This window comes from Oncorhynchus kisutch, linkage group LG6 (assembly GCF_002021735.2).
Source record: "Oncorhynchus kisutch isolate 150728-3 linkage group LG6, Okis_V2, whole genome shotgun sequence".
In the NCBI taxonomy this organism is placed as follows: domain Eukaryota; kingdom Metazoa; phylum Chordata; class Actinopteri; order Salmoniformes; family Salmonidae; genus Oncorhynchus; species Oncorhynchus kisutch.
In genome coordinates, this window is record NC_034179.2 from 52,408,475 (window position 1) to 52,469,239 (window position 60,765).

Below are 60,765 nucleotides of genomic sequence, written 5' to 3' on the forward strand. Positions count from 1 at the left end.
CATGTCCCAGATCAGCTGGCTGTAAAATAGGACATTCACTGGGTCACAATCTGGTGTCTGTATTTTAGTGGAGGAGGGCCTGCTCCTCAGCCTGATCTTTTACTAGCTTTTTTTTTATCATGAAATGCTTTGACTGCCGCTTAGTACACCACAGCATTAGCTAACCTTCTGCTGCTGTCCATGGTGCTGAAGTTTTAAGACCGCCTTACCTAGGTCTGGTAGGAATATGCCACTGTCCATAGAGCTGAAGTTTCAATTGCAGTTGGTTGCCTTATAAGGGTCTATTGGGAGTTGTGTTGCTAACCATGCTGTTGAAATGTACACTACTAAAGTTGGTGGGTTGAATAAAGTTAACTTTCCTTCATTCCATGTCAATGCACAATTATGAACAATAACATTTCATTGCATAAATAATATGTGCTTTTTTCTGCTGGAGATGCTGAGTATGCCCAGAAGTTGTTGTACTGACCAAAACAAAGTACCAAATGTTCTATTTTCCCAGGCAATTTGGTAAAGGTCTCTTTTACAAAGGTCAGGGAGTTAGAAAAAGGTTTCTGTGAAGCACGTAACTGCAAGGCACTGAGAAAGCTGCTTGATTGAATTATAATACTTGAAAATCAAGAGTTATTTGCGAACACTCAGACGTCGTCAGAGGCTTAATCAAGTTTAGTTTGTCATCTCTGGAGTGACTCAGTTATGGCACAAGTCATGTAAAATATTTGTATCTTAAAAAATGGAATGGCCCGTTGATGTGTGTCATATCCTGGCTCAAAATGTCTACAGTGCAGAAATAAACATTGGTGATGAGTGTAGTTAGCCCTCAAGTTACCCCTGTGCAATATGAAGTGCTTTGAGAGCTGTATAATGCACAATGTTAATGTAATCCATTATTATCATTATTAACATGTACGCAGTTCAACTCTTAAGATTCAAGTGATCTGTTCAACGATCCAGAGATACCTTTAATTCAAACACTGCATATTGGATGTAATGAACCAGAATGAATGCTTCCCAGAGTAGGATATGTTGTACCTGGACAATTATCAATTAGGCTCCACTTGTGGGCCAAAATGCCTTTCAGCGGCACTATCTTTGACCATTTGGCACTTTATGACATAGATGATGCTCCAAAGAACAGCAAAGCTTAAAAATCACCATATCTATCTCTGCATCAGTGCACTCTGGGACACCATCATGGATTTGTGTGTGTGTGTGTCAGTCAGGGAGCACACCTCGGCCGCTCGAACAGAGATGTGATGGTCATGGTTCTACCTCTTCTTAATGATCTGTGGTTGAAGCCCCTGCTGTATTGCCTTCTGAACGGACCCCTATTCCCATAATGGATGGCACGGCTCATGTGATGAATAATGCTGTGCCCATTGCACGGTGCTTAAACCTCACTGCCATGGAGGTGGATTAGGGTAATGGCCCTGTGTCATTTCAATGGTGGCATTACATAGCATGCCAAGCAGATTCACACCAGTGAAATCTGAAATAAGCTCCCTTCCTAAAGGGCATCTTGGCTCAGAGCATGGCTTCCATTAATGCTAAATGAATCATATTACACAGTAATGTTTACTATAATGTTAATTCAACCACTGCCCTTGCTACCATCTTTTTTTTACAGATGTTGTCATCCAGAGCAATTTACAGTAGTGAGTGCCTAATTTTTCCTACTGCCAGCCCTCTATGGGACACAAACCCACAACCTTGACATTGGAAGCATCATGCTCTAACAACTGAGCTACACAGAACCGCAATCATTATCACTACCATCGCTATCAGTGCTTCTGCTGCTATCACCAGGGCTGACCATGTGACCTTCCTAGGGTCAAACTCAGGTCTCCTGCAGGCCACAACACTGTGTTAGCCCGTGGTGTACAAAACATTAGGAACACCTGCTCTTTCCATGACATAGACTGAATCCAGGTGAAGCTGTGTATGATCCCTTATTGATGTCACCTGTTAAATTCACTTCAACCAGTGTAGATGAAGGGGAGGAGACAAGTTAAAGAAGGATTGTTTAGTCTTGAGACAATAGAGATATGGATTGTGCATGTGTGCATTTCAGATTGTGAATGGCCATAACAAAGATTTAAGTGCCTTTGAACAGGGTATGGTGGTAGGTGCCAGGCGCAATAGTTTGAGTGTGTCAAGAATTGCAACACTGCTGGGTTTTCACGCTTTACAGTTTCTCATGTGCATCAAGAATGGTCCACCACCCAAAGGACATCCAGCCAACTTGACACAACTGTGGGAATCATTGGAGTCAACATGGGCCAGCATCCCTGTGTAATGCTTTTGACACCTTGTAGTCCATGCCCCGACAAATTGAGGCTGTTCTGAGGGCAAAGGGCGGTGCAACTCAATATTAGGAAGATGTTCCTAATGTTTTGTACACTCAGTGTATATTTTCATGACTATTCCCTTGACCGCCTACATTTAACACATTTTCTCAAACGTAGACACAGCATTACCCACTGCACCACATCTTGAAGGAGATGAGGTGGGTGTACACTGTTCAAAGTGCATTTATAACATTATATAACTTACATATTGAGTACAATAACACTATGATTGTGGTATATCATTGCATAAATCATTTATAACACTTTTCATGCTTTTTTGTTTTAGAAAACATGTATCTCCGTTAGATAAATTATAAATATGGTGAATATGTTATACCCTTCATTTAAAGGATATGTAAAAGTTACAATTAAAAGTGGTCTGCCATGTTTTGTACTGACTAACACAGTAGAAGATAAGCACAAAATATGAATCAAATATTAACAGAAAATCAAAGTAGAGATTTGTGGCAGAGAGCATATAATATTTGACTGCACAAAGCACTTTTCTCTCACATTTGTCTTTGCGCTGTATGAAATATTTGAAATGAGATCCGTTGTTACTGTACTGGTCAGAATCAATGTGTCCATACAACTATGATTCTATCTAAGTGGTATAACACAAGTAATACTTTTTATTTTGTAACAGTCAAATTTGACATTTGGACAATGTCACTCCAGGTGAGCGAGAGTTGAGTGAGCCAGAAAACCTCCTACTCCTACTCCTGTCTTGCCACCACCACCACCACCACCACCACCACCACCACCACCACCACCATCCTAGGCTTTTCTGCTTTATTTGTATTTGTTAACACATGCTGACATGCAGAAGATTTGAACAAGCATAAACAGACTGAAAAGCTGTTTGAAATGTCAAAGGTCAACAGGCAATGAGTATTGATGCTTTATCTCCTCAACTTTGTTATGAATTAACATCTGTAGAATGCTCTCCACCACAAACATTTAAACCATCTCTGGTGTAATCTCTTGCAGCAGGACATTTGAGCCATTTCCAAATCTCCAAACCGGTCCTTGCTAATTCCCCGCCAAAACTATCAGTTGATTTCTTCCTTCTAATGTCCCATAATGCCTTATTCGATTATTTTCAATGCCCTCCGTCCCTGCTCTTCAGTCTCTTAAAACTCTTTAGTTTTTCAACTGAGCGAGTCAGATGAGGCGCAACCGCACTGGAGAAGAAGAGCAGGACTGGCGCAAATGCCCTCGCTTTTTACACTAAGCCGTGTGATCGGTGTTTTATAACGGTTTTAAATGATGGAATATGCAAATTATAACAGTTGACCAGGGCTTTTAGGCTGTGAAGTGTTTATGAGGCATGGCTTTCGTTTTCACTTTCTTTTTCCTGTCCTGGTGAGTACAAGTAACTATTCTTCTCCGACTTTACGCATGTTAGGATGTTGATCGATGTAATTATGCAACTTTGATGCAGTAACAAGTTGCACCGAGTAGAATAAAGCGACAGATAATGAAGATGTACTTTGTTTACAGTGTGAGCAATGTTTGGGGAAATAATCCGAAATCGACCGAGATTGATGGGAATATCTATCTGGATAACATTACGCGTATATTGGATAGATTACTAGATGGATATGACAACAGACTGCGACCTGGATTTGGAGGTACAGTAATGCATATTTTAGAATTCTAACAGGTTGTTTTTAAAGGTGTTAAATTCCAGTCTTCTCACTCAGTAGATAAAGTTGTACTTTCCACTGTGCTGAGGCACTTATGTTCCGGATATACCCTAATTCTTGGTCACTATCCGATCGTTGGAAGCTGCTTTTGGTGCACTTACTATAACTCAAATGTGTGCCCTCGAGTGCCCAGACAATTTATTTACCCACTTAGGGTGTCTTTCTCACATAGGGCCAATCCTACTAAGGGATGTTATTGTGCTGACTTGTGAGATATCGAACACTTCCACAGGTCTAGTAAATGTAAACTGGCAATGGGATATCATTATCAATAACAGCGTTTTTATCTTGTCGATATCTTACGTGCTTCCTTTTGTTTTTAGATTTACATGCTTCCTTTTGTTTTTAGATTGAAGAGTTATGTTTATTTGGCTTTGTCTTATGCCAAACCAACACTTATCTTTGTAGGTCCAGTTACCGAGGTCAAAACAGACATCTTTGTAACCAGCTTTGGTCCAGTGTCAGATGTTGAGATGGTATGTGGCCGCAGTACTACTTTACCCAGTCCATTTCTATAACACAAGACTCCAGAGTAATGGCAATTTATGGATATTTTAATACACACTTGTGTTATTGCAGACAGATAATTGCTTGTTGCTCTCAGTCCTAGAATGTCCCTCCACAGTCTCAAGTCATGTTCCTACCAGCCATATTATTCTGGCATTTGGGCAGAATGTCATTAGTGCAGCTTAGGGATTTTAATCTGGTTGACAATCTCTGCCAGTGAGGGTCCCGAGCCTGCTGATCGTTTTATTTCCTTTACCCACTATACCATGTGATACATTAGTAGCCATCCTACAGGCAGTATAGATAAGACCCTTCAAAGCAGTAAAGCCATCCATTTTGTCAAAAAGCATTCCCGGATTGAAAAAGCCATATCCATGGTTACCGTTTGGATCTTCAGTCATTTGTTTTCATGTAGAGGAGTTGAGAAATATGGATATGCACAGTAATTAAACAGATCACAAACAACACAGAGGGGATACTTTACAATATGACTCTTTTTTTCCCACCAAAACACTATATATCCATTTTCTGAAATGTTGGTAAAATAACTTTTATTGTTTAATGAAATTAACTACTAACTTAACTATCTAATCATGGCATGGGGTTGTTCAATGACAGACATGTATTTGTTTAAAATCTATCACTTGATGGTTTCATTTCAGAGACAAATAATCGTAGTTTTTTGCAAAACGCTATATATATCTGCCTTACTCTCAGATAAATAAGTAGTACTGCCTGGTTTTACACGGTCAAATGTAACAAACAACTACATTTTGAATAAAGAACTGTACAAATCATAGATTTATATCAAATGAATCAATGCTGTAATATGAGATCTGTATGTAAAACAGTTACATATGACATTTTAGTCATTTAGCAGATGCTCTTATAAAAGTGACTAGTCCATTCATCTTAAGATAGATACAGTAGGTGAATACATATCACAGTCAAATATGCTGTATATGAACATCCCATTCTAGCTAAACAATGGATATATAGCGTTTGCAAAAAAATGCTAATTTTAATGCACACCTCAAATCTATGAATAAAAAATCTGAGAACAGTCATATTTAAACACACGAAGGTATCCATAAGCAATCATTTCTGGAGAAAAAAAACGCAAATGTGAAAAATATACTCCTCATTTGCATAAATGAAATAAGTTGACTTATTACTGGCAATTTGCTAAAAAAAATCAAATGAGGTCACTGATATGCTGTACAGTATATGCCCTCACTTGCATACGAATTGATTGCTGATTTGATTTCCAAACCACCATGTTGTAGGAGTACACCATGGACGTATTTTTCCGTCAAACGTGGATTGACGAGAGGTTGAAATTCGAGGGCCCCATCGAGATTCTGCGGCTCAACAACCTCATGGTCAGCAAGATCTGGACGCCAGACACATTCTTCCGGAATGGCAAGAGGTCCATCTCTCACAACATGACCACTCCCAACAAGCTGTTCCGCATCATGCAGAACGGAACTATCCTCTACACCATGAGGTACTAATGAGTCACACAGCCATCCAGGTCCAGGATAGACCTACGTAGTACTCTGTGTTCTACTGGACAATCTGAGTCTCATTAGAACACATGTGTATGGTTGAGCTGTCTGTGAAATATACGCATACTTAACCAGGCGCATTTCTATGAGTATTTCTTTGTTTTGAAAATATGGTACTACCCCACTGTATGCTGGTGTGATTTAGTTATATATGATCATAGGTGAGCGTTACTACTGTACATACAGTGTGTCCAATACTCTTTGCCATTCCATTGCAGATTGACTATAAATGCGGAGTGTCCCATGCGACTGATGAACTTCCCCATGGACGGCCATGCCTGTCCTCTCAAGTTTGGTAGTTGTGAGTTGTGTTTATAAGCCTTAGTCAGACAGATGGTTCCACCAGAAGAGCTGGTGATCACATACTGACTACAGAATCGTTTATTTCTGCTGTCCAGATGCCTACCCCATGAGTGAAATTGTGTACACATGGAAAAAAGGACCACTGTTCTCTGTGGAAGTACCAGAGGAGTCCTCCAGCTTGCTACAGTACGATCTAATAGGACAGACAGTGTCCAGTGAGAGGTTAAAATCCAACACAGGTAAGAATGTGTTCATTCACTCTATGATTAAGTAATGCTTACAGAAATAGGCCTAAAAAGAGAACTAAGCTAACTAACTGTATGCATCCTGTATGCATATGGCTTTGCAGGATTCCAATCTAAACACATTAGTACATTCTAAATGGAATTTTCATCTGAATCTTTGCTTTTTTTGGTACACATTCAATGTGGGGTATTTGACAGGTGCTACTGTATGCACGTACTGTATGCATGATGTCTCCCCCCGTGATGCTTTCTGTTGTCTGTAACACAAATCAGTATTGTGTCCAGTGAATTTCTGATTTAACAATGTTGCCTGTTAGAAACTCTGCGCCACAGACATAAATTCCATTTGTTTCCTGACAGGTGAATATGTAATCATGACTGTTCACTTCCACCTTCAAAGGAAGATGGGCTTCTTCTTGATTCAGACATACATTCCCTGTATCATGACGGTGATCCTGGCTCAGGTCTCTTTTTGGATCAATAAGGAATCTGTTCCTGCTCGAACTGTATTTGGTAGGCCTCCTCCTGATCTCCACCTTTACTCCCTCCATGTCCTCACTGGGTTGTCCACCATGCTTACATGTTGCAAGGTTACCCCTGAAGGTCCCATTGTAACCTGGAGTTCCTTTGGAGTGACACAACAGAGCCAATTTAACATAACAAAAGAACAAAGGTGGATTATACCCATTCACCACTCATTACATGATCCATTCTGTATCCTTTTATGTAGATTAGGTGAGACTATAGTATTTTAATGTTCTTTCTTGGCAGAACATGGTAATGGTCTGCATTCTATGGAGTGCTTCACTTAGTGGAGTGGTGCTAGAGATAAAAGGCAGCACAGTCACATGGTAGCTCTCAGACCTTCTACCTCATTATATTTATTTCCTCCAAAGTGGTGGAGCCGAATTAATAGTAAATAACTCCTACTTTGAAATCAGTCATACCGAGAGGGTTGGGGGGGGGGGGGTGATGCTGTTTACTTGGACTTGTTCCGAGGACTTGCAGATTCCGCTTGTTCCCATTACATCATGCGACACTTGTTTCAGCCTCTAGCCTCGGAAGCATGGAGCTCCTAAGTTTAACTTGCCATCCTTTCGATTTTCAATTTGAATTTCCTCAGTTACGTTTTCGCGAGCAAGGAGTAGTGGCTACTGGCCTTTGTAGATTATGGCTCTCTTTGGAAGCTCGTCAGCATTTTTGAAAATCCCACACAGAAGTGAAAAGATACCAATCATTAGTACGTGTTCAAGTTGGGCCCCACGTGAAACACACATATGCAGAAAGTCATTAACCTCCCACATCCCACTTCTTTCATTTCACACAGTTGCGGGGGAGCGCTGTGAAGATATTGGAGTGATTTTAGTGTGAACATGGTGTGTCCTTTAGGAGGCTGTTGCATAAACATATTGGATTTTCCCCAAACCCAAGAATGACAGGCTTTATCTTCACGGTTTACACTGTTTGTTTTTGCGTTCCAAAATGCTACGATTAAGAGACTGTAAATTGCTTCTGTAAATCCAATGTATTTGAATGCTTTGGTGACACAACAACATGACAACCGTAATATGGGGCACAGCGAGAAGCCACACAAAAGAAAATGCTGGGTTGTTTGGATGACCCAACTGCTGGGTTGCAGGTATTGGGTCACATAGTAGGGTTGTTTTCTATAAAAAGAGCCAGGTTGGGTTGTTGATGATATGTGGTATTGAGATATGACCCAGTGGGTCAGATCAGAAGACTGGAGGTGTGGCTTAGCAGTCGTGTGACTTTCAGGAAGTTATTTTGGGCTACCCGTGAGAGTAAATGTCATTCCGGTTCATCTGTTCTGTTTTATTGTCATCAAATGTTAAGGTTGAACACTGACACGTTTGTAGCTTTAATGAGGCTTACACAAGTGTTCCTTAATTAAGAGCCTATGGATTACATTAAAAAGACCCAGCTGCTGGGTCAACCCAGCATGAAAGTGAATAAAAACCCAAATTATGCTTAAATTAACCCATGTTGGGTAATCCAAACAACCCGAATGGCTGGGTCACAATAACCCAACGTGTGTTCTGTCCAATATTTACTCAGCGCTGGGTTACCAAATAACCAAAATTGGGTTGTTTTAAACCCAACATTTTTGTTTGAGTGCAGTAGCTAAATAGGTTGTAGTAATGCACTGACAGGTGCAGAAGGAGAAAGAGAGAGATAGAGAGCTATGCAGAAGCACTCCATCAGGACTAAAGCACACGAGCCATTGTTGTTGTGACTCTGGAAGAGCTGAAAGTCCCCCGAGCTGAAGTCTCACAGACTTAATTGAGTGGGCCTAATTTGTACCTTGCTTTTAGCCTTTAAAAGCGCACGGATGCCTCAGGCTCCTCATTTCTTTCTCCTGTCTTTCTCCTTCATTTTCTTCCTCCTCCTCTTCTTCCCTCTCTCTCTCTTTCTCTGGCCTCCTCAGCTTTTTTTTTACTGACACGATTTCTCCCATATCCCTCTTCCTCAGTGTGATCATTACCAAGTGCATGAGTTCGACAGGCAGTGTTGGCCATTGGTGTTTTTTTTATAGAGAGTTGGTACTGTAGCTAACTTTATCAAGAGTTCTGTACTGGCTTTCAGCGCTGAAGCAGTGCTTAAATGCAGTGAAACATGATTACATCCACTTAAATGCTCTCTACATGCCCCCCCCCCCCCCCCCCGAGCAAATGAACTGTGTAAATATGTCATTGTTAAGAGCATAGCAGGGCAGTGGCCAATGGACCTTTTTTGTTGTTGACAGTTTTAGCTTAATGAAAACAATCTCTGCTAAATTATAGCTGTACCCTGTTAATGGACCAGTATAGAGCATGTCCCTTATGTGAATTAATAATGACTTGTAAGGGCCTCGATGGTGTGAGGTCAGCGATTCAAACTCACTTTGAATAAATGTGATGAGATTTATTACCATGGACACATATTGTATCCACGGATCTGTTTGTATTTGTGAATCTCCACAGTGTTATTCCTTGCTCAGCTATCTGTTGCCACGTTAAATGCAACGGATTGAGGCACAACTGCTTTGCCTGTTTGTTGCTATTGTTGTTGTTATTGTCAACAAGATCCAATTTGTGAATAGAAATAAATGCAGCCAATCAATTTCCATAGTAGCCCTTCCTCAGATAAGGTGCCTGGCCATAATATTATTTAACACTCTCAATCAATGACAATTTATTTGTACTCCCTTGAAACATAACTTGCAGTGAACCACTAGAAATAAGCAACTCCATTCTGACAAAGGTTGTACAGATTGAAATTCGCAATCAATTTATTTTGATATACAGGTTAAGTAGTTCATTAAAACTTTGGTAGTCTATGAATATGTTCAGTCTCTTCCCAATGTTATGAGGAGACAAGAGGGTGAATTCCTGCAAGTCTAGATAGTCCTGTCGGTGAAGTCACTTGGCATTCCAATGAACCTTATTCAATACCAGTAGAAAGTATTTCAGAAGACATTTATGCGTACTGTATAGCACAGTAAATTGCTTCATATAATCTGTGGACAGGACAGCCTTTCTACACTCTCTTCATTATCCAGGATTGGGACTGCTATTGCTCCTTTTCCCTGGTAAACTTGTTCCATGTAAGCCTTCATCAATTCATTTGTGTCCCATCCTTCTCATCATCATTTCTCTCCTGCTCCTCCAGGCCTGCTTTGCAGCTCAGTCATCCATTGTCTCCCTGAGATGAAACTACACTATCCCGGCATCTCATTCCAACCCGCATCCGATTGATCACCATGTGTCTAACTCTAACCCAAGGAAGTTGTGCTGCTCTGGAACTATCATCATCATCACTAAAAACAGGCCATCCCATGAACAGTAAACACTGTGGCTGGTATGACAAACTTCATCCACCCCAACCCTCGTCTGCTTTTAGAGCGAATAAATACCCTGCTGTGATTTCGAAATGGATTTGCATCCAAGACATAACCGGAATGCTACAAGTTGACCCAAATGAAAGTTGACCTCATTTACATGGATAAATAGCAAGTCATCTATTGATCGTGAGAATCAGCAACCAAAAACATGGCTTAGTTTCCTCAGCTTAAGCTTAGTGTTACCATAGTTGCGTGCCCTAATCGAGTCCTGTGATACCATGTTTCCAAAGAGCATGCCTAAATGACCTGACTTATAGTTGATTTAGGCATGCTGTTACCGTAGGAACATACTGTATTACCACAGGCCCTACCACTCCTGTGTTTGCACGCAATGATGTTAAGGCTAAGCTGTGGGTGAGTAAACTAAGCCATGTTTTTGGTTGCTGCCTCTCAGGATCAATAGATCATGCTGAGAGTACACAGTGTTACTTTGAAAACCCTACCGTTGGTGAATTTGTTATCTTGTATGACTCGCTATTGGTGAAGTGAATACATTTGACATAATGGGTGAACTATTGATTTTCTTAAAGTAAGAAAGATTGGATTTTTTAAAATTCGCTGGCCACTTGTTTACTCAAGTCTCCAAGCTGAATATTTCTTAGTGCTACAGGTATCATTACTTATCAATAATACCAGAGCACATTGGTATCTGAGACGTAGACATTATAATCAACATATATAATGTCTACGTCTCAGATACCAATGCGCACAATTGTGACCCTCCATCCAAAGGACAGTAAAGACTAAGTGCACTGTTTAGCATTGAATTTGGACACAAATGCATTTCTGAATGTAGGAGCAAGGTTCGTGGTTGAGTAGTGTGAACTTGTGTGAAAATGAGGCTAGAGATTAAACATCATGCCCACAAATTCACCCTCTGGCGATGTAGGGCATCAATTACCATCTAAATTATGAATGGGCTCTGAGGATTTTATGCACTGTAATGCAACGCTAATCTTCATTTTGTAGGTTGCTATTGATGAAGTTACAGTATCTTCAGTTATTATTAACGAGACAGCCTAATCTGATGAACTCGAGACACTATTTTTGCTCAAAATGTTCAGTAATGTTAGATCAGTGTCATGAGAATTACGGCAGAAATAATTTCATTCTCTGAAAATATATGATAAGATTTGATCTATTGGGTTCATAGAAAGAACCATATTCAGGCCAAATTACATGCTTGAATAGACACAACCATTTCCCCTTAAGCTATTTCATTGCATGTAAGCTCATGTGTGTTCACATTAAACTTCTTTAATGCAAACCACTGGATGGTTGCTTGTCAGACCCTCCAACCCCCTTCACTCCACTCCTTGCCCTGAACTCACCACTCAACAAGATGATTGGCCTGGTACCCTGGAAGCCCAGCCAGTCAACCCTGGGGCTCTGGGAGATAGACATCGATCCAGTCAGTATCTCTGTCTAAAATCTCTCTATGTGCCCTGTGTATCCCAGGCATTACCACTGTGCTAACCATGACCACACTCAGCATCAGCGCCCGCCACTCTCTGCCCAAAGTTTCCTACGCCACAGCCATGGACTGGTTTATTGCCGTATGTTTCGCCTTCGTTTTCTCAGCCCTCATCGAGTTTGCAGCAGTCAACTACTTCTCCACGCTGCAGGCCAACCGGGAGCTCCGCAAGGTGGCCGCCATCAAGGCAGCCCAGGAGGCTGCAGAGGCCGGGAGGAGTGACGGGGAGTCCTCTTCGGTAATCCACCCCCCTTCTCCCTCCTTCCCTCCTCGTTTTACACTCCTCCCTCCCTTTCCCTTTCCTCCCATTCTCTATGTCCCTCTCAACCCCCGCTCCTAGTCTATGATAACAAGAGCGTTTGACGAGAAGAGACAGCCAGTGGCTTCATGAACGCGGTTGCTGCAGATTATGTAAGAGGGATAGATGAAGGGAATATCCAGGCAGATCATTACAGGCTCACAAGAAACCTTCATGCTGGAGGGGAAAGGCAAGCCCAATGCTTTGTGCTTCTGTGGGAGAGATACTATTATTAGGTGACTGCACCAAATACATGAAGGCCTACATGTAGGTTTCTCACATAACAAAATGACTAAATAGTCAAACTGAGAGGAGCTCTATTGGACCATCTGTCACCATTTTGAATTGCTCTCTCTTTAAATGATTCTAAAAGGCAGCCAAATCTAAATGACCTGGATAAGATGTTGACTGTTTATTGACTGGATAAGATGTTGACTGGTTTACTGGTTGTTGACTGGATAAGATGTTGCCTGGTTTTTGACTGGATAAGATATTGACTGAGTCTACCAGCTCTTCCTTAGCTGAACACTAAGGAATGTTTATATTATACACTGATTTAGATGTGTGTCAGCATGCGAACACTCCATTTGTTCACCTGATTGGTGAAATTGGATTAAAGACAGGACACTTGTGATGACTTCCACACAAGCCAAATTGATAGAATAAGCTGTGTATTATGTTGCACTATTAATCCTGCATTTTTCATCCCATGAAAACAAGACAATGTCACGCAGTATTTACATTTCATGAGGTCTTCCGTCAAGCTCTAGCGATATTAATTCAGTATGCAAAACAATGTTATATAGTATATCTACTGTATAAGAATTTGCTCTGATCATTGTGGGATTTGAGCCTGAGAGCCAGCAGAGAATTCAAGCCTGTTGTCATTTCAGAAATAGCTGCAATATTAAAGCAGTGCGAGCCGCATGATCCCTGCCTGATTTCTCACCTCCGTTGGACTCGCACAGCATCCAGCAGCTGACATTTGCAGCTCCAACCTGCTCTGTGATGGAAGCCAGTTAAACCCGTGCCAGAGCCCCCACTCTACCCCACACCACCCCTCACAACCCTGCCTCAGTCCTTGCTCCCCACTCCACACCGCCCAACTGTGCCTCAGTCCCTGCTCCATTCACTCTGCAGCACCACAGTAGCCAAATACTATTAAATACCAAATGTTGTATTGATGAATGAATCAATGACAATATCTTTTATGACTTTGTGCACATGGCATACACCGCCATGTTGCTATAGGAAATGGATTCAATTAAAACTGCGTTATGCCAACAACAACAAAAAACAATTGATTTCCTATTTTAATCTTACTTGCCGATGACTTACTGATGTGCTGGTCATAGATTTACTGTGCAGACCTGTTCTTTCACTCACCCCTTCCACCCACCTTTGTGTTTGTGCGCCGTACAGGACGCCAGCAGTATGCTGAAGAAGAGGATGAACTCTACGACTCACTTTGAGAGGCCAGCGGAGGTGTTCCCTAACCCTCCAGTGAATGCCCAGGCCTTCCTCCAGCAAGGCTCAGCCGTGCCGTCCAACAACTTACTGACAGGCACCAGCATCATAGACAAGTACTCACGCATCCTCTTCCCTCTGTCGTTCGGGGCCTTCAACCTAGTCTACTGGATCGTCTATCTTACCAAGGACACCATGGAGATGACAAGGTAGAGGCGATACGTTTTCTAGTGGCTACTGTAAATGTTTGGAAGCTTGCTGCAAATGACGGGGAAAAAAGACAGTGTGGAGCAATTTCATGTAGACGGTATGTTCAGGTAGGCCAATTTGATGGAAGAAATACAGTAGAATCTATTATAGCAGGATGACCAGTAGATAGTCATATTAGCTGTTCTGGAGCCCTCTCATTGTGAAATGCATGTGGAATCCATGTGCTAATAGTTTCAGTTTTATATCATATTATTGGAACTGGTGAAGGACCACTGTTAAAATGTCCTGTTATGTTATATAAAAATAGAGAAGCCAGGAAGACAGGGCCACATGATGAAGAGGGGCACGATAATGGATTTACGCTGACTTTTCCCTTTAGCATGTATCCTAAACAAAACCCACTGAATACAAAGTTTAACAAACCATTCAAATCTATGTATAAGAACTACATTTAACAATTTACACAGAACATTTCATTTCACATTTACTGGAAGAACTGTGCAGATGCTATGTTTTGGTAAGAGAATTATGGTAAAATCTCTCTGTTTTTTATTTGACCACGTTTCCCGAAAACTATTAAATATCTGCTTCAAATTAAGATTCAAAGATGTCAAATTTGCATTCTTTAAGATAAGAATATTCTGGTGCCTCCCGAGTGGTGCAGTGGTCTAGGGCACTGCATCGCAGTGCTAACTGTGCCACTAGAGCTTCTGGATTCGAGTCCATTCGAGTCGCTGGCCGCGATTGGGAGACCCATGGGGCGGTGCACAATTGGCCCAGCGTCGTCCGGTTTAGGGGAGGGCTTGGCCAGCAGGGATATCCTGTCCCATCGCACACTAGTGACTCCTGTGGCGGGCCGGGCGCAGTGCACGCTGACACGCTCGCCAGGTGTAGGGACCGTTCGACACGTTGGTGCGGCTGGCTTCCGGGTTAAGTGGGCATTGTGTCAAGAAGCAGTGTGTCTTGTTTGTGGTGTGTTTCGGAGGATGCACGGCTCTCAACCTTCGGCTCTCCCGAGTCCGTACTGGAGTTGCAGCGATGAGACAAGACTGTAACAACCAACATGATACAACAAAATTGGGGAGAAAAAGGGGTAAAAAATGTATAAAAAATGGTTAAAAGCTGGCAGATTCATTAAATAGTACCCGCAAAACACCAGTGTCAACTTCAACAGTGAAGAGGCAACTCTGGGTTGCTGTCCTTCTAGGCAGAGTTCCTCTATCCAGTGTCTGTGCTCTTTTGCCAATCTTAATCTTTTCTTTGTATTGGCCAGTCTGAGATATGGCTTTTTCTTTGCAACTTTTACTAAGACACACCTGTTAATTGAAATGCATTCCAGGTGACTACCTCATGAAGCTGGTTGTGAGAATGCCAAGAGTGTGCAAAGCTGTCATCAAGGCAAAGGGTGGCTACTTTGAAGAATCTCAAATGTAAAATATATTTTGATTTGTTTAACACTTTTTTGGTTACTACATGATTCCATTTGTGTTATTTCATAGTTTTGATGTATTCACTATTATTCTACAATGTAGAACATAGTAAAATAAATAAAAACCCTTGACTAAGTAGGTGTGTCCAAACTTTTGGTTGGTACTGTGTGCCAAATCTTTTTTTGATTCCCAGCCTCATAGATGATATACAGACTTTTTCTAGCCTTTCTGGATTACAACCAAATAACAATCAGTGTACTATATTACATACTAAATCACTAAAATATACAACTTTTACATTACTGTGTAGTTTACCAATAAAATGGTCTGACGGTGAAGTGGACATACCCAGGGTGTTCATATCCCCAAAGAAAGAAATGATCTCACTGCAGTGCATTTTAAAAGAAAGTTGGCAAAAAGAGTTAAGATCTTGCTACCGTGGAAAGGAAAATACCTGTCTATTTGTGGAATAATCACTCTGATTAATTTATTTACATTTTGTTTAACCTTTATTTAACTAGGCAAGTCTGTTAAGAACAAATTCTTATTTACAATGATGGCATACCAAAAGGCAAAAGGCCTCCTGTGGGGACGGGGGCTAGGATTAAAAATGTAAATATAGGACAAAAAAACACATCACGACAAGAGAGACACCACAACACTACACGAAGAGAAACCTAAGACAACAACACAGCATGGTAGCAACACCACATGACAACAACATGGTAGCAACACAAAATGGCAGCAGCACAACATGGTAGCAACACAAAACATGGTGAAAACATTATTGGGCACAGACAACAGCACAAAGGCAAGAAGGTAAAACAACAATACATCAAGCGAAGCAGCAACAACTGACAGTAAGATCTAGCCGCTTGAGAGCACCCTTAACTGCTGATCTATAAATTACGTCTCCCTAATCTAGCATGGGTAGGATGGTCATCTGAATCAGGTTTAGTTTGGCAGCTGGGGTGAAAGAGGAGTGATTAAGATAGAGGAAACCATGTCTAGATTTAACCTTAGCCTGTAGCTTTGATATTTGCTGAGAGTAGGACAGTGTACCATCTAGCCATACTCCCAAGTACTTGTATGAGGTGACTACCTCAAGCTCTAAGCCCTCAGAGGTACAGTAGTAATCACACCGGTGGGGGTAGGGACATTCTTCTTACAAAAACACATTACCTTTGTTTTGGAGGTGTTCAGAACAAGGTTAAGTGCAGAGAAAGCTTGTTGGATACTAAGAAAGCTTGGTTGTAGAGATTTTAACATATAATCCGGGAAGGGGCCAGTTGAGTATAAGACCGTATCATCTACATAGAAATGGATGAGAGAGTTTTCTACTGCCTGAGCTATGTAGTTGATTTAAATTGAGAAGAGTGTGGGGCCTAGGATCGAGCCTTGGGGTACTCCCTTGGTGACAGGCAGTGGCTGAGACAGCAGATGTTCTGACTTTATACACTGCACTCTTTGAGAGTCCGGTGTCGGTCGGTGCTCAGTGGGTGTGGATGCTGGTTACAGTAAATGGAAAGAGAGGAGGCTCATGGGTTGGTGTCAGTGAGAGCCGGGAGAGGTAACATTAACTGGAGATAGAGAAGGGAGAGGCAGAGAGCGAGAGAGAGAGGAGGCTTGCCCAGACTGTTTTCACACTCTTGCTTTGACCACCAGAAGACATAAAGAGATAGAAAACGGTTATTATCTGAGCATAACAGTATGCCAGTGGAAGGGAGAACAGTAGGAGGTGGTTTGTGACTACTATGATTTCCCATTGTATCCAATTAATTTGCAGTAATGGTGAAAGAAGGACGCGTTTTAATCACATCAAACACCTCCTACTGTAAAAACAATATAACTAATTGGTAGTTGTACATTAGTTGTTACTTTTGTGAACATTCACTATCCTCCCTTTTGAGGAAGAGAAATTAGAAAATTAAGATATGTGGGTTTTTGGTTAGTGAATTACCAGGCACTAGGCAGTGTTTCTTAAATTTAGGTATGGATTGAAATGGGGGATGGTCATGCGTTTTCATGGCGAGGAGCATGTCATTTGTATTTGATGAAATGTCAATATTTCTCAGTTTTAGAATTTGTTGCTTATTAGGCTCTATATCGATGTGTGCCCAATGCCGCCGTGTGCCCTCATCTCTGATACTCCGCTGGGCGTGCAATATCAATTGCGCCTATAGGCTATTTAGTGTGATCAATCAAATTGTCCATAGCCTATAGGCAATAGGCTACGAAGAGCATGCTCAGAGAAGCACAGATCAAAGTTATATTTCTAAGATAGCTACTGGGATAGTGTAAATAAAACTAGGCTGCATTACACACTGCAATGGATTTTCCATCCCTGAGTCCTGGCGTGCTCTGCTCTGCTCTTGTTGATCAAAACAAATTGTTTAAGGCTGCTTAACCAATGTCTGTGCTGTATAGGGCTAAGTGTAAGTTCAGGAGGAAAGTCTTCCAAAAATAATTTTTGATTAGGCCTAGTCCAAAAAATGCTTGTGCACAGATGAGCCTGTAACCTATGCTCTGTTCAGTTTGAGAAGGTGAGTGCGAAGATGAGAAGGTCAACTTTGATAGCTTGCCATTACTATAATTGATTTTTATTAAAAACAATATGTTTCTTGCCTATTATGTATTTATCAGAGCTATTGACCTCACAACTTACATTGTGGTGCTAAAACTTGAAGCAGCAACTGTGGCACAATCAATCGGAATTGGACAGCTCATGGTGCTGAAAGTAGGCATATTCGAGTAGGTATAATTCATTTCAACAGTCTTCATTTTAATTTGACTTTACTAACAACAAGAGTGCTTTGTGTTGGAGTCTATTTCTTCCTATATGAGAAGATTGATAGATGAAATTAAGCTATAGGCATTTGCTATATCCATATATTTGTTGGTGAATTCCTTCACCCTACCTTGTTGTAGCCTACCTCTGTGTCAGTGAAGGGTTGTTAGGTTAAAACTCGAATTAGGGGGTATGAGAGGGGATGCCATATGTCTACTTTTTAATTAAAGAAAATTACAAAAATACATTGTTAGATTGTTAATATGGCTTGGGCAGTATTTCAATGTCTGGATGAGAATCTTTTTTTAAGAACAAATTTTTTATCTTTTTTAAGAACAAATTCTTATTTTCAATGACAGCCTAGGAACAGTGGGTTAACTGCCTGTTCAGGGGCAGAACAACAGATTTGTACCTTGTCAGCTCAGGGATTTGAACTTGCAACCTTTCAGCTGCTAGTCCAACCCTCTAACCACTAGGCTACCCTGCCACCCCAAATCATGCCCAAACTGAGATTCTCATTCTTATGCCCAAACTGCCTATTACTCAGGCCCATATGCATATAATTGGTAGATTTTGATAGAAAACACTCTAAAGTTTCCAAAACTGTTAAAATAATGTCTGTGAGTATAACAGAACTGATATGGCAGGTGAAAACCTGAGGAAAATCCATCCAGGAAGCGGGAATTTATTGATGTGGGTATTTTCAATTGAATGCTTATTGAGTATCAAATAGGTTAGGACCCAGATTGCAGTTCCTATGACTTCCACTAGGTGTCAACAGTCTTTTGACATTGTTTCATGCTTGTTTTCTGTAAATGAAGAAGAATGAGACCTTTCTCTCAGTGGACTGTAGAATCATGCAGTGCTGGTTTGCACGGGTGACCGAATGCGCACCCTTCATTGTTTTTCCTTTCTATTGAATTATTGTCTGGTTGAAATATTATAGATTATTTAGACAACTGACAACCTGAGGATTAATTATAAACATCTTTTGACATGTTTTGACGATCTTTACCGGTACTATTAGGATGTATTCGTCTGCATGTTTTAACCGCATTTGAGCCAGTGGATTACTGAATAAAATCCGCCAACAAAACAGAGTTTTTAGGATTTAAAGAGGGACTTTATCAAACAAAATGAACATTTATTGTGTAGTTGGGACTCTTGTGACTGCAACCATATGAAGATCTTCAAAGGTAAGTGATTCATTTTATCGCTATTTCTGACTTTTGTAATTCCTTTACTTGGTTGTAAAATGTTTGTATGCTTTTGTAAGCGGGGCGCTGTCCACAGATAATCGGCGTAAAGCCTTTTTGAAATCTGACAAAGCGGCTGGATTAACAAGAAGTTCATCTTTAAGCCGATGTATAACACTTGTATTTTCAGAGATCCTCACTGAACTTCTGGAGAGAGTTTGCTGCACTGAAAGTAAAGGGGCTGAATAATTTTGCACGCCCAATTTTTCAGTTTTTGATTTGTTAAAAAAGTTTGAAATATCCAATAAATGTCGTTCCACTTCATGATTGTGTCCCACTTGTTGTTGATTCTTCACAAAAAAATACAGTTTTATGTCTTTATGTTTGAAGCCTGAAATGTGGCAAAATGTCGCAAAGTTCAAGGGGGCCGAATACTTTCGCAAGGCACTGTATATGATAAACAGACAGTAGCAGCAGCGTAAAATATGGGTTGTGGGGATGCACACAATGCAAATAGTCTGGGTAGTCATTTGATTACCTGTTCAGGAGTCTTATGGCTTGGGGGTAAAAACTGTTGAGAAGCCTTTAGACTTGCCACTCCGGTACCGCTTGCCATGCGGTAGTAGAGAGAAGAGTCTATGACTGGGGTGGCTGGGATCTTTGACAATTTTTAGGGCCTTCCTCTGACACAGCCTGGTGTAGATGTCCTGGATGGCAGGCAGCTTAGCCCCAGTAATGTACTGGGCCGTACGCACTACCCTCTGTAGTGCCTTGCGGTCAGAGGCCAAGCAATTGCCGTACCAGGAAGTGATGCAACCGGTCAGGATGCTCTCGATGTTGCAACTGTATAACCTTTTGAGGATCTCAGGACCCATTCCAAATCTTTTTAGTTTCCTGAGGGGGAATAGACTTTGTCGTGCCCTCTTCACGACTGTCTTGGTGTGTTTGGACCATTCTAGTTTGTTGTTGCTGTGGACACCAAGGAACTTGAAGCTCTCAACATGCTCCACTACAACCCCGTCGATGAGAATGGCGGTCCTCCTTTTCCTGTAGTCCACAATCATCTCCTTAGTCTTGGTTACGTTGAGGGATAGGTTGTTATTCTGGCACCACCCGGCCAGGTCTCTGATCTCCTCCCTATAGGCTGTCTCATCGTTGTCAGTGATCAGGCCTACCACTGTTGTGTCATATGCAAACTTAATGATGGTGTTGGAGTCGTGCCTGGCCATGCAGTCATGGGTGAACAGGGAGTATAGGAGGACACTGAGCACTCACCCCTGGGGAGCTCCAGTGTTGAGGATCAGCGTGGCAGATGTGTTGCTACCTACCCTCACCACCTGGGGGCGGCCCATCAGGAAGTCCAGGATCCAGTTGCAGAGGGAGGTGTTTAGTCCCAGGATCCTTAGCTTAGTGATGGGCTTTGAGGGTACTATGGTGTTGAACGCTGAGCTGGAGTCAATGAATAGCATTCTCACATAAGTGTTCCTTTTGTCCAGGTGGGAAAGGGTAGTGTGGAGTGCAATAGAGATAGCATCATCTGTGGATCTGTTTGGGCGGTATTCAAATTGGAGTGGGTCTAGGGTTTCTGGGATAATGGTGTTGATGTGAGCCATTATCAGCCTTTCAAAGCACTTCATGGCTAGGGACATGATTGCTACGGGTCTGTAGTCATTTAGGCAGGTTGCCTTTGTGTTCTAGGGCACAGGGACTATGGTGGTCTGCTTGAAACATGTTGGTATTACAGACTCAATCAGGGACATGTTGAAAATGTCAGTGACGACACCTGCTAGTTGGTCAGCACATGCTCGGAGCACACGTCCTGGTAATCCGTCTGGCCACGCAGCCTTGTGTATGTTGACCTGTTTAAAGGTCTTACGTCGGCTACGGAGAGCGTGATCACACAGTCGTCCGGAACAGCTGATGCTCACAGGCATGACTCAGTGTTGCTTGCCTCGAAGCGAGCATAGAAGTGATTTAGCTCGTCTGGTAGGCTTGTGTCACTGGGTGGCTGTGCTTCCCTTTGTAGTCTGTAATAGTCTGCAAGCCCTGCCACATAAGACGAGCGTCGGAGCCAGTGTAGTATGATTTAATCTTAGTCCTATTATTGACGCTTTGCCTGTTTCATGGTTTATCGCAGGGTATAGCAGGATTTCTTGTAAGCTTGGGTTATAGTCCCGCACCATGAAAGCGGCAGCTCTACCCTTCAGCTCAGTGCTAATGTTTCCTGTAATCCATTGCTTCTGTTTGGGGTATGTACGTACAGTCACTGTGGGGACGACGTCCTCGATGCACTTATTGATAATGCCAGTGACTGATGTGGTGTTCTCCTCAATGTCATCCGAAGAATCCTGGAACATGTTCCAGTCTGTGATAGCAAAACAGTCCTATAGTTTAGCATCTGCTTCATCTGACCACTTTTTTATAGGCCGAGTCAATGGTGCTTCCTGCTTTAATTTTTGCTTGTAAGCAGGAATCCGGAGGATAGAGTTGTGGTCAGATTTACCAAATGGAGGGCAAGGGAGAGCTTTGTACGTGTGTCTTTGTGTGGAGTACAGCTGATCTAGAATTATTTTCCCTCTGGTTGCACATTTAACATTTCGATAGATATTTGGTAGAACTGATTTAAGTTTCCCTGCATTAAAGTTTCCGGCCACTAGAAGCGCCGCCTCTGGGTGAGTGTTTGCCTATTTACTTATACAGCTGACTGAGTGCCGTCTTAGTGCCAGCATCTGTCTGTGGTGGTAAATAAACAGCCACGAAAATTATAGCTGAGAACTCTCTAGGCAAGTAGTGTTTTCTGCAATTTATCACAATATACTGTACTTCAGGCGAGCATAATCTAGAGACTTCCTTAGATTTCGTGCACCAGCTGTTGTTTACAAATATGCACAGACTGCCCCCCCCCCTTGTGTTACCGGAGTGTGCTGTTCTATCTTGCCGGTGCAGCGTATATATCCCGCTAGCTAAATATCCATGTCATCATTCAGCCACGATTCCTTGAAACATAGGATATTACAGTTTTTGTTGTCCAGTTGGTACGATATTCGTGATCGTACCTCGTCTAATTTATTGTCCAATGATTGCACGTTGGCGAGTAGTAATTGACGGTAAATGGCAGCTTTCCTACTCGCCTTCTGAGGGTCCTGACGAGGCTTCCGGCTCTTTTGTCCTCTGTACCTGCGCCGCTTCCTCTTGCAAATAACGGGGATGTCGGCCCTGCCAGGTGTTTGGAGTATGTCCTGTGCGTCTTGCTTGTTGTAGAAAAAACCTTTGTCTAATCCGAGGTGAGTGATCGCTGTCCTGATATCCAGAAGCTATTTTTTTGCTGTAAGATACGGTTGCAGAAACATTATGTCCAAAATAAGTTACAAATAGCGCAACAATAAAACACATAATAGCACAATTGGTTGGGCGCCCGTAAAACTGTTGCCATTTCTGCCGGCGCCACTCCATAATAAAGGTGGAGTTTTGCAAAACATATTCTCCCTAGGCCCATTCCAGACTTGAGATAAGTTGATTTAACATGACTTAAGTCTATATTTTATTGATTCCATGCTATGTTTATTTATCTCAAGCCTGAATTGGTCACTGTTTGTATGTCTTGATGCTGCCTTTTAAACGCACTGAGACACCAAAAAGTGTTTTCACAACAATTGTTCAGATTGAAGAACCACTTTCAGAGTACTTCCATTCTGTTTTGAAATACATTCGGTGTACCATGACATTTAGATTGTGTTTACGTGGATCTCTCAAAAGTTCATTCAACTGAACATCAGCAAAACTGAGGCTCTACTTGTTGGCACCCCCCAACAGGTCCAGCACTCTCCAATTACACTCCTCACCATTGCAGGACAGAACATCCCTCACTCGCTTTTAGCTTGTCTGCCCCCAGCATCTGGAATGCCCTCCTGGACCACCTGAAGGCACCACAGACTCTGGGCTCCTTAAAAGCAGGCCTAAAGACCTTTCTCTTTAGGAAGGCTTTCTGTTGATAGCTATGCTCCTTGGTGTCCTTGTCCCTTGTAGCGTCAGCTGTGTTCTTTGTGTCAGTTGCTCTAGTTGTGTCCATTTTTATGTTTTTACTATTTGGTTTGTATTTATTTTTAATGCACTTTGATGTTATTTTGTATAAATGTAATAGATTCTTATTATTTCTTATTATTATTACATTCAAATATCCTCCAAAAACAGATCTCCGCATAGGTGCACTACTTTTCATGGTTTTACTACACAATGATGGTGTTTGAGTGTTTCTAATTTAACAATGCACTGTTACACGACTTCGGGACAGCATTAGAACCACCAGTGGCTCGACACCAGCCATTAACCTGGGTGTTCTCTTGCTTTACTGAGAGCAAGCCTGTTTTGTATAGCGTGTTTTTTTTCTCCACTGAATATAAATGTAAGGTGCCTCAGGCCCTGTGAGAGAAGTCAGATTTCATGACAGTGATGAGAGGTGTCAAGAGCTGACTAGGGTTTCTGACATTTCCTTAACTGTTGCTATTGATTGATATACTGCAGACTGTAAGCGACCAAGCAGTTAGCTACATACTGTACGCAGCAGGCAGCGTTGTGAAAGCCTAGGGGGCTCGAAATCACCGTGATCAAAAATAGAACAACAACCAGTGGAGGAGCCATTGAAGTCAGGCTCTCAGGATGTGTGAATAGTGTGTGCATGGTTCATTCCCCAAGTGCCAGCCACTGTAAGCTTTCATCTCTCTTTTTATAAATCTGTATTACATTGTACGGTTTTCCATGTGCTTACCACCCACTAACCTAACCTTCGGCACTGGGTGCTGTACATGCATCCTAACCCACATTTCTTTCTCATCTCTTGAAAGCCGCCTTTTTAATTTATGGGAAATAAATAGCTTTTTCCATAGATGCTTGCTTCCAAATTGAATGCAGAAATATTTCATGACAAAAGTCCTGATGAAGAGGAGCAGGAAGAAAGACCCTTTAGAGGAGCAGAACCACAGGACAAAGTGGAACATAGTGCCTTCAGTGTTATAACCCATAGATTTATCTTCAGAGTTCGTACTGTTAGGTGACCTAAACTGGGATACGTTTAACACCCCGGCCGTCCTACAATCTAAACTAGATTCCCTCAATCTCACACAAATTATCAAGGAACCTACCAGGTACAACCCTAAATCCGTAAACACGGGCACCCTCATAGATATCATCCTGTCCAACCTGTCCTCTAAATACACCTCTGCTGTCTTAAACCAGGATCTCAGCGATCACTGCCTCATTGCCTGCGTCCGTAATGGGTCCGCGGTCAAACGACCACCCCTCATCACTGTCATACTCTCCCTAAAACACTTCAGCAAGCAGGCCTTTCTAATCAACCTGGCCCGGGTATCCTGGAAGGATATTGACCTCATCCCGTTAGTAGAGGATGCCTGGTTATTCTTTAAAAGTGCTTTCCTCACCATCTTAAATAAGCCTGCCACATTCAAAAACATGTAGAACTAAGGACAGATATAGCCCTTGGTTCACTCCAGACTTGACTGCCCTTGACCAGCACAAAAACATCCTGTGGTGTACTGCATTAGCATCGAATAGACCGCACGACATGCATCTTTTCAGGGAAGTTAGGAACCAATATACACAGTCAGTTAGGAAAGCAAAGGCTAGCTTTTTCAAACAGAAATTTGCATGCTGTAGCACAAATTCCAAAACGTTTTGGAACACTGTAAAGTCCATGGAGAATAAGAGCTCCTCCTCCCAGCTGCCCATTGTACTGAGGCTAGGAAACACTGTCACCACTGATAATCGAACATTTCAATTCAGCATTTTTCTGCGGCTGGCCATGCTTTCCACCTGGCTACCACTTCCCCGGTCAACAGCTCTCCACCCCCTGCAGCAACTTGCCCAAGCCCCCCCCCCCCCCCCCCCACTTCTCCTTCACCCAAATCTAGATAGCTGATGTTCTGAAAGAGCTGCAAAATCTGGACCCCTACAAATCCACTGGGCTTGTTGACAACCCTCTCGTTCTAAAATTATCCACCGCAATTGTTGCAACCCCTATTACTAGCCTGTTCAACCCCTCTTTCGTATCGTCTGAGATCCCTAAAGACTGGAAAGCTGCCGTGGTCATCCCCCTCTTCAAATTCTAGACCCAAACTGTTAGAGACCTATATCCATCCTGCCCTGTCTTTCTAGTCTTCGAAAGCCAAGTTAACAAACAGACTACTGACCATTTCGAATCCCACCGTACCTTCTCCGGTATGCAATTTGGTTTCCAAGCTGGTCATGGATGCACCTCAGCCATGCTCAAGGTCCTAAACGATATCATAACCACCATCAATAAAATACAGTACTGTGCAGCTGTCTTCATTGACCTGGCCAAGGCTTTCGACTCTGTCAATCACCGCATTCTTATTGGCAGACTCAACATCCTTGGTTTCACAAGTGACTGCCTCGCCTGGTTCACCAACTACTTCTCAGATAGAGTTCAGTGTGTCAAATCGGATGGCATGTTGTCTGGACCTCTGGCAGTCTCTATGGGAGTATCTCCAATCCAAAATTAAATCTAGAATTGGCTTCCTATTTTGGAACAAAGCTTCTCTCACTCAAGCTGCTAAACATACCCTCGTAAAACTGATTATCCTACCGATCCTTGACTTTGGAGATGTCATTTACAAAATAGCCTTCAACATTCTACTCAGCAAATTGGATGTAGTCTATCACAGTGCCATACATTTTATCACCAGAGCCCCATATACTACCCACCACTGCGACCTGTATGCTCTCGTTGTCTGGCCCTCGCCTCATACTCGTCGCCAAACCCGCTGGCTTCAGGTAATCTATAAGTCTTTGCTAGGTAAAACCCCGCCTTATCTCAGCTCACTGGTCACCATAGCAGCACCCACCCGTATCACGCGCTCCAGCAGGTATATTTCACTGGTCATCCCCAAAGCCAAGTCCCCCTCTGACCACCTTTCCTTCCAGTTCTCTGCTGCAAAAATCAAATGAAGCTGGAGACTTATATCTCCCTCAATAACTTTAAGCATCAGCTGTCAAAGCAGCTTACTGATGATCACTGCACGTGTACACAGCCCATCTGTAAATAGCCCACCCAACTACCTCATCCCCATATTGTTATTTATTTTTGCTCTTCTGCACCACAGTATCTATACTTGCACATCATCATCTGCACATCTATCACTCCAGTGTTAATGCTAAATTGTCATTCTTTCACCACTATGGCCGATTTATTGCCTTACCTCCTTACTTCATTTGCACACACTGTATACAGACATTTCAATTGTGTTATTGACTGTACATTTGTTTATCCCATGTGTAACTCTGTCTTGCTGTTTTTGTCGCACTGCTTGGCTTTATCTTGGCCAGTGGTCAAGGTCTATCTGGTTGGTCTGTCTGGTTAAATAAAGGTGAAGAAAAAAGACATTTGAGCCTAGTGTAGCCTAGTGGTTAGAGCATTGGACTAGTAACCGAAAGGTTGCAAGTTCAAATCCCCGAGCTGACAAGGTACAAAATCTGTCGTTCTGCCCTTGAACAGGCAGTTAACCCACTGTTCCTAGGCTGTCATTGAAAATAAGAATTTGTTCTTAACTGACTTGCCTTTTTTTTTTAAAGTCAATTGAATTTACACAATACTCCATAATGCCAAAGTGAAATTATGTTTTTAGAAATGTTTACAAATTAATAAAAAAGGAAAAACTGAAATGTCTTCAGTCAAGTATTCAACCATTTTGTTGTCACAGACCTAAATAAATTCAGAATACAAAATGTGCTTAACAAGTCACATAACAAGTTGCACGGACTCACTCTGTGTTTTTGACATGATTTTTAAATGACTACCCCATCTCTGTACCCCACACACAATTACCTGTAAGGTCCCTCAGTCGAGCAGGGAATTTCAAACACAAAGTCAAGTGGTTAGAGCGTTGGACTAGTGTTAGACTAGACTAGCGTTGGACTAGTAACTGGAAGGTTGTAAGTTCAAACCCCTGAGCTGACAAGGTACAAATCTGTTGTTCTGCCCCTGAACAGGCAGTTAACCCACTGTTCCTAGGCCGTCATTGAAAATAAGAATTTGTTCTTAACTGACTTGCCTAGTTAAATAAAGATAAAATATTTTTATTTTAAAAAGACCAGGGATGTTTTCCAGTGGTTCACAAAGAAGGGCACCTATTAGTAAATGGGTAAAAAAAAAAGATATTGAATATCCCTTTGAGCTGGTGCATTTGTTAATTACACTTTGGATAGTTTATCAATACACCCAGTCACTACAAAGATACAGACGCCCTTCCTAACTCAGTTGCCGGAGATGAAGGAAACCACTCAGGGATTTCACCATGAGGCCAATGGTGATATTAAAACAGTTACAGAGTTTAAAACCTCTTAGATGTAAAGGGACCTGCGTGGTTCTGGTACTGGTTCCGAACAAGTGTTTTGCTTGTAGATCTGTGGACACCATAAATTGAAATGGCTTGCGTTGAGCGATACCCCTGGCTCCCACATGACGTAGGATGTGAAATCTGAAACCACTGGAAGCTGGGATGTCCCTTCTACCATTTAATTTGCTCTCCTGACTGTCCATCAACTTCTGGCTGAACCCTACATCACAGGCACTGACAAACCACATGCCTGCATTCATTATATTGTAGTGCAGCAGGAGAGAGTGGTTTCATCACTATATCACATTCAGAGATCTATTAGCCATTCATCTAAAATAATTAATAGATTTAAATCAAAAACACTTTCTGTTTGTCATAGATGGACAACTATAATATGAGATGAAATACAAGTTCCTAATGAGTTCAGGAACCCAAACTAGAGCTCTGTGAGATGATCACAACGATGGGGTCAGATGTTTTGATCAAGAGAGACCTTTAGAAAATGTGCACATTTGTGTATTTTACAGTTATTAGAAAGGTGCAATCTTATATGCTTTCTAAATTTAGTACAATCAAATTATCCCACAACTATGTTCATTAATGTGATGACAATTATTTTTATCATGTCAATTAACTATGTTTAATTATTACGATGATTAAATTAATCGTCGTAACAATTAACTCATTAGCAATCTTGGGGCACAACGGGAAAAGTGTATTTAACCAAAGATATAAAGATCTCTCACGTTTCAGTCATCAATCAGTCATTATTTAATTGTTATTTATCTTCAGTCTCATTCTGAATGTTGCAAAATCCTTGGATATCTGCACGAACCCTAGCATAAATGATGAATCAGCGATATACAAATTGGCTTAATTATTTATTTACTAAGTAACTAAATAAACACACAAACATAATAGTTTCCACATTGATTGCTACATAAGTCAATGAAAAGTCCCTTATGAACTAACCCGATATGATGGCTTGGTAGACAATGGAAAGGGTGGGGGCAGATAAAGAGCGGGAAAGACAGAATGGACTCACTACATACAGTTGATATAAATGCTAATACTTTGCACCTGAACGGCCTCTCATTCCAAAAGAATTGCAATGTACATATTTACGCTTGTATGTCTTGTCGTCTCTCTCTGTTTAAACCGCCCGGTCCATTTTCTGTGGAGAGTAATTCATCAGAAGTCTCTGGTTGTGTTCCCCAGAAGTCACAATGTCTTTTGTAGCTGGAGCTTCTCAGATTTCTCAGAGTGTCAGTTATAATGGATACGTCAGACGTACCAATGTTCATTTGTTAGGGATATGTTCTTCTCTCGTCTTTGGTCGAGTTTCCTAGATATTTGACATATACAGCTGCATACTGTGAATGTGTAGTCTTTAGTTTTGACATGATTGTTCTTTAAGTACCCACGGTCCCTTCCAAATGTTTGGATTACAGAAATATTGTTTCATTATTCAACCTTTGATGTTACCGTACTGCAACGTCTCTCTCTCTGTGGAAAAAAGGGATTTAACTTCCATATCTGAAAGAGTGGGAGAGAGAGTTTTGCTGCAGGTATTTACGACTGTCGTAAAACTGTGGTGGGAGAGAGAGAGATAGAATAGGGGGATGGGGTGGGATGGGGGGGGGGGGGGTTCTGGTGCCTGTGATCCTCACCCAAAAGGGCGAATATGAAAATATTTCATATTTTCACATTTGTATCATATTTCTACTGTGTACTTGAGCTTGTGTCCTCAAACGGGACTACATCTCAGCAATTTGTATTTTTTTCCAAAATGGAAATTCTCTTTTTGTCCGGAGCTCAACGCGTTATGTTTGGGGCAGATCCAACCCAACACATCATTGAGTGCCACTCTTCGTATTTTAAAACATGTTGGGTATGCTTGTCATCAGCAAGGGAGTTTTTTGGGATAAAAATAAATGGAATAGAGCTAAGCACAGGCAAAATCCTAGAGGCAAAGGTTCCTTCTGCTTTCCAACAGACACTGGGAGACAAATTCACCTTTCAGCAAGACAATTACCTAAAACACAAGACCAAATATTCACTCCAGTACCAAGACAACAGTAAATGTTCCTGAGTGACCTAGTTACAGTTTTGTCTTATATTGGCTTGAACATCTATGGTAAGACTGTCTTGCAATGATCAACAGAGGATAACAGAGGACTTGATCCTGATTCGATAACCCTCACAGCTATTGTCCAGTCACAAAGATGAATGAAATATCGTCACACTTTTTTTTCTCCACAGAACAAGTTGGTATACGGTTGATAAGCAACCATTTTTGTTTTTTCCAAATTAAACCAGTCTTTCAAAAGTTGCAAATGCTAATCTAAATTCTCAAACTATATACATACTGCAATTGCAACCACAAAACCTCTTTGCTTTGATTTTAGGCATCAAAATACAACCATTTCCCTTGCTTACAGTAAAATATTAATGTTATTTCCAACAACCAATGAGCAACCTTGCTGTAAATCCCGCTGCATATTGAATGTTGAGGAGCTTTGGCAATGACATGGAGTGACAAGGAGTGGAATGTTAGCTAAAAATACTGGTACCCAGACTAGACCTGCCTTGTGTGGCTTTTTAATGAATAGGGCCATCTAGGCCAGACATCAAGGAAACACATTTGCTGCAAAGAGCTTCTGTGAGCCCAGTGCTCACTGCACATGTCATGTGGAAGCTAAAGCTAACTATAGGAAATAAGCTTTCTTTATTCCAGACTTGAAAAATAGCTCTTTCCTGGTCTCTCATAAAACAAAACCACAAAATCTCATTTCTAATTAAATTCCTGTTTTCTAGCACAGGCCTTTGCTATAGCTTCAGTTTAATGATCATTAAATTACTGCATCTCAGGCAGATAATATAAGGGGCCAGTAAAACTGTAATCCTCATTTTACATATTTGTCTTTATAGCCCCAGGGGAAAGTATTGACCCTATGTGTGTGTGCGTGCGTGCGCGTGCGTGCGTGCGTTTGTGTGTATTTACGTGCATGTTACATGTGTGTGTATGTGTGTGTGTTTACATGCAAAAGTCTGTGTGTTTATTCAGGCAGAGAAGTGTGAATATTTATAGATCCATGTAACGCTAGCAAATAGTTTGCCATGACTGCTCACTGCGAAAGTCTTCAGGGTTGTCAGGATGAATTCAATTTCCCATCTCTTTTATGAGATATTCCTATTCCATATTCCTTTTAAAAAGGACATCGTGCTTGGCACAGCATCCCCCTATCTTGATTAGTCAGTGGGTTTTCCAAAAAAAGTCATCTAAGACAATACAAAAGGGATCTATTCCTTCCTAGTGCTGTTGTCCACACAGATCAATAGAGTTGTGGTTCTGATTACATTTCACAGACACACACACCCATAGGAAACCGGAAACAGGCATTCCTGACAACACCAAATGCAGTACTACACGGTTGAGGATGGCTGAGCACTCGCTCCGAATAATCCCTCGGTTTGACACATAGACAGAGGAGGCGTAGGTGTCAAATACCTGGCAGACTTTCCCAGGAAAGGAATGAAAGAGGTGGACTAGTTTCGTAAGGTCTTTGTCGACAGCCCATGAGCAAGGGATTGATTCAAACAATAAGGGCCCTGCATGCCAACCCTGGGAGGGAATGAAATTAGAACACCTTCAGTATGGCGGTTCACACTGCTGGCTGGCTGCTGGGCCGTTTGTGTGTGCTAATACACACTCCATCTCCATCCTGCGTTCACAAGATGACAGCAGAGCTTTATTTCTTTTCAAAATGTGTCACATGTTGCCCACAAGCATTCTCCAACCCCCTCAGTACACCCTCTACTACACACACACCCAGCAATGTCTCTGTTAACTGGACTGTAGTTATAACTGCACGCTTCTGGGTTCTTATTTTCTCTCCTTTTTCTTTGTTACAGAGACAGCGTGTGAGCCCCGTCCTGGAGTGAGCCCCCTCACTGATCTCACACGGATGCACACGTGCACACACACACACACACACACACACACAAACAAACACAAGGACACTCACCGTTTGGATAGATGACAGAGAAGCTTGCCAAGGTTTTCTTTTTGATGCTGCCTCTGTACATTGTGTTTTTTGTTTTTTACTTTCAGTGTGTGACTGATTTGAAGTGCTCTGCCAACTGTTGACCTGGGAGCTCAAGTTTTATCATAGCTCATGGGCCAGGGCTCTCAGTCTATTTCAAACAGGTACTCAATCTCTTTCTCTCACACACACCCCTCTGCGTCTTCCCCCTGAAGAGAAACAATGTGCATTGGCACTTCTCTTTCAAGTGTTCTGCCCCTTCCCGGTCCCTGTCTGAAACAGAGGGACTTCCCTAAAAGTAGGGAGTGTCTGCCACAGGACTGGAGGTACCGGAGTCACTTCGTCTGTGTGAAACAATACACGGCCTGGCTGCGTCTACCCTGGACAGTACTGGAAAACACACCTGAGGGGAGTACTGTGCACTGCCTCCATCCACTCTGACTGACTGTCTCCCCCCAATTTAAACTTTGCAATCGCTCTCGGTTTTCGGGTTCATTGGCTTATTTTCACTCCTCTCAAAGAAACATTTCTTTGATGAAGCCAAATCGTCAAAGAGTTGTTCTTGGTTCCTCACATACATTTGAATATTAAGAACTACTCAAAAGACACACACCCAAAGACACACACACATTCACAGGGACAATCTTGTAAGACAGTCAAATCCAAAATAAATGCAAGGATCATCGGTCTCTCCACGTAGGTCAAAGATCAATCACAAGGCCTGTATTTGTTGGCATCCACCAACTCAAACTAAACCCTGGACTAATGAATTCACAATACTCTCTCCTTGCTAACTTTACTTGGCTATGTTTGGCGTATCAGAGAATACAAATATAGTTCCCTGGCAACAGCCCGCCTCTCATTCAATGGATATATTATTTAATGTCAGTGTTGTTGTTTGTTTTAATGTTTTCTATTTTTGCACTTTTATGTAATTGTATCTGTCGTTATTGGACATGAAAGAATGCTAAGGTGGTTTGTGGTTGGCAATTATTCATTAAATGACAGATTTACATTTAATTTAGAACTACATCCTCTCACAAGCAATTATGCACCATGCCAAATGCATTCATTAACTTCGGTCTGGATTTACATATAATTATGCACTATTTCCAATTAAAAGAAAGAGGTAAATTATTAAATCCACAGAGTAGCGCCATCTAAATATATCCCACGTTCATATATGTGTGTGTTTATTGGTTATTCATGACTGTCTTTCCACTGGCTGCCTCTCTCTCTCTCTCTCTGCAACACATACTGCAGCTTCATCAACACACTTATCAGCACCATCAAGCATCTGTTTGACTTTTTTTATTTTATGATAAAGTCCATTAATATTCCTCCGGTCGTTACACCTTTCCGCATTTCTTTCCATGTTCCCCCAGATACTGTAGTGATATTTTTTTTGCGAAGGAAAACTAGATGGACTGCCTTCAAATTGCACCTTCCTTCTCTGCTTTTGATGTGGAGTCTGAGGACACACAACATTTCAGCTCTGACTACACTGGCAGGCCCTGGAAGGGACCTCTTGACAGTTGCCTCTGAATAAGACTGGCTGAACCTAAAGGAAGAGGCAGGAGTGGCTGATGTATAGCTCTGACTGTATAGCCCTATTGAGTTGGTTATTTAGTTGAATTGAATGGAAAAGGAAGATGGAGGGGGCTGTATTGGAGACCTTATTTATTTTCTCCAACCTCAACCTGCCTGCTTATGGAAAACTTACTGGTCTCTATGGGGGACAAGCACTAGCATGACCTGTGACCCTTCAGTGTCCTTGTTAGGGGTTTGGAATGTTGGGTTTTTGTGTATCGAAGACCATGACATCTACCGCCCCCTCAATATCGTATTTCACTACAGGCATGAGTCACATTGATTCCTAACCACTGTTATTCACTAGCTTTTATTCACAGGCTAAGCAAATGTGAAATGTGAAAATGAAGCAGCAATATGGTAACACGTTGGTCTTTGTGCATATGTGAATATTTCATGATTACTGTAGTTATAGATTTATATTTTTATTTTCCTGTCTTAAATATCCTGCTTGATGTATGGCTATTATATTAATTATTTGTACTGATTTGAAATGTATTGCAGCTTTTGTATATACAGTGCCTTGCAGAACATTCAGACCCATTGGATTTCTTCACATTGTATTGTGTTACAAAAGTGGGATTAATATTGGTTTAATTATACTTTTCTTTGTCAGCAATCTGCACAAAATACTATAATGTCAAAGTGAAAGAAGAATTCTAGATGAATAAACATGAAATAACTCAAATATAGTCGTTGCAGAAGCATTCAGCTCCCTGAGTAAATAATTGTTCGATAAACCTTTGACATCGAGGCTTCTTGGGTAAGTCTGTAAGGGCTTTACACACCTGGATTGTGCAATATTTTCCCATTATTATTTTATAAATTCTTCAAGCTCTGTCAAGATGTTGGGGATCATGGTTAGACAGCAATTTTCCAGTTTTGCCTGCTGAAAGGTTGCATTCCTTTCCCAGTCTGGTGTAAAGCAGACTGAAACAGAAGGATTTTGAAACAGGAGGATGTTCCTCTAGGCCTCTGCTTAGCTCTCTCCTCTTTCTTTTTCTCATGATAATAAGGAGGCAGTTACTCAATGATGTGTTGTGTTGGATTGGATTTGCCCCAAACATAAGGCTTTGAATTTAGACCAAAAAAACTATTTTTGAATTTAGACCAAATAAACTATTTTTTTCTCCATTATTACCTTAGTACCTTGTTGCATATGACAGGTAGCCTGGCGAGTAGGAGCGTTGGGCCAGTTACCAACAAGTTGCTGGATCAAATCCCCAAGCTGACAAGATACAAATCTGTCATTTTGCCCCGGAGCAAGGCAGTTAACCCACTGTTCCCTGGGTGCCGATGATTTGGATGTTGATTAAGGCAGCACACCTCTGCACCTCTCTGATTCAGATGGGCTGGGTTAAATGCGGAAGACACAAATTAGTCGAATGCATTCAGTTGTACAACTGACTAGGTATCCCCCCCTTTCCCATGCAAGTTTTGTTTGAATGTTCTGTACTCTTCTTTTCACTTTGTCATTTAGGTCATTATTATGGAGTCACTACAATGTAGATCCATCCCCAGTTTTCTCCCATCAAAGCCATTGAACTCTGTAGCTGTTTTAAAATCACCAATGGCCTCGTGGTAACTTTCCTGAGCAGTTTCATTCCTGTCCTGCAGCTCAATTCTGAAGGACGACTGTATCTTTGATGTGTCTGGGTGGTTTAATACATAATCCACTGCATAATTAACTTGACCATGCTTAAAGAGATATTCAACGTCTGATTTGTTATTGTTACCCATCTACAAATCACTTCCCTTCTTTATGAGGCTTTCAAAAAGCTCCCTGGTCTTTGTAGTTGAATCTCTATCTTAATTTTTTAAAATGTAAATGTTCTTCCACTATGACATTACAGGGTATTTAGTAAAAAATGGCAATTAAATGCATTTTTAATCCCACTTTGTATCACAATAAAATGTGAAGTAATCCAAAGGATCTGAACACTTTTGCAAGGCATTATATATCATTATATTCTCTATTTAGCACATTAAAAGCCACTTGTTTTTATTTTCCCTTGGAGACAGTTTTTATTGCCATAGAAAACAATATTTTGGTGTTTAGACATTCTGTCATTTTACTAACAATCTCCTCAATACTTTCCCTCAGGATTGTGTGTATATTATCATGTTGAATAAAGTTAAAATATGTTTTGAGTGTTTCTTTCCTTGTCAAATGCACAACCCACATCGCAAAACATGATGTATGACATGATGAAACATTCCTTTCAACCAGTCAGATAGAAATGTATTGTACAGTTGTTTATGGGATGGGTAATGTGGCAAGCCAAGAATATGTCCCTTCAGCCCTTTTAGTAGGAATGAAACAAAGTAACCGAACTGGAGATTGAGAAATTGAGATTAACATAAACCAGTGTAGTACATCTCAGGCGTATGTATTTTTCATTCATGAAGGTAGTGTGGCGGGGCTGTTCTTACTGTAAAAGAAGCCCCCGTCTCCTTCTATCTCCTCTGTCCCAACATCCTGAAAGAAGCCGCAGGGCAGAGGAGTGTGAGCGGGTACGAGAGAGAGATTTCCTCATTTCACTTGTCCTCTCGTCCAAACCACAGGACGCCCATGCGCTCCAAAGCACTGGGTCACCCTCCTCTCTGGTCAAAAAAGGGTAGAGTGCCACCTATTGGTGCACTGCCTGTTTCCTCCGACTACACCTCCTCCTCTGCTCTGCACAGGCTCACCATATCCCTTACACACACACAGGTCTTCTCGTAGGCACTACATATGCAGTCGGATGAGGGAATGTCATTTTTGTGTCGGCTTTCTGTTTTTGAGGTGAACTTTTGCTAAAGTAGGGGAACTTTTAGTTGTAAGGAGTGCTGCTGTGCCTTCTGGAGCCACACTGATATGTGTAGGTGGATACAGAGCAAAGAGAGAAGACATGATCATCCCGGACCCCAACCCCAAAAGAAACCCTGACCCCCCCCCACACACACACAGTCAGGCACAGAGGCATAATCAGTGGTGTGGATGGGAGGCAGACTGCTGTTGTGTCTCAGGCTCCATCACATTGAGTATTACGATGTTTTCCACAGGCTTGTCAGAGGGCACCATATTAGGCCCATCGTATTCACTCATATGTCAGACTGTCACATGCAGTTGGATCCATCTGACACTGTCAGAGCTAAAGAGAAGTTGGGAGGGTGAGCCAGCAGAGAATTAGAGAGAAAGATAGGTAGAAAGAGAAGGATGAATGAATAAAAGAAGCATAGATGCAGAACTCCCACTCTCTCATGCCTGAAATGCCAAGCTGGTGCTTGAAAAACATGACTGCAAATCTGCTCAAATAATTAACACAAATAATGTGTGGAGCCTTTGAGACCGATTTTGACTCAGTTGTATTTCAGTCTATTCCAATATATGAAGGAATGACCACTATATCGTCTGTGGATGGATCAACCATTCAATTTCTGCTCAGAGATGCTCAACCTCATGGGTTAATGTCTGCGAAGCTAAATTCTGGCTCTGTCTTTGTTGAAACTGAACTTCCACACACTAAGAGTTGGAGTCGGTGTTGATGTATGTCATCCTAAATCACACATCTTAAATAGGCCAGTCGTGTTCATCACATAGCTGTATGTGCTCTTGCTAAGCTATCAACAATTATAGTCGTGCACGAGTTCCGTTTGATAAGACAAATAATTCCTGTTTTAATGTATTATATAGAACAGCATGTTCTGATTAAAACTCTCACGAGGCACAGTCGAAAATCAACTCAAATCAGTGACAAATGGCCGTGTTCGATGGGCTCCATTGCTTCACACTCCCTTACAGTTATGATGGTAAGAGAAGGGGGAAATTCAGCTGCGGATGGAAGAGGCTGGTGTTCCCACACAGTGATGCCTGATATCAACCCCCCATTACTATATAGTGAGGATAGATATGCTCTGGGGATAAGTCATGCTGTATGCAGAAGACTAGAGGTCCTGTAGAATAAATAGCCTCTGCACTTCTGAACCCACTGAACCTACCAACAGTATTAGCTACCTTGGCCTTATCCTCATTGAGAAATCCTCCCTGTTTTGCTGTTAGAACCAAAATAACCTGGTGGGTGTGTATTTTGGCCTAATTTAAAGTAAACAAAGCCGAGAGAGAGTGTACTGTATCGTAGCCATTGCTCTAAGAAGTATTCTCAGGTAAATGCCTATAAATCCACGAGGGGGCAATTAACCTGGCAGGGTAGAGGTGAGGTACAAGGTGACTCTCCCCCGGGATCTGTCTGTTGTCTCTCGTAGAGGTAATGGGGCTACCATTTTCATAATTGCCTAGCACTTAATACTTGCATAACAAGTGACTGACTATATTAGCTGGTTAAGTTATTATATATTTTCATGAACAATCAAATCCATTTTAGTCAGCAATCAATGTGTCATATGCATGCCTAATGGTCTACCATGTGACCTCTGTTGCTCCAGGACTCTAGGATCCTGCACTGCCATGGGGCCGGTGGAGCGTAGCTCACAGCAGTACCCAGTGGGGATGGGCGCCACACGGCCCCACAGGCTAGATGGTTAGCATTTAGCACCACGTGGCCCTGCAAGCATAGATGGTTAATGTTTAGCATGGAACCACTCTGTATGTGAGGTACTCATACACACATGGTGGGAGGCCTTGCTTTCCAGCTTATGATTAAAAGCTCTTCTCATGCCATGGCAACAGTTGTGCTTTTCTGGGATCCAGAGAGAGAGCTGGATCCAACCAGGCGGCAGTATGCTATATGTTGCCACTCCGATCTTCTCCGCTACGCTGTAGTTAAAGGACAGAAGGGGTGCTTTATGCATCTGGGCCCCCAGGCTCCTTTTAGCATGTGGAGATAATCAAGGGATGACTTGAAGTGATTGGCATTGATGACTCACCGCCAAACCAGGTGTCTTGGCCGGGGGCCTGTGACGAGTATTGGGGGCAACCAGTGTCCTGCAGCAACGAGGGGCTCATTAAAAGCAGATAATTTTATTGATCGCCAGAGCGATTTGATTCGCTGCTGTCCATTCAAGAGGCCTTATCTCTTTTAGGGTCTGTGTTTCTAGGCGGCGATTAAATACAATGAGAGTGCAGTTAATATTGCAGATATACACTGAGTGGACAAAACATTAGGAACACCTGCGCTTTCCATGACGTAGACTGACCAGGTGAATCCAGATGAAAGCTATGATCCCTTATTAATGTAAATTGTTAAATTCACTTCAATCAGCATAGATGAAGAGGAAGAGACAGGTTGAAGAATGATTTTTAAGCCTTGAGACAATTGAGACTTGGAATGTGTAAGTGTGCCATTCAGAGGGCAAGACAAAAGATTTAAGTGTCTTTGAACCGGGTATGGCAGTAAGTGCCAGGCGCACCGGTTTGAGTGTTTTCAAGAGCTGCAACGCTGTTGGTTTTTTCAAGCTCAACAGTTTCCTGTGTGTTTCAAGAATGGTCCACCATCCAAAGGACTTCCAGCCAACTTGACACAACCGTGGGAAGCGTTGAAGTCAACATGGGACAGCATCCCTCTGGAAGGCTTTCAACACCTTGTCGAGTCCATACCCCGAAGAATTGAGGCTGTTCTGAGTGCAAAAGGGAAGGTGGTCCTAATGTTTTATACAGTCAGTGTATATGGGAAGTGAATGTGAAGAAAACCATCATGTTTAGGACCTCCTAACATACATGTAAACTGTACGATTATTGGATCATCCATGCCCCAGTGAAAACGGTGTAGTGCTGCACCTTTTGTTTTGATCCAGCCTCAAACATTTACGCCTCTTTCTCCACTCTCCTCTGACACCATAACTGGGTAGTGAAGTAAAAACAAGGAGAGCTCCCTCTCTCTTAAGATAAAAAGATGGCCTGGGAGGTTAGTGGGGGTAATAGAATAGTCAAACACTTGTGCAATATCCACAAGCAAGCAGTTTACTGGCCCACAAAGCACAGATTATGACTGAATGGCTGCATTCTACGAGTAATCACTCAAACGTAACAATAACTGACGGAGGAGGATAGAATCAAGTTAATGATGTGCTGTAGGTCCAAACAGTATGGAACATGACAGATGGTAGATTGTAGTAGTAGATTACAATAAACATTACATAATTAATGTGGCCACTGGGAGGGTAGATAGATGCTGCACAGATCCAGACAGCAAAGAGTGGTTGACTTGCTTAGATTTTTTTGTTGCTTTCCTTTTACATATCTTAAGTGGAAGATTGATGACCGTTTGAACAGCGTGGACAGAGCCTATACTAATGAGAAGGAGCAGGAGCATCCCCTTGGGTTTAAGGCACGAGTTGGGCGTCGTGGCTAAAGTGTTTGGCGTCTGAACGTTTTTATGGGCAATTTCTCGCTGCAACCTCACCTGATTGCTTTGTGCCGCCCAGTGACGATAATGGAGTGCTTATATAAAGTCTTCCCTGTCTCACTGTTAGGATGTCCGAGGAAGGTCAGTGGAGCGCATGCACAGATTGACCGTTGTGTGGAGGAGGCTGAATGGAAGTAAACTGAAAATGAATCCAGCCATGCAAGCCCTTTTTCCTTGTTGAATAAAATACATTCAATCCCCTCAGTTAAGATTGTGCAGTGCATATTTAAAAAATGCTTCGATATTTATGCATATTAGATATTGTAATATAATATTTATAATATTAACATTGCTGATTACATATACAGTGATTTCAGAAAGTATTCACACTGCTTGAATTTTTTCACAAAAAAAAGCAGGTATTGAATATCCCTTTGAGCATTGTGAAGTTAGTAATTACACTTTGGATGGTGTATCAATATACCCAGTCACTACAATGATACAGGTGTCCTTCCTAACTCAGTTGCTGGAGAGGAAAGAAACCGCTCAGGGATTTTACCATGAGGCCATTGTTGACTTTAAAAGAGTTAGAGAGTTTAACAGCTGTGATAGGAGAAAACTGAGGGTCGATCAACAACAATGTAGTTATTCCACAATACTAACCTAAATGACAGAGTGAAAAGAAGGAAGCCTGTACAGAATAAAAATATTCCAAAACGTGCATCCTGTTTGCAATAAGGCACTAAAGTAAAACTGCAAATTAGCTTTATGTCCCGAATACAAAGTGTTATGTTTGGGGCAAATCCAAGCATTTTATTTGATTTGAAGATATCACTGAGTACCACTCTTCACATTTACAAGCATGGTAGTGGCTTCATCAAGTTATGAGTATGCTTGTCATCGGCAAGGACTAGTGAGTTTTTGGGGGTGGGATAAAAATAAATGGAATAGAGCTAAGGACAGGTAAAATCCAAGAGGAAAACGTGGTTCAGTCTGCTTTCCAACAGACACCGGGAGACAAATTCACTTTTCAGCAGGAAAATAACCTGAAACATAAGGCCATATCGTCACTGGAGTTGCTCACCAAGACAACATTGAATGTTCCTGAGTGCCCTAGTTACAGTTTTGACCTAAATCAGCTTGAAAATCGATGGCAATACTTGGATGGCTATCAGAGCTTGAATAATTAAAAAAATAATGTGTAAATATTATATAATTCAGGTGTGCAAAGCTCTTAGAGACTTACCCAGAAAGACTCACAGTTATAATCGCTGCCAAAGGGGATTCTAACATGTAGTGACTCAGGGGTGTGAATACTTATGTAAATGAGATATTTCTTTACGTCACTTTCAATAAATTTGCTAACATTTATAAAAACATGTTTCACATTATGGGGTTTTGTGTGTTTAGATGGGTGATAAAAAAACTATTTTGAATCCATTTTGAGTTCAGGCTGTAACACAACAAAATGTGGAGTAGGTTAAGGGGTATGAATACTTTCTGAAGGCACTGTAGTAATAAAGTGGTAAGTATTCCAACTTTAGGATATGCAGAGGTTTTTGAGAAACTCATACACCTCTGTTAGCCTCATTGAAGCTACACAACTATTAGATTTTAAACTTAACATGTCACGACAATACAACAGAACAAATTAAGAGGAATGACAATTACTCTAATGTGGGGCAAAGGCCGTCCTTGGGGCCGTATTCGGCCCACGACTTGATTCAATACAGCCCTTGGAATCATACTCAGATCACATAAAGCATTCGCGATAGTAATGTTTTGAAAAAGGTGTTCGTTACACAAATTAAAAGCCCAGTGAATACTCGCCTTTGTAATGATTTAAGTCACACCGCTTGTGGGACATTTATTTTCAAGGCACTTATAAATAACAACTGCATGATGACAGACAGTGACTGACAGGCTGAGAAACACGTCACAGTTACAAATAATAGCTAGCTAGACGTTGCGCAAAAATTCGTTTTTCAAAGATTTAAAGAAAAGCAAAGTAGACAATGAATGTAGGATGTTCAAGAAAAAGTGGCGTCGAAATATTTCTTTATTGAGGTATCAGAGAAACCTGTCCCAACTTGTCCCAACACTTCCAGACGAAGCATGCAGAGAAATATAGGAACATGTTTTATGAGCAGAGGGCATGTGCACCAAAATAGTTGCTTTCTCTGTTGCAAAAGCAGCAAAGACTTTTCACAGAACTGCATTCATCAAATGACGGAATTGTTCTGTCTCACAAAATTGCTAAACATATTAAGCCGTTCGCTGAGGGCGAATTCTTTAAAGAATGTTTAATAGAATGCCTCGCCCCGACAATAAAAAGCTGTTTGAAAGTTTTTCCCTGTCAAGACTAACAGTGACATGGCGTGTTAAGGACATTGCAGAGAATATGGAACAACAGTTGAAAGACAGGGTAAAGGATTTCACCTATTTCTCCTTGGCCCTGTATGAGAGCAATGATGCACGTGACACAGCACAGTTGTTGATATTCTTACGAGGCATAACCCCAGACTTTAAAATTACAGAGGAGCTTGCTTCAGTGCAATCAATGAAGAGCACAACCACAGGAAAACATTTATTGGAGGAGGTTAATAAGTGTGTGGCAAAGCTGGGACTGAGTTTTGAAAAGTTATCCAGTATGACCACTGATGGGTGCCCAAACTTGACAGGAAAAAAACATTGGCCTTTTGAAAGGGATACAAGATCAGGTAGGTGAGCTGAACCCAGATCAGAAATGTATTTTCCTGCATTGAATTATTCATCAGACGGTGCTCTGTAAATGTGTTATAGAAAATGAGCCATGACAAGAACATTGATGTATACGCTGATTCGGTGAGCAAGTTTATTTGCAAGTGCATCGGTGATGATGTATAAACGGTGACTATTAAAACCTTCCCCAACCAGAAACCGTGGATTGATGGAAGCATTCATGCCAAACTGAAAGCGTGAACCACTGCTTTTAATCATGGCACGGCGACCGGAAACATGACCGAATACAAACAGTGTAGCTATTCCCTCCGCAAGGCAATCAAACAAGCTAAGCGTCAGTACAGAGACAAAGTAGAGTCGCAATTCAACGGCTCATACACGAGACGTATGTGGCAGGGTCTATAGTCAATCATGGATTACAGAAAGTAAAACCAGCCCCGTCGCGGACACCGACATCATGCTCCCAGACAAACTAAACAACTTCTTTGTTCGCTTTGAGGACAATACAGTGCCACTGACACGGCCCGCTACCAAAACCTGCGGGCTCTCCTTCACTGCAACCAATGTGAGTAAAACATTTAAACGTGTTAACCCGCACAAGGCTGCCAGCCCAGACGGCATCCCTAGCCGCGTCCTCAGAGCATGCGCAGACCAGCTGGCTGGTGTGTTTACGGACATATTCAATCAATCCCTATCGCAGTCTGATGTTCCTGTTCCCAAGAAAGCTAAGGTAACTGAGCTAAACGACTATCGCCCTGTAGCACTCACTTCCGTCATCATGAAGTGTTTTGAGAGACTAGTCAACGATCATATCACCTCCATCCTACCTGACACAATAGACCCACTCCAATTTGGGTCTCGACCCCGGGTCTCGACCCCACCCTGTGCAACTGGGTCCTGGACTTTCTGATGGGCCGCCCCCAGGTGGTGAGGGTAGGAAACAACATGTCCACCCCACTGATCCTCAACACTGGGGCCCCACAAGGGTGCGTTCTCAGCCCTCTCCTGTACTCCCTGTTCACCCACGACTGCATGACCATGCTCGACTCCAACTCAATCATCAAGTTTGCAGACGACACTACAGTGGTAGGCTTGATTACCAACAACGACGAGATGGTCTACAGGGAGGAGGTGAAGGCCCTCAGAGAGTGGTGTCAGGCAAATAACCTCACACTCAACATCAACAAAACCAAGGAGATGATCGTGGACATCAGGAAACAGCAGAGGGAGCACCCCCCTATCCACATCAATGGGACAGTAGTGGAGAAGGTCAAAACTTTTAAGTTCCTCGGCGCACACATCACGGACAAACTGAAATGGTCCACCCACACAGACAGCGTGGTGAAGAAGAAGCAGAAGTGCCTCTTCACCCTCAGGAGCCTGAAGAAATTTGGCTTGTCACCAAAAATACTCACAAACTTTTACAGATGCACAATCGAGAGCATCCTGTTGGGCTGTATCACCGCCTGGCACAGCAACTGCTCTGCCCTCAACCGTAAAGCTCTCCATAGGGTAGTGAGGTCTGCACAACGCATCACCGGGGGCAAACTACCTGCCCTCCAGGACACCTACAGCACCCGATGTCACAGGAAGGCCAAAAAGGACAACAACCACCCGAACCACTGCCTGTTCACCCCGCTATCATCCAGAAGGCGAGGTCAGTACAGGTGCATCAAAGCTGGGACCGAGAGACTGACAAACAGCTTCTATCTCAACGCCATCAAACTGTTAAACATCCATCACTAACATTGAGTGACTGCTGCCAACATACTGACTCAAATCTCTAGTCATTTAATAATAAAACATTGGATGTAATAAATGTATCACTAGTCACTTTAAACAATGCCACTTTATATAATGTTTACGTACCTTACATTGCTCATCTCAAATGTATATACTGTATTCTATAACATCTACCGCATCTAGCCTATGCCATTTGGGCATCGCTCATCCATATATTTATATGTACATATTCTTATTAATTCCTATACACTTGTGTGTAATAGGAAGTTGTTGTGAAATTGTTAGATTGCTTGTTAGATATTACTACACGGTCGGAACTAGAAGCACAAGTATTTCGCTACACTCAAATTAACATCTGCTAACCATGTGAATGTGAGCAATAAAATGTGATTCGATTTGATTTGTTGTGGATACAGTCACTGAAGTGGTAAACGTCATAAGAGCAAAATCTTTAAACAACAGAGTCGGGTCACGCAGATCTCCTCTACCACACAAACATGAGATTGCTGAGTTTGGGGAAGATGCTTTAATAAAGGGTGTGGGACCTGAAGTCGGAGACTGCTGAGTTTTTGCAAATGAAAGGAAAATATGTGGATTTCCCTCAACTGCAAGATAAAGAATGGTTGGCTAATTTTGCCTTCACCTTGGACATCATGGCCCTCATGAATGACCTGAATTCCAAACTACAAGGGAAGGGTCTTTTTGCACATCAGATGTACAGCCTTGTCAAAGCCTTCAAGGTAAAATGACTCCTCCTGACCCTCCAAGTAGAAGCCAACAATCTCACCCACCTTCCGACACTACTAGTCTGTTGCCTATCGGATGACCAGCGGGAGAAGTATACATCGCTGCTGCATGCTTTGAAAGGTGAGTTCTCGTTGTTTTGAGGATTTCAAAGTGTTGGAAAATGACACGCTGTTGGTTTCCTCTCATTTCCTCTTCAACGTGGATAACGCTCCCACTGACCTGCAACTTGAGCTTATTGATCTTCAGTCTGATGCAGTGATTAGAGAACTATTCAGAACAATGTCACTGAAAAGGTTCTATACGTCTCTCGATGAACACCATTTTTCAAAGATTAGGAGTTATGCTCAGAAGAGGTTTGTACTGTTTGGGTCAACATATGTATGTGAACAGACATTTTCAGTGATGAAATATAGCAAGTCAAGGCACAGATCAACTCTTACTGATTCTCACCTCTCAGCAATCCTGCCCATAGCAACGTCAGAAACTATGCCTGACGTCCCGCTCTAGTCAATGCCCATCAGAGACTTCACTCCTCACACTGATTGAGTAGTTTAAATGTAATGTTGAGCTCTCTCTCTCTCTTTCTTGTGTTTTTGTGCATACCCATTAACAAGAGTTCTGTCCATGGTGCTGAATGCACAGCGTACTTTTCCCTCTGTGTCGTTCATTGCATGTTTAATAATGAAAATACTGACCAAAAGGAGAACATGGATGTGTCTTTTTTCTGTGTGTGGTAAGAAGTAAAATAAATAGCTTATCTGGATGTGATTTATAGTAGATATATTTGTCTACACAGTCATATACATGATGCATAATCCTGTAATAAGATTCTGGCCCGCGATGGCAAAAATATATTCAAATGTGGCGCTCCGGTCACGGCCGTTGAGTGAAGAGGAACAAGGTGCAGCGTGGTGAGGGCACCCTCACTGTATCTGCGAGCTGTTGGCTAGAGCACACGTGCCAAGACCAGAGTGAGCACATTTGCTAAATAACGCAACAATTTTTGTTGAAAATGGGAAAGAAACCCATTTAACTTGTATTTTTTTAACTGCAAAAAGTCATTTTCATGTGCACTAAGTCATCACGGGCAGCCTTTTATCAATTTGACAGAAACACATCTCTAATTGGAAGGAAATCTAACTATTGACTAATGCAAATGTAGAGGGCCAGATGCTTACTCAAGTATGATCGTTGAAGCAAATGATGCTCCAAAAACGGACATTTATTGCTCATAGTCAAGATACGTTTTGTTGGTTGAAATCATTTACTGCCTGGTCCCCTTCAGGGCCTCCGGACCCTTTGTGGGTGTTGTCTGTTTGGACAGTAGATGGTAGAAAACATCTGTCTGCAATTGTCACTAAGGTTGTCTATGACTGGTAGCACAGAGGACCTATTAACTGTGACATTTGATCAGGGCCATATGCACAGAATTGCTTTTTGTACCACCCACTGATGGATCCCAGTAAACAGCAGAAAATGCTGTCCTTTTAACTACAAATAGAAAAGCTGTTATTTTTTCTGTAAGCTCACACTTAACACATGGAATACTGATACATTATGGCATGGAGGTTAGCTGAATCAATCATTCTGGAGATTCAGAGCACAATATATCATTGTGTTACACACACACATTATACTAGTGGGCGGACAAGTACTTCATGCATGATATTCTGAAAAAAAGGATGAACTATGTATGTGAAAGTTCTGTAAATTAGAGAAGGTACATACAGAAGATCAATGCTCTGATTAAAACAGCACATTAAGATAATGTTTTGTCTACTCATCTGTGTGTGACATAGTTGCATACAGTATGAATTCCAAGCTGCTAGCGCATACAACCTTATCATGCTGTCAGTCCTGAACTCCCCAGTGATCTGCTCCTACCCTGAGTGAAGGCATTGCACAGTGCACACTAGAGGGCATGTCACTGTGTATGAGGCAGACAATCTGGGCCGAAGAGGGAAACAGGGGATGAGGGAGGCACAGGGGAAAGACAGAGGTAGAGGGGGGAGAGGGAGAGAAAAGAGACGAGAGAGGGTAAGGAAGGGAGAGTAGGATAGATAAATAAGAGGGAGGATTTAGTAAATACAGGCCAAAAAAGAGGAGAGGGGGGCACTATGAAAATAATTAGAGGGTGAGACGGGAGACCAAGCTCAATCCCTCCCCTGCGGTGAGAGAGACAGGAGACCAAGCTCAATCCCTCTCCTGCAGTGAGAGAAGCGGAGATCAAGCTCAGTCCATCTCCTGCAGTGAGAGAAGCGGAGATCAAGCTCAGTCCATCTCCTGCAGTGAGAGAGACAGGAGACCAAGCTCAATCTCTCTCCTGCAGTGAGAGAGGCGGAGATCAAGCTCAATCCCTCTCCTGCAGTGAGAGAGACATGAGACCAAGCTCAATCCCTCTCCTGCATTGAGAGAGGTAGGAGACCAAGCTCAATCCCTCTCCTGCATTGAGAGACGGAGTAGATCAAGCTCAATCCCTTTCCTGCCGGGAGAGAGGCACGAGAACAAGCTCAATCCCTTTCCTGCAGGGAGAGAGGGAGGAAACCAAGCTCAATCTCTCTCCTGCGGTGAGAGAGGCAGGAGACCAAGCTCAATCCCTCGCCTGCAGTGAGAGAGGCAGGAGACCAAGATCAACCCTACTCCTGCTGTGAGAGAGGCAAGAGACCAAGCTCAATCCCTCTCCTGCAGTGAGAGAGGCAGGAGACCAAGCTCAATCCCTCGCCTGCAGTGAGAGACGGAGGAGATCAAGCTCAATCCCTTTCCTGCCGGGAGAGAGGCACGAGAACAAGCTCAATCCCTCTCCTGCAGGGAGAGAGGGAGGAAACCAAGCTCAATCCCTCTCCTGCGGTGAGAGAGGCAGGAGACCAAGCTCAATCCCTCGCCTGCAGTGAGAGAGGCAGGAGACCAAGATCAACCCTACTCCTGCTGTGAGAGAGGCAAGAGACCAAGCTCAATCCCTCTCCTGCAGTGAGAGAGGCAGGAGACCAAGCTCAATCCCTCGCCTGCAGTGAGAGACGGAGGAGATCAAGCTCAATCCCTTTCCTGCCGGGAGAGAGGCACGAGAACAAGCTCAATCCCTCTCCTGCAGGGAGAGAGGGAGGAAACCAAGCTCAATCCCTCTCCTGCGGTGAGAGAGGCAGGAGACCAAGCTCAATCCCTCGCCTGCAGTGAGAGAGGCAGGAGACCAAGATCAACCCTACTCCTGCTGTGAGAGAGGCAAGAGACCAAGCTCAATCCCTCTCCTGCAGTGAGAGAGGCAGGAGACCAAGCTCAATCCCTCGCCTGCAGTGAGAGACGGAGGAGATCAAGCTCAATCCCTTTCCTGCCGGGAGAGAGGCACGAGAACAAGCTCAATCCCTCTCCTGCAGGGAGAGAGGGAGGAAACCAAGCTCAATCCCTCTCCTGCGGTGAGAGAGGCAGGAGACCAAGCTCAATCCCTCGCCTGCAGTGAGAGAGGCAGGAGACCAAGATCAACCCTACTCCTGCTGTGAGAGAGGCAAGAGACCAAGCTCAATCCCTCTCCTGCGGTGAGAGAGGCAGGAGACCAAGCTCAATCCCTCGCCTGCAGTGAGAGACGGAGGAGATCAAGCTCAATCCCTTTCCTGCCGGGAGAGAGGCACGAGAACAAGCTCAATCCCTCTCCTGCAGGGAGAGAGGGAGGAAACCAAGCTCAATCCCTCTCCTGCGGTGAGAGAGGCAGGAGACCAAGCTCAATCCCTCGCCTGCAGTGAGAGAGGCAGGAGACCAAGATCAACCCTACTCCTGCTGTGAGAGAGGCAAGAGACCAAGCTCAATCCCTCTCCTGCAGTGAGAGAGGCAGGAGACCAAGCTCAATCCCTCGCCTGCAGTGAGAGACGGAGGAGATCAAGCTCAATCCCTTTCCTGCCGGGAGAGAGGCACGAGAACAAGCTCAATCCCTCTCCTGCAGGGAGAGAGGGAGGAAACCAAGCTCAATCCCTCTCCTGCGGTGAGAGAGGCAGGAGACCAAGCTCAATCCCTCGCCTGCAGTGAGAGAGGCAGGAGACCAAGATCAACCCTACTCCTGCTGTGAGAGAGGCAAGAGACCAAGCTCAATCCCTCTCCTGCAGTGAGAGAGGCAGGAGACCAAGCTCAATTCCTCTCCTGCATGTCCTAACATCTGCTCTAACTCTCACCCTCCATTACACAGGTCCCTCTCTCTCTCTCTCCACCATGTTGGCTCGCTGCCATTCATTCATCATGTTAAACAAGCTGTGGAAGGGGATTGTGTAAATGAGTGGGGGCTTCGGGAGGGAACCATGTAGCAGGGCTCAGGGAATGCAGAGAGGCCCTGTGGCTCATGGCCAGGTGGTAGCGCCCGCCGGTCACCCCACAGTCAGTTGGGTGATGATGATTGATGCAAGCGCGGTGTGGACCTGACCAGACACCCATCCAATTTGAAGGGTCCGTGTCTGATTGGCTGGCAAGTGGTATTTTTAGTGCACACTATTTCTGAAATTACCACTCTCCAAAATGTGCCAGACGTTTTATGAGCTGAAATATCTGAGCTGAAAGTCTCCCAACTCGGCTCTCTTGTTGTGTTAGTTCATTTGTACCTGTTTGAATCTATTTGCACGGCTGAAAATGACAGTGTTTAAAATAGATTGGGCCCTCTCATGCTGTTCCTGAGAACTTTTTATGGAAGCTCTACTTTATGAAAACAACAAGAAGTGCTGACCGACACCCTGCTATTGTAAACTCTCTGCAGTCGTGAGAGATAGAACGAGAGAGTCATGTTTCAGTACATCCAGATGTTTATGTATTATAAGAAGATTAAAGAAACATTTAAATGCACCAGTTCACTCAAGTTAAAACAGTCTGTGACTCAGAATATTCCTGGCACCTGCTCGAAACACAACAAGACCCAAACCACAGCCACCTGTTGTGGTGCCATTATCCTCAACATTAGAACAGCCTGTTCTTTTGTCTTACAGCGTGGCAGAGGACTTAGACTCTAAATCGTCTTGCTGCTTCTATTGCCGACACAGATCTCGGGGAGTATGTCTTTTGGCTTACTCAGACCCTGGGAGGACTGCCAATGAGGTTCCCCCAGGGAGAAAGGCAATGGAGAGGGATGCTTCAGCACCTCCACCTGCCCTGGCCCATCTCACCTGGAGGAGGAGGGAGAGGAAGAGAGGAGTAGCAGTCTGGCCTGAGAGTGTTGATAGATGTCAGTCCCATGGACAGCTCCCTCCCTCCACACACCGCAACCCAAGCCCTTCAGACACCCTGTGGTCACTGGAGGTACCCTCTTGATTGCACAAAATAAATGACTGTGTGTGTGTGTGCGTGTGTGCGCGGGTGTGCAGGTGTGCGCGTGTGTGTGATATAGGTGTTAGTTGGAGGGTCTATTTGGAGAGAGCCATTTCCAAAATAGTTTCAAAAGGACAGAGCTAAAAATGAAAGAGTAAAGAGAAACTCAAACTTGTTTTGAAACCACACAGTTTTTCATCTCAGAAAAGCAATCATATTCACTGACGGGAATACACTGAGGGTACAAAACATTACGAACACCTTTCTAATATTGAGTGGCATCCCCTTTTGCCCTCAGAGCATCTTAATAAATTAATCAAGGTATAAGGATGCTGTCCATGTTGATTCCAATGCTTCCCACAGTTGGCTGGTAGTGTATCTCTACCCTGAATAGCTTGTTCCATCTCATCCCATAGATGCCTATTTAGTTTGAGATCTGGTGACTGGTCAGGCCACTGCAGGAAGCTGAATTTACTGTCATGTTCGTGGAAGCATTTCTGGACAATCCTAGCATTATGGCATGGGGCATTATCCTGCTGAGAAAATCAATTTGCAGATGGATGCACCTGATTGGCAATGATGTTCAGATATCCTGTGGCATTCAAACGTTGCTTCACTTTTATCAAGGGGCCCAATATGTGCCATGAAACCACACCCCACACCATCACACCACCGCCACAATCTTGCAATGTTGACGCACGGCATGATGGATGCATTTATGGTGCTCATGGTTTTCTCCCTAACCTAGTCCTCAAATCAGCGTAAAACATTTAAAAAATGTGATTCATCAGACCAGGCAATGTTTTTCCAATTCTCCCATGTCCAGTGTTTTCATTCCTTAGCCTGCTGAAACAGCGGTTTCTTGTTTTTTTGCTGAAAAAATTGGAACTCTGTAAGGTCGTCGGCTGCCATACCCCATTTGTGTCAAGGTAGGACGAGTTGTGCATTCTTTTATGGGTCTTTGGGCACCAATGTTGTACTGGACTGTCAGTTGACCAAATGAAGCCTGTCTGTTGCTCTGCACAATTCCTGTCCTCTTATAATGACCCATTTTTGACGACTGGCCTGCCATTGCATGGATGTCTTTTAGGTGGTGGACCATTCTTGAGACACACAGGGAACTGTTGAGCGTGAAAAACCTTTCTGTGCCCAAATTAAGTAGTCCCTGTGTGGGTGTGAAGTTGTCATGGAGTAGTCCCTGTGTGGGTGTGAAGTAGTCATGAAGTAGTCCCTGTGTGGGTGTGAAGTAGTCATGAAGTAGTCCCTGTGTGGGTGTGTGTCAGGCCCATGGGATTGATGAGATATGAGATGGATAGGTATTGGTGGCAGATCAGCCAGAACGGGAGCTCTCGGCTCAACAGTCATATGATTGGATCTAATGAGAGACTGGGACATGTGAGCGGGGGCATGGTAACTGTGTGTTACCGTGTGTTCAGCACACACACACACTCCTGCGCTTCTTCCAGAAATAGAGACAGTCTTGTCTGACAGTGTTGATCTGTTGATAATGTCACCTTTTCAGTGTTTAATTACAGTGCTAACAATCAGAGATGTACCTCTTTCGCTCTCTTCCACCTTCTCCTACACCCTCCTTCCTCTTTATTTTTGGGATTGGTTCGACGGTTACTGTCACTCCATAAAGACGTCATAGTTAATGGTACAGCCCGACAATTTCTGTATTTCTTCAGCCTGAAGATGGGAAGTGGAATTTACGAGCCTTTAATATCCATATTCTAACCTGTAAATACTATTGAATATATGAGAGAGAGAGAGAGAGAGAGAGAGAGAGAGAGAGAGAGAGAGAGAGAGAGAGAGTGATAGGGAGGAAGCTAATGCTTACAAGCAAAGTGTCTTTGGAGTTTATTGGGCTCATGGGATGTCTAAGTAACCGAAATATCGACAGTATCCATGGCAATAAATGATCGGCCTTCGTCACAGAGAGAAAGGTCAACAACTATGCAGTAAATATTTACAGGACTATCAAACTAACCATATGCAGAATGCGAAGCACATACACTTTCAAAACAGGCACATTATGGAAACTCTAGGAGGGATAGACACACTCTCCCTGGGTTGTCCTTCATTTTGTATTTTATATTTGACCAACAACAACAACAACAAAAAAAACAATACAAAAAAATACACACAAATCCACAAAATAAAAAGAAAGGAATTAAGAAATATCAGAATGAGCTATGTCAGTCCGAAATATAAATATATACAGTGCCTTCAGAAGGCATTCACTCCCCTTGACTTTCTCCACATTTTGTTGTGTTACAGCATGAGTTTAAAATGTATTAAATTGAGATGTTTTGGCACTGGTCTACAATCAATACCCCATAATGTCAAACTGGAGTTATGTTTTTCGAAACTTGTAGAAATTAATTTAAAATGTAAAGCTGAAATGTCTTGAGTTAATAAGAATTCAACCCCTTTGTTATTGCAAGCCGAAATAGGTTCAGGAGTAAAAAGATAATATGTTAATAACCTCTTGAGGATCTCTAACGTAGGCTAATGCGATTAGCATGAGGTCGTAAGTAACAAGAACATTTCCCAGGACATATACATATCTGATATAGGCATAAAGTTAAAATTCTTGTTAATCTAACTGCACTGTCCAATTTACAGTAGTTTTACAGTGAAATGATACCATGCTATTGTTTGAGGGGAGTGCACAGTTATGAACTTGAAAAGTTATTAATAAACCAATTAGGCATATTTGGGCAGTCTTGATACAAAAGTTTGAACAGAAATACAATGGTTCATTGGATCAGTCTAAATCTTTGCACATATACTGCTGCCTTCTAGTGGCCAAAAATCTAAATTATACCTGGTCTGCAATACTACATTATGACCTTTCTCTTGCATAATAACTTATGGCCTTTCTCTTGCATTATGGCCTTTCTCTTGCAGTCTTTTTCATGGCTGTTTTTTCTTTTTCCAGATCCAATATGTTATATTCTCCTACATTATTTTCACATTTCCACAAAGTTCAAAGTGGTTCCTTTCAAATGGTACCAAGAATATGCATATCTTTGCTTCCGGTCCTGAGCTACAGGCAGTATATTATTTTGGGTGAAATTTGAAAAAGGGGGCAGATCCTTGAGAGGTTTTAACAAGTCACATAATAAGTTACATGGACACACTTTGTGTGGACTCACTTTGTTGGACTCAATTTGTGTTTAACATGAATTTTGAATGACTACCTCATCTCTGTACCCCTCACATACAGTACAATCATCTGTAAGGTCCCTCAGTCGCAGTGAATTTCAAACACAGATTCAACCACAAAGATCAGGAAGGTTTTCCAATGCCTCGTGAAAAGGGAACCTATTGGTAGATAGAAAAAAAAGCTGACATTGAATTTGGATGGTGTATCAATACACCCAGTCAATTCAAATACACTCTACCTAACTCAGTTGCTGGAGAGGAAGGAAACTGCTCAGGGCTTTCACCATGAGATCAATGGTGACTTTATAACAGTTACAGAGTTGAATGGCTGTGATAGGAGATAACAGGATGGATAAACAACATTGTAGTTACTCCACAATACTCACAAGTGGGCTACCAAGTGGCACAGTGGTCTAAGGCACTGCATTTCAGTGGAAGAGGCATCACTACATCCCCTAGTTCAAATCCAGGCTGTATCACATCCGACTGTTATTGGGCGGTGTAAAATTGGTCCTGGGGTAGGCCGTCATTGTAAATAAGTAAATAAATAAATTTGTTCTTGAGTGATTTGCCTGGTAAAATAAAACTAACCTAATTGAGTGAAAATAAAAAAGCTTGTACAAAACATGCATCCTGTGTAACGGCGTTCATCTGTTGAAGGAGAGTCGGACCGAAATGCAGCGTGGTGGTTACTCATGTCTTTTAATGAAGAATAGCGATACATGAAATAACTATATATATATATAAACAAAACAACAAACGGAACGCGAAAACCTATTACAGCCTATCTGGTGAAACTACACAGAGACAGGAACAATCACCCACAAAATACACAGTGAAACCCCGGCTACCTAAATATGGTTCCCAATCAGAGACAACGAGAATCAGCTGACTCTGATTGAGAACCGCCTCAGGCAGCCAAGCCTATGCTAGACACACCCCTAATCAGCCACAATCCCAATGCCTACAAAAACCCCAATACGACAACACAATAAGCCCATGTCACACCCTGGCCTGAACAAATAATTAAAGAAAACACAAAATACTAAGACCAAGGCGTGACATCCTGTTTGCAATAAGGAACTATATTAAAACTGAAAAAAATGTGGCGAATAAATTAGCTTTATAGTATGTCCTGAATACAAAGTTTTATGATTTGGGAAAATACAACGTAAGAGATCACTGAGTACCACTCTTCATATTTTCAACCATGGTTGTGGCTGCATCATGTTACGGGTATGCTTGTCTTTGGCAAAGACTCAGGAGTTTTTTTATGATATAAAGAAACGGGATAGAGTTAAGCGTGGGCAAAATCCTTGAGGAAAGCCTGGTTCAGTCTGCAATCCAACAAACACAAATTCACCTTTCAGCATGACAATAGCCTAAAACACAAGGCCAAATCTACACTGGAGTTGCTGACCTAGAAGACAGTGAATGTTCCTAAGTGGACGAGTTACAGTTTTTATTTAAATTGAACATCTATGGCAAGACTTGAAAATTGCTATCTAGCAATGATCAACAACAACCTTGACAGAGCTTGAAGAATTTAAAAAGAATAATGTGCAAATATTGTACAATCCAGGTGTGTAAAGCTCTTAGTGTAAGGCTTGATGCTGGAGACGAGAAGCAGGTACAGGGAGTGACATTTAATAACCATGGATAGGAACTGAATACGGACAGCATCTGGACAGGGGAAATGGAAATGACAACAATGCTGACATGGGGATGAAACAGAGGACACAGACAGATATAGGAAAGTCAATCAAAACGTGGAGTCCAGGTGAGTCCAATGAGCGCTAGTGCGCGTAATGATGGTGACAGGTGTGCGTAATGAAAGGCAGCCTCGCGCCCCCGTGCGCCATAGAGGGAGAGCGGGAGAAGGCAGAAGGTGTGACAGTAACCCCCCTTTATAAGGCCGGCCCGAGGCATGGGCACTGGATAAGCCAGCTGGGGCATAGAATCCCGACGAGCTGGCAGAGGCGTGGGAGTCTGGCAATCCGGCTGAGGTGTGGGAGTCTGTCAATCCGGCTGAGGTGTGGGAGTCTGGCAATCTGGCTGAGGCATGGGAGCTTGATGGGCCGGCTGAGGCATAACGTGGGGTGGGAGCCTGCTGACCCAACCGGGGAAAGGAAACCTCTCGAGCCAGCTGAGGCACCACCGTTTCCATCGGCGGTGGCACCCGGACCCGAAATCACCAACAAAACAAAAAACAAGGACCTCCCTGATGCTTCGTATAGGGGTGTCAGTATTCTGTAAGGATCAACGCTGGAGACGAGAAACAGGTATAGGGAGTGAACATTTAATAACCACCGACAGGAACAGAATACAGACGGCATCTGGACAGGGGAAACGGAAACAACAAAAATGCTGACATGGGGATGAAACAGAGTAAACAGACAGATGTAGGGAAGGCAATCAAAACATGAAGGAGCCCAGGTCAGTCCAATGAGTGCTTATGCGCACAATGATGGTGACAGGTTTGCGTAATGAAAGGCAGCCTGGCGCCCTCGAGCGTCAGAGAGGGCGAGCGGGAGCAGGCGTGACACTTAAAGACTTACCCAGAAATATTTCACTGCTGTAATCGCTGCCAAAGGTGATTCTAATGTGTATTGACTCAGGGGGTTGAATAATTATCTAATAAAGATATAAAAGTGTTTTATTTTTCATATATACATTTTTTCTTACATTTTGACATGACAGAGTATTTTGAGTAAATCGTTGACAAAAGAATTTTGTAGCACAAAAAAAATGCTAAAAGTCAAGGGGTGTGAATACTTTTAATTATCTGGAGTTTTGAACCGAACATTGTTGTTCAAATAAAAGTTATTCTGTAGAGAAAGTATTTGAAAGAAAACAAACAAGAGGAGGAACAGATGGCCAGTGGAGGTTTTAATGCCTGAGCCAAACTGTTGCGCTTTGGTAAATCTCTTGGTTATAATCAGTGTTATGTAAACTGCAGACTGGGTGCATTGTGCCGTCTGCCTGCACTCCCTAGGCACACAACATAATGCAATGCTTTACTGTTAGTCTGTACAATCAGCCCTCTTCCATCGCAGGTCGTTTGCGGTTTTAATTTCATGCCATTTCGAAGCCTTCACAATTTGATGTTGAACATATTACTCACAGTTACAAATATACAAGTTCCAATATAGCATCTTGAGGATGGTGATATATTATCCCCTGCTGCCTTATACAGTATATTCAGCAGAGAGAAGACAAAACATAAATCAGATTAACGAAACATATGAATGCATATGTAACACATTATTGATCGATAACTTCTCAGGCCAGCAGTGTGTTTGGAGTAGCTTGCACCATTGTTTTGCCCTGCAACCCGGCCTGCAAACTTGGCATTGAGTCACCGAGATGGAACATTATGACCCTAATGACTTATTATTATTTCAAATGAAAAAAATATCCCAACTGACACTTCCTTCTGCCTCACTGTGGAGTCACAGGCAATGTCAGCTTTTGGCTGAAGCCCAGAGTAATTGTGCTGTGGGAACCCCTTCCTTCACAGCCAACCTGGACTCCGAGCATTTGGTATTATTCTGTATGTAAATCCGAGAAGCTCAATTTAGTATGACACGTTAATACATTTTGTATGGTATGTATTAATTTGTGAATGTTCATCACCAATTTCCTATGATATGTTACAAATTACAATTTGTATTACAGCACCAGTAAAACGTTTGGACACATACTCATTCCAGGGTTTTTCTTTATTTGTACTATTTTCTACATAGTATACTAATAGTTTTATTCTATGAAATTACAGATATGGAATCATGTGGTATGCAAAAAAAGTGTTAAACAAATCAACATATATTTTATATTGGAGATTCTTCAAAGTAATCACCTTTTGCCTTGATGACAGCTTTGCACACTCTTGGCATTCTCTCAACCAGCTTCATGAGGTAGTCACCTGGAATGTATTGTTAAAAGTTAAATAGTGAATTTCTTTCCTTCTTAATGCGTTTGAGCCAATCAGTTGTGTTGTGACAAGGTAGGGGGGTATACCAAATATAGCCCTATTTAGTAAAATACCAAGTCCATATTTTGTAAAGAACAGCTCAAATAAGTAAAATGAAATGACAGTCCATCATTCATTTAAAACATGAAGGTCAGTTAATGTGGAAAATGTCCAGAATTTCGAAAGTTTCTTCAAATGTAGTCGCAAAGACCTTCAAGCGCTATGATGAAACTATCTCTCATGAGGACCGCCACAGGAAAGTAAGACCCAGAGTTACCTCTGCTGTACAGGGTAAGTTCATTAGAATTACCAGCCTCAGAAATTGCAGCCCAAATAAATGCTTCTCAGAGTTCAAATAACAGACACATCTCAACATACACTGTTCAGAGGAGACTGCATGAATCAGGCCTTCATGGTAGAACTGCTGCCAAGAAACCAATACTAAAGGACACCAATAGGATGAAGAGACTTGCTTGGGCCAAGAAACATGAGCAATGGACATTAGACCAGTGGAAATCTGTCCTTTGGTATGATGAGTCCAAATGTGAGATTTTGGTACCAATCGCCGTGCCGTGCCGCACACACACGCACACACACACACACACACACACACACACACACACACACACACACACACACACACACACACACACACACACACACACATACACACACACATACACACACAAAGACAGGTGCATCATGCACTCACTCACACACACACACACACACACACATATATATATATGAATATTGATTGATAGTGAAGGTGATGTTTTATTACTATGCTGTATACAATCCTTGTGGGGAATGTACAGTACAATCAGGAAGTATTCATACCCCTTGACTTATTCCACATTTTGTTGTGCTACCAGTCTACACATAATACTTCATAATGACGAATTGAAAACATGTTTTCAGAAATGAGGGTTAAGTTTAGGACTTATCTAAAAGGGTTCATGTTATGGTTAAGGGAAGGGTTAGCAAAAAGGGTTAAGGTTAGGGGAAGGGTTAGCTAAAAGGGTTAAGGTTAGGGGAAGGGGAAGGGTTAGCTAAAAGGGTTAAGGTTTGTGTTAGGGGAAGGGTTAGCTAAAAGGGTTAAGGTTAGGGTTCGGGGAAGGGTTAGCTAAAAGGGTTAAGGTTTGTGTAAGGGGAAGGGTTAGCTAAAAGGGTTAAGATTTGTGTTAGGGGAAGGGGAAGGTTTAGCTAAAAAGTTGAAAGTTAGGGTTAGGGGAAGGGTTAGCAAATTTGTTAAATGAAAAACAGAAATATCTAACTTACATAAGTATTCATTAATACATGTTTTTGGCAGCAATTACAGCTGTGTGTCTTTCTGGGTAAGTCTGTAAGAGCTTTGCACACCTGGATTGTACAATATTTGCCCATTATTATTTTCAAAATTATTAAAGCTCTGCCAAAATGTTTGTTGATCATTGCAAGACAACCATTTACACGTCTTGCCATAGATTTTCTAGCAGATTTAAGTCACAATTGTAGCTTAGGAACATTCACTGTCTTATAGGCTAGGTAAGCAACCCCAGTGTAGATTTGACCTTGTGTTTTGGGTTATTGTTCTGCTGAAAGGTGAATTCATCTCCCTGTGTCTGGGGGAAGCAGACTGAACCAGGTTTTCCTCTAGGATTTTGCCTGTTCTTAGCTCCATTCCGTTTTTTTTTTATCCTAAAAAACTCCAGTCCTTAACAATAATAAGCATATCCATGACATGATGCAGCAACCACTATGCTTGAAAATATGAAGAGTGGTACTCAGTAATGTGTTGTATTGGATTTTCCCCAAACATAGCACTTTGTTTTTTTTTATTATGTACAAGCTTCCTTCTATTCACTCTATCAATGCGTTTAGTTTTGTGGAGTAACCACAATGCTGTTGATCCATCCTCAGTTTTCTACTATCACCGACATTAATTAAACTCTGTAACTGTTTTAAAGTCACCGTTGACCTTATGGTGAAATCCCTGAGCGGTTTCCTTCCTCTCCAGCAACTGAGTTAGGAAGTGTAGTGACTGGGTGTATTGATACACCATCCAAAGTGTAATTAATAACTTCACCATGCTGAAAAGAATATTCAATTTTTCCCCCAAAAATGTTTTCACACATCTACCAATAGATGTCCTTTTTTTGCGAGGCATTGGAAAACCTCCATGGTCTTTGTGGTTGAATCTTTGTTTGAAATTCACTGCTCGACTGAGGGACCTTACAGATAATTGTATGTGTGGGGTACAGAAATGAGGTAGTCATTCAAAAAAAAAAAAATGCAATTGCACACAGAGTGACTCCATGCAACTTATTTTGTGACTTTTTAAGCACATTTCTTTTACTGCTAAACTTATTTAGGCTTGACATAACAAAGGGATTGAACACTTACTGACTCAAGACATTTCAGCTTTTCATTTGTAATGAATTTGTGAAAATTTGGAGAAACATAATTCCACTTTGACATTATAAGATGTTTTGTGTCGGCCAATGATAAACTCATCTCAAATGAATCCATTTCAAATACAGGCTGTAACACAACAAAAGCAAAGTGGTGGGAATACCTTTTGAAAGCACTGTAGATAATGGAACAAAAACAGCAAAGAAAGATGACACATTTCGCTGGGCAACTGTATGCTCATCGACTTGGAATATGAAAACAGAAAATAAAAGTCAATGTAAATGGTGACCCATAAAATGCCAGAAAGTCTAATGTACTTTTTTGATTCAAAACATTACTTTAGAAGCAGTGATTATAATCTTATAACCTGCACATCAAACAAGGCAGTTACACAAATGACTATCGGTCCATCTCTTTGATGTTTAGCCCTACATCTACACACTACACAACACCACAGCCCCTCTCCCTCACTTGCACTGAAGGAAAGTAGGGCAACTCTCAGATATTGTCCTTTTGGGGGGGGGGTGGAGGTATAGTAGAATACCAATTTCGTAATTTGGTTGTGGATCAGCAGTTTTTCACTTGTTATGTCAGTCACTGACAGTCACTCTTTTAGCCACATCAGCTAACATTTTTTAGGTTATGTGCCCAGGGACCCTGACCTCCAGTACTGGTAAATGTGTAGAATTGCAGGAAATGTGCTTTATAAATGCAAACATTTATCTCCAGTCCATGGCGAAATGAGTAGAGAATTGCAATGAGAATTGCATTAAATGTGTTCTGTGTGTAATTTTGATAACTGGACACGTGCGAACACACATGCATGAACGCGCACGCGCGTGGCCACACAAGCAAACCAACTCGCAGTGCCCGTTTTCATGTCATTGGACAGTGAAGAAGCATGTCTGGGAATATATTACATACATTACAATGACATTAATTCTTCGGCGTTTCGTTTTGAATAACGGGTAGAAATATGCACTTGCAGCATTAAGGTCGATGCACGTGGGCT

General features: G+C 42.2%; 1 protein-coding gene across 3 annotated transcripts; it reads left to right on the forward strand.

Annotated features, from left to right (window-relative positions):
* The first annotated feature begins 3,455 nt into the window (after window positions 1–3,455).
* gabra6b (gamma-aminobutyric acid type A receptor subunit alpha6b) lies at window positions 3,456–35,597 on the forward strand. Of its 3 annotated transcripts, XM_020485894.2 has the most exons (10): window positions 3,460–3,713; window positions 3,852–3,982; window positions 4,466–4,533; window positions 5,851–6,071; window positions 6,351–6,433; window positions 6,531–6,674; window positions 7,041–7,193; window positions 12,040–12,293; window positions 13,776–14,029; window positions 31,729–35,597. In XM_020485894.2, the coding sequence occupies exons 1-10, from the start codon at window positions 3,679–3,681 to the stop codon at window positions 31,739–31,741; spliced, it is 1,356 nt and encodes a 451-aa protein (XP_020341483.1). In that variant the 5' UTR covers window positions 3,460–3,678; the 3' UTR covers window positions 31,742–35,597. The 3 variants fall into 3 exon arrangements, with proteins under 3 accessions (XP_031682787.1, XP_020341483.1, XP_031682788.1); XM_031826927.1 differs by lacking the exon at window positions 7,041–7,193 and having other exon boundaries at window positions 3,456–3,713; XM_031826928.1 differs by lacking the exon at window positions 4,466–4,533 and having other exon boundaries at window positions 3,462–3,713.
* Window positions 35,598–60,765: the final 25,168 nt, after the last annotated feature.

Excerpts from the sequence above, each read along its gene's own strand:
- gabra6b (XM_020485894.2), top strand. The coding sequence starts at position 3,679 with ATGGCTTTCGTTTTCACTTTCTTTTTCCTGTCCTG. Across the intron at positions 3,714-3,851 it reads ACTTTCTTTTTCCTGTCCTG|TGTGAGCAATGTTTGGGGAA; the intron begins GTGAGTACAAGT and ends CTTTGTTTACAG. Across the intron at positions 4,534-5,850 it reads CAGTGTCAGATGTTGAGATG|GAGTACACCATGGACGTATT; the intron begins GTATGTGGCCGC and ends ACCATGTTGTAG.